General features: G+C 41.4%; 2 protein-coding genes across 7 annotated transcripts in view; one reads left to right on the top strand and one right to left on the bottom strand.

The window, feature by feature from the left end:
- The window catches only part of LOC139760167 (putative sodium-coupled neutral amino acid transporter 11), a 223,199-nt gene extending 211,134 nt beyond the window's left edge, over positions 1-12,065 (top strand). For all 6 annotated transcript variants that reach the window (XM_071683085.1, XM_071683081.1, XM_071683086.1 and 3 more), the window contains 5 exons: positions 1,378-1,479; positions 3,139-3,283; positions 3,922-4,009; positions 5,527-5,777; positions 6,965-12,065. In XM_071683085.1, coding sequence (XP_071539186.1) covers positions 1,378-1,479; positions 3,139-3,283; positions 3,922-4,009; positions 5,527-5,777; positions 6,965-7,210 — 832 coding nt within the window. In that variant the 3' untranslated portion in view covers positions 7,211-12,065. The remainder of the gene's footprint in view (positions 1-1,377; positions 1,480-3,138; positions 3,284-3,921; positions 4,010-5,526; positions 5,778-6,964) is intronic.
- Positions 12,066-32,747: 20,682 nt separating this feature from the next.
- LOC139760163 (ubiquitin-conjugating enzyme E2 E1-like) lies at positions 32,748-70,667 on the bottom strand. The gene is made up of 5 exons (XM_071683075.1): positions 70,523-70,667; positions 63,783-64,037; positions 58,923-59,106; positions 49,470-49,617; positions 32,748-36,073 (listed from the first exon to the last, which is right to left on the bottom strand). Exons 2-5 carry the CDS (start codon positions 64,025-64,027, stop codon positions 35,976-35,978), a joined length of 675 nt encoding a protein of 224 aa, XP_071539176.1. The 5' UTR covers positions 64,028-64,037; positions 70,523-70,667; the 3' UTR covers positions 32,748-35,975.
- Positions 70,668-72,089: the final 1,422 nt, after the last annotated feature.

The raw sequence follows: 72,089 nt of genomic DNA, 5'->3' as shown, positions 1-72,089 counted from the left end.
GCCAGTAATGCTACCCTAAATTTCTCTTAATTTTGCCCACTCCCTTGATTTTGCCTACTCTCTTCTTTTGCCATTCTTCACCCAGTCTCTCTTGGTACCTCCTCACACATGCCTCTTTTCCATGGTCACTCTGTTTCACCTTTCATCCTTTTCCTAGAGCCTGTAAATCTTTCATCCACTCCTCCACCAAGAAGTAATTAGACATATAACCGGCTAAGCCTCTCGGTACATTACGTCCAGGAGTTTCTCTTTAGCTAACCTGCCAGTTAAGACATAATCCAGTAATAATTCCTTCTTACCAGTAATCCCGCTCACACATGTATACTCGAGTATGACCCTTTTTTTTAAACCAAGTACTTCCATCCACCATTCCATTTCCAGCACACAACTCCACAAGCTGTTAACCTTCTTCATTCGCTGTGGGTACCCCCATGCCCTCAGATGCCACATTACTCACTCCTGTATTTGAATCGCCCATCAACATCAAAATTACTGAAGTACTTACTCAAGTCCCTCCAGAACATTCGCCTCTCTTCCTCACTCCTCTCGCTTTCAAGTAAATAAGCATTATCAATTTACTCTATCTACGAGGAACTCGTTTCCTTACACTCTTTTAGACATTCTCACAGCTACTGTATCAGCAGTCGCACCATCCCTTCCTTTGTTTATGGTCCCACACTAACTCCAGACTTTACCCTTAAGACATTCCTATACCAGTTTCCTCCCTTTACCCTGAGATCTGTTTCACTCAGAGCCAGAGCGTCCAGAATCCTCTCCTCAAACATACAACCTACTTCTCGTCCTGGTTACACCCACGAACATGGCCACCCTAGCCTGAGCCTTCGAGAGGAGGAAACTGACATACAAGAAAGGGAAAGTTTATAGCATCCGCTCCTGTCCCTTTTAGTCTCCCTTCACGACAAGCAAAGAATGGAAGAGTAGTATTCTTTATCCCCTATCCCAGGGATATATATATATATATATATTCTTTCTTTTCTTTCATACTATTCGCCATTTCCCGCGTTAGCGAGGTAGCGTTAAGAACAGAGGACTGGGCCTTTGAGGGAATATCCTCATCTGGCCCCCTTCTCTGTTCCTTCTTTGGGGGAGAAAAAAGAAAAAAAAAAAAAAATATATATATATATATATATATATATATATATATATATATATATATATATTTTTTTTTTTTTCTTTTTTTTGCTTTGTCGCTGTCTCCCGCGTTTGCGAGGTAGCGCAAGGAAACAGACGAAAGAAATGGCCCAACCCACCCCCATACACATGTATATACATACGTCCACACACGCAAATATACATACCTACACAGTGACGTGTCGTGGTTAGTGCTGATGTCTTGCTTGCCTTCTCTCCCTGCAGGAACATCACTCGCCTGGCCAAGATATCCCTCGCCTCCGTCGTCATGATCGCCATCATCGCTGTGTCCATGTTGGTTCGCCTGGGCACCATGAAGGACATGGTGTAAGTCGCCACCTCCCGACTCTCTCTCTCTCTCTCTCTCTCTCTCTCTCTCTCTCTCTCTCTCTCTCTCTCTCTCTCTCTCTCTCTCTCTCTCTCTCTCTCTCTCTCTTCCCTGAACCGCATCTCTTATAAAACTCCATCTAGACTCCCTCTAGCTTCCGTAGACATAAGCGAGTGGTGAAGTGAGCACTGTATAGACTTGTGCAGTTTGGCCTCAAAGCTGTTTTGAGGTGTTTTTTACATTGATTTACGGATGTGTTTATTTCTGGTGTATATAAAGATTTGGTTGAATTGTTTGGATGATTTGTAGTTTTTATATTTGTACAGTGTCAGTTTACGTATATAAACTAATATGGAATTATACACACACACACACACACACAACACACACAAATATTGTGCTTATGAACGCGCACGCGCATATAACATACAAACCTCCAACAGCCAGGATCGAACCCGGGACTCCTGCGTGGCAGGCGGGAGTGCATTATATATATATATATATATATATATATATATATATATATATATATATATATATATATATTGCATTGCCATTTCTTGTTTGTGTAATATTACTGTAAATTTTAGGGGGATCTGGATGATTTATATAGGTTTAGATTCGAAGGCCATAACCCATGAATCCAAGAATTTAGCTCGTTCTTTTTACTGCTTCTGTGCAATGCTTCGTTGGCTTTAGCTCGCCAGAGATTATCACACCTGAAGCTTTCTCGTCACTTACCTTCGGTAGCTCAATAGAATTCACCACGTAGCTTTTGCCCTTTTTATATTACTACCGATACGTACAACTTTGCACTTATCGATATCATAATTTACTTGCCACTTGCGAAATCAGTCTAGCAGTTTCTCTGTATCAGTTTGAAGCTGCGGAAGTTGAAGCTCAGTTGTAGAATTATTTATTTCCCAGCTTAGTGTCATCTGCAGATGTCGATATCTTGCATTGCGGCCTATTATCATTACTGATCCCTATAGCACACCACTTCTTACGTCTAACCATTTTGAGGTGACCATTCATCGCTGCTCTTTGTTTATGGCCAGTCATCCAATCTCTTAACTACCAAAGTACAACCCCATTTAGATCATGTGACTTAACGTCAGCTGGTAATCTTTCATGTACAATTTAATCGAATTCCTTTTGAAAATTTATATTGATGACATCAACTTGTTTTACTGTCCCTCTTCAATTGGTTGATCTTTATTACAATCTTCCCTGATCTTTATTATCTTATTCCAGTTCACTTCACCCTTCCTCGACCTTCGTTAATTTTAACGATTTATTTATTTCATTTAAAGCTATTTATACTTCCGTTAATTACTACAGTCTGCTGTAAACATGCAATGCCCCACTAGATCCTGCCCTTGAGGCATTCTCGCATTGCTAAAACAACATATACCAACGCAATGTCATTTTGAGTTGCCTCACTCTTACTAGCTTGATCGATTTCAACCAACTTTGCTTCGACCTACAGAAGCCTCCTGAGACCTAATTCAATCGCTAAGTTTCTCCTTCCTTTATTGATCTACCGGAAGACATCATCTGTGGCTTACTCTCTGACCAACTCCAGCATGTTTTAATTACTCGAACTTTCTTTATCGTGCGCTGACCTCTCGTGACCCCCCCCCCCCCCCTTTTGGCAGGCCAACAACTGATGACGCATGGAACTTTGGGGGTGAAAACTTAGCATCCGCCATCGGCATCATGAGTTTTGCCTTCATGTGCCACCACTCCAGCTTCCTAGTGTACGACTCCTTAGCTGACAACACGCAGGAACGCTGGAACAAGGTGAGGGATGCTGGAAGAAGGTGAGGGGTTGCTGGAATAAGGTAAGGGGCTCCGGAGAAAAGATGAATGTATGCTGGAACAAGGTGAGGTATGCTGGAACAAGGTGGGGTATGCTGGAACAAGGTGAATGTATGCTGGAACAAGGTGGGGTATGCTGGAACAAGGTGAGGCATGCTGGAACAAGGTGAATGTATGCTGGAACAAGGTGAGGGATGCTGCAACAAGGTGAATGTATGCTGGAACAAGGTGAGGGATGCTGGAACAAGGTGAATGAATGCTGGAACACGATGAATGACACTGGATGAAAATATCATTCTGAATGACACTTGATTAATCTAGAGACTATCTTCACCAGTGGAGAGTAATATTGATCATCTAAGGTTCGTGTGTGTCAAGAGACAACCGACCCGTTTGGTGACCCCTGAGTGATCTGTCTTGTGACAATATTACATAGTGATCTTATTAACCTAAATGTCATAATATCCTTAAGTCTAGTTAGAGATCATATTGACCCGGTTGAAGACTTTGTTGACCACTGGACACCATGTTGACCAAGTTGTAGATCCCGTTGCTAACACAGTGGTCGTGTGGGACGTCCTGGTCTGGTACCGTCTGGTTATGACTTCCTCTCCCGGCAGGTGACGCACATCTCCATAGGTTCGGCAGCCGTCCTGAGTCTGGTGTTTGCTGTGGCCGGATACCTGACCTTCACCGGCTACACCCAAGGTTGGTAACACTTCCCTACTATAGCGATAGCTTGTCAACGCTGGTAACACTGCAGCACTGCTGGAAGCAAAGGGAACTCAAAAGACTATATAAGGCACAAACCTCATGTTATAGTCATGGTATTTGAGACCATATTGCTGAGGGACCACATGACTGAAGAAAGTAGGACTATGTTGCCCTTCTGTAGCTTTATTGGCGCTGCCAGTAAAATCACTTTACTTATGATCCGGTAGACACTGTATTGACATCATCAGCATAATGGTAAGAAATGGGGATGGGAAAGTTGACTACATGACAGGTCGACATGCCAAGAACGACTGACAAATTGTAGTAACGAAGTTCACCCACAACAACTTGATTTCCTCTTCTTCTTCTTCTGGTTTTAATGGGGGACTGCGTCTTTTTCCCAGCAGTGTTATGACCAGGCCACCTCGCTTGGGTCTGTGTACCTGTGCAACTCTCTCTCTCTCTCTCTCTCTCTCTCTCTCTCTCTCTCTCTCTCTCTCTCTCTCTCTCTCTCTCTCTCTCTCTCTCTCTCTCTCAAGCATTCAACGGTGACAACGTAGAGAGACACTCGTCAATGAAAGCAAGAGAAATGCAAAAGATTTTGGTGGTTGCGAGAAGTAATGAATGAGTGGTATGATACTGAGAACCTTCTTAAAAAAGACAGAGGAAACTACTGATGAATATATATATTCTTGCATACTATTCGCCATTTCCCGCGATATATATATATATATATATATATATATATATATATATATATATATATATATATATATATATATATATATATATATATATACCCCTGGGGATAGGGGAGAGAATATTTCCCACGTATTCCCTGCGTGTCGTAGAAGGCGACTAAAAGGGAAGGGAGCGGGGGGGCTGGAAATCCTCCCCTCTCTTTTTTTCTTTTTTTAATTTTCCAAAAGAAGGAACAGAGAAGGGGGCCAGGTGAGGATATCCCCTCAAAGGCCCAGTCCTCTGTTCTTAACGCTACCTCGCTAACGCGGGAAATGGCGAATAGTATGAAAGAAAGAAAGAAATATATATATATATATATATATATATATATATATATATATATATATATATATATATATATATATATATATATATATGAGAGCCCTGCAAAGAAGATGGTAACATTGCTCCATCGATCGATAACCAATAGACAGAAGTAACGTGTGTGGAACATTTAAAAGAAAACTTAATATATGGTTGGAAGCTATTCCAGAGGAAGCCAAGGGTTATTGATTGTATGATGTGTATTGTGGCAGAAAGAAACAGTGTTACTCTTGAAACAAGACGTGTGGTGAGCGCTACGCGCCAGCCCTGCATGTTGATACTCGGTCTCCCTCATCTTCCCTCTTTCTACCTAGCTCAGGTTTCGATACCCTGCTCTGCTTAATATCTCCCTCTCTCCATCTAGCTTACCTAGGAGGAGCTGAATGTCCCTCCCACTTCCCTGCTGTGTGGGAGGAGGCGCCTCACTCTATCTCCGCCTCCTGCAGGTGACGTCTTCGAGAATTACTGCTGGGATGACGACCTGATGAACCTATGCCGTGGGGCCTATGCCTTCACCATCCTCCTCACCTTCCCGATCGAGTGCTTCGTGGCCAGGGACGTGGTTGAGAGGGCCTTCTTCCGGGACTACCAACCGCAGCCATTCTTCCGCCACGCTGTCCTCTCCGTCCTCATCGCCTTATTCTGTATGTTCCTCTCCCTCACCACCGACTGCCTGGGCATCGTCCTTGAGCTGAACGTAAGTTGCAGTCGACGACCCTTCCTCCGTCGCCACCCTTTGTTCCGTCTCTCACCTGACTGCTTTGCATCATGCTCAATACACAGCACAAGCGTTGCTTCATGCTCTCTAGCTTAACATAAGCGTTGCTTCATGCTCTCAAGCTTAACGTAAGCGTTGCACCATGCTCTCTAGCTTAACGTAAGCGTTGCTTCATGCTCTCAAGCTTAACATAAGCGTTGCATCATGTTTTTAAAGTCAGCATAAATTTGCATTACGCTGTCGAACTTAACATGAATTTTGAATCATGCTTTCGAAATCAGCAGAAGCTTTGTATCATGCTCTCGAGCTCAGCATAAGCTGTATAACTCCTTTAGGGTATATGTTTTCCTATTGACTCTGTAATACGTCACCAATTATATCATTACATTGCCTGGGATTAAGGTAACACTCCAGTTCTTACGACTCAGTTTCTGGCTGCCTCTGATTGCCTCTGTGTAAAGTAATTCTAGAATGGTATCACTTTAGTTCACACAAAGCTACTCTGACCTGTTATCTGTTCTCAGCTTTTCCTTTCCAGTGTGAGATTATATTCTAATCTCTTGACATGGATGTTTATAAAGGAATATTCTGTATCTATCATAAAGGAATATTCTGTATCTATCTACAACAGATAACTCTTCTCTGTGGACTGTAAAGTTACAGCAATATGTTTTGTACTTCTGCCATCCTCTGTATATAGAATCAGAACCTGTCATTTTTGAGAAATACTATTGATAATTTGATAAGTCTTGTAGGGTTTCATGGTATTACTCTAACCTAAACAAGAGAGTTTCTCTGGTGTGTTTGTGACACCACTATAGCTCTGGTGACCACTTATGTCACATACTGAGGGACCAAGTAATCCACTGGATTCTGCATGGGTCAGGATAACACTTGATTTGGTAGAACAGAATATCACCTTGTCTCTGTGGTGGTTGGAAATATTACTGTTATTATTGAACAAACGAAGAATAACAAGGTAACACAGCAACAGGTGGGAGTCGGTGGAACACTTCATCCTGGAGCCGATACTGTGGTCGACGTATCCAGGGCTAAAATTATCCAAGTCTTGTTCAATTATGGCAGGATGTGAGGTCCATTAAGACGACCACTATGCTCAGGTGGACTGGTCGTTGTTCTCATGATGTGTCACTTCTTTCTCGCAGGGCATCTTGTGCGCGATCCCCCTGGCGTACATCCTGCCACCCCTCTGTTTCCTGCGGTTGGAAGAGGGCGCGTTGTGGGCCCGCAACAAGTGGACGGCGTGTGGCGTGATCACCTTCGGTGTGGTGACTATGGTCATCGGCACAGTCTCCCTCTTCACCAACATGTCAGTGTTGTCACAGTGCTCCCACGGGGTCGAGATGCCATACTGCTTCAAAAACGAGACGCAGGTCGAGCTGAATCTTTGAAGTGTTCAAAGTTTTACGGATGGGGTTGGGATCGCATTACGTCAAAGGTGTCAGGTTGTTTCGTATCAAAAGATCTGAAAGCATTAAACTCCCGCAGTTAGCAGACTTGAGTTGTTGTTTTTTTCATTTATTTCAATCAATAATGTGTCTGAAGATTATGAATAGGTTTTGAGTCAATGGAACTTCGAATCAATACTTTTGAGTCAATGAAACTTCGAGGGTGGGGTGGGGAAATGAGTTATGACCAAGTGCATTCAGGAGTTGAGGTGATCCTCACCATAAGGACTGTCTTTGGGGATGTTGAGGAAGAATCTGGAGTTGATCCTGTCGTGGTGTGACTGGTGAGGCGCAGCGGGAGGTGTGTGTTTACACACAGTACAGGACAGAGGTGAGGAGTGTCCGGACATGGCCGCGTCAATGTTCGTGTCTGTCATCGTCTCGCCTCAGCATCATGGCACTTTTAGTTTAAGGTTCTCGCACGAGTAGGATAGAAAGCTTTCACCCGTTGTATAGTCACGGCTAGTCGCTTTTGTATGCTGAAAACAAAAATACATAATATGGGTAATGACTTGTTGAAAGCTGACTATGGCAAAGATGGGAGTTCATCATGGCTCTCTCACAGGCGATGGAATGTTGGTCTCCATTATGATGGCCGGGTAGGTGGTGGGTTAACTGAGGAGGAGACGAGTGTGTCAAGGGTTCTCCAAGCTTTACCTTCACAGTTGGAGAAGCCAAGACCTTCACGAGGGTACTGGGTAGAGCCATGAAAAAAGTGTGTTTACTACGACACCTGTAGGACTCTACCCAGTGAAAGAACTAGACAGTGTTGGGTCATCATTAATGTGTTGATGTCAAGCTGATGATCAGCCTGCAAGTGTGGCAACAGGTAGACCATCAGTGTACAGCAGTGAAGTGTATAAACAGTTTTATTAATGGTGCTGCACAAGACGTGTCAAGGTGTGTGACGTAGGTGAGTGTCGTGCGTGTGGAGGAACTGTAGGTCAGGTTTGAGGACCTGAAACCTGTTCTCTCTGAAGTAGGGGGCCAAACTTCATCATAGGTTAGAGGGATAGATTCAGTTGATACCTGTATAAATTAGATTTTGAACATTTTATTTATTCGTGGGGTGAAAAAGAAAAATATGAAGTGGTAATACATTATGTATATGTAAGATAAAAGAGTTTTCTGATGTAAACTTTTGTATTGAATTGATATTTTGTAGGAGTTGGAGACAGGGTTGGTCTGTTGTCTTGGAGACCTAATAACCGGCTCGTGTGTTTATATACGTGTTGAGTCAGCTGGTGTGGCAGCCGGTCAGCTGATGTGGCAGCCGGTCAGCTGATGTGGCAGCCGGTCAGCTGATGGGGCAGCCGGTCAGCTGATGGGGCAGCCGGTCAGCTGATGGGGCAGCCGGTCAGCTGATGTGGCAGCTGGTCAGCTGTCTGTCCAGATGAAGTTCATTTAAGGATCTTTACCTCTGTGCTTACTTACCTGTTCTAATACCTTGTATGTCAGTATTGTCGATGTGTTCGTGCATAATGGGGGGGCCATCACCAGGGGAGCTAAATGGATAGGTTGAGCGGACCAGGTCTGCCATAAGAGACTGTAAATGATGTACTGCTATCCAGGAACACTGTAGGTGCACGACCCTGCCAGTCACCTGCTGTAGTTTATTTACATTTTGCTCTGTGACTGGTGGATGTTACACCCTAACCACTCTACTTCTGGTGACATGTATGAGAATGTGATATTGTCACATGTCTTTCTCAACCTTAGGACTTAAAAATGAAAATGTTATTGCATATTCTAAGGCCAAAGAGCTTTTACTAGAGTGAAATCATGCAATATATTCATCGAAATAGGATTAGACAGTTCGTTTTAACACATCATATATAGATTCAAAAAGGGAACCATCCTAGATGAAGCTGATTATTACATCAATGACACTTGGGAAATATGTTTTTTTCAAACACTGACTATAATACGGCTTGAAATGCTGAGTGTGACTCTGAGATCAACTGAAAACAATAACTTTGAGTTCACCAGACCACTAACTCTGATGTGGATACTGTCTACTTAAGTATGATTTCCATATATATAGTATTTCCAACCATTGCTTTTCATAACTTTTTCGTGGGAGAAAATTGTTCATTAGGGTAGATTCACTGGCAAAATCTGGACATGCGTGAGTATAAGCACACAACATCAAACATGGATTCATAACTAATTCGGAGATCAATTTTCAACATCAGTTCCAGGATCATTTCTCTCGTCAGACTCCACACAGCATGATGCACGGGGGTATATCCTCACCTGATCCATGACGCTTACCCACTAGATGACGTGGTATTTGCTTCTTGGCACGGGAGGGCTGTGTCTACTGCAAGCCTTCTATGGCAGCCACGTGAGCCTGTGGCACACAGTGTGGCCACAGTGGTGTCTACTGTAAGCCTTATGTGGCAGCCACGTGAGCCTGTGACACACAGTGTGGCCACAGTGGTGTGCTGAGTGGCACTGGTACTCCACTCCTCGTCCACCCATGGTCATCAGGTGGTCAAGAGTTACTGGCTTCTCTGTGTGTCCTCCTGCCTCGTGAGGTGTGGCGGGTGGCAGCAGCAGCTTCAGTGACGTAGTCTTGTTGTTAAGACATTTATTGGCTCTGATACTGGCTGTTTGGCTGAGCCATTTCCACATGTATACACAACGACCAACAAGAAGTCCCTTGTCTGAATGATAACGTCTGCAGTGAAGAACGAGTCGTCTGGTCCTCGAAATCCTCTTACTGGCTACCAACCAGCCCCTTGTGCTGCTGGTCGAATGTGGGTAGCTGGTATTATACCCCTTCCACCGAGACTATGGATGACAGATGGTAGTCGACACAGAGCTGAACGTAGAGATCGAGCATTTTCGTGTTTAGAAACAACTGTCAACTCCAGTCCGTACGTAGGATTCTGGAGGATCTTCAGCAGTGTAGCTGTACAGTAAATGCAAAGGACTAACACGGTATCATCAGCGAGTACGATGACACATAGTGTGACGAACGTCAGTTTCCCCTCGAGTCGATTCTAACACTGGAGCAGATATTACAGTCCCTCTTGACTGAGGTAAAGATTTGGTCTCGTCTTCAAATCCTCCACCTTAAGTAGAGATGAGAAGAGCTCAGAGCTGAACCTTCTGTTTCATTTGTGCTCCACTTGTGACAGAGACTCGAGTAATGCTGTTTTGTAAACAGGATCTGCAAAGAAAAATCAGTTGGATCAGGAGCTTTGTATTGATCAGCCACTTAATATATTTTCAGTAGTCTAGAGTCCCCGGGCCTTTGCTGTCTCTCAGCTATTCTGATGCTTTGAGTCTTTGAAAGATCACTAGAGAAGCGAATTACTCTCTTGCCATTTGGCACATCACTCGAAAGACTTTGTATGGAAATGGTACGTAATTGTGTCAAATTTTTCATCCTTGACGAATGAACAAACGACGAATCATAGACACAGCATCAGAGCCAACCACTGTTTACCATCTTCACAAGGCAGAGAACCTCACATCTTGAACCTCCTGTTTCTACTTGGACCACCTTTAACAGGCTGGTCTACATCAGGCTGGTCTACATCAGGCTGGTCTTCATCAGGCTGGTCTTCATCAGGCTGGTCTACATCAGGCTGGTCTACATCAGGCTGGTCTACATCAGGCTAGTCTACATCAGGCTGGTCTACATCAGGCTGGTCTTCATCAGGCTGGTCTACATCAAGCTGGTCTACATCAGGCTGGTCTACATCAGGCTGGTCTACATCAGGCTAGTCTACATCAGGCTGGTCTACATCAGGCTGGTCTACATCAGGCTGGTCTACATCAAGCTGGTCTACATCAGGCTGGTCTACATCAGGCTGGTCTACATCAGGCTAGTCTACATCAGGCTGGTCTACATCAGGCTGGTCTTCATCAGGCTGGTCTACATCAGGCTGGTCTACATCAAGCTGGTCTACATCAAGCTGGTCTACATCAGGCTGGTCTACATCAGGCTGGTCTACATCAAGCTGGTCTACATCAAGCTGGTCTACATCAAGCTGGTCTACATCAAGCTGGTCTACATCAGGCTGGTCTACATCAAGCTGGTCTACATCAGGCTGGTCTACATCAGGCTGGTCTACATCAGGCTGGTCTACATCAGGCTGGTCTACATCATGCTGGTCTACATCAGGCTGGTCTACATCAGGCTGGTCTTTATCAGGCTCGTCTCAATCAGATTGGTCTTTATCAGGTTGGTCTTCACCTGGCTGGTCTTCATCCAGGTGGTCTTTATCCAGTTGGCGTATAATCCAGATGATGGCATAGTTGTACCATCTTCAGATAACTAGAGAGGTGCACCGCCACACTGACACTCATGGTCGCTGATGTACCACCTGAGGTCGGGTGTGTCGTCTCTGTACATCAATTCAGTAAACCATATTTACATGAAAACAATTAGAAGTTGGATTTGCTTTGTTTCGCTGGAGAAATGCAAATGAACAAGAAATGAACAAGTGATAGTGAAGAGTTCCCGATTCATTTTTCATCATTCTCATGTAGTGAAGGGTAACTCATTTTCAGCCACAGTTTAGCGACTTAAACAGTAACTTATTGGCAAGGTTGTGCCCCTACACGTTGTTCCTGGATAGCTAAAGATTATCTGTATGCCAAAAACCTTTTACAGCAGCGTATGTGTGTGGGGAAATTGGGGGTTTGGCTCCCTGGGTACATAATACAAGAGTTGGGGAGAACTATATGTGGTGTCGGTGCTTCGTTATATGAGTAATTTGTAAGCATTTTGAGATGTCCTCTGCCTTTCAGACGTTCGACAATAAATTGAAATAATCACTTACTCCTGAGTTATATCTCTTCAATGTGATGTGAAAGTATGTGTGTGATCAAAGATGTAGTCTTCAGTAAACAAATCAAGGTGGGGGTGGGGTACAAACAGGACCTTGAAACATTAGCCACTGTAACTGTCTTAACTGGTTTTAGAGAAAGATGTTTGTAGGACGACCACATGACTGGTGATGGTGTAATCCTTGTTAACCACTGTGTTTGCTGTGTACCTTCTGTAACTTAGGTCTTCTGCGTCATCGTCAATGGTTTCATAATGTCCGCCTGACTTGTCTCGTGTGGGTCACGACACCTTCATCTGGGTGTTTCTTTTGGCTCACCTCACCAACTCGTTCTTCCATTCAGTGTCTCGTTAGATCACATGATGTATGTGAACACGACTCGGGATATGATAACTGGGATCAATTCATTACTAACATTAAAGTCTCGGCCATTTAAAAAACCTGTATATAGTAAGATTAGAATAATTATCTCTAATTATTCCCAAGATCTTTTTCTAAGAGAGAGTCCTGGTGTTACACAAACCCCCTCTTCTCTCAGAGACTCACAGAGCCCAAGGTTGCATTACTTTCAGTTGCAGGGAAAACTGGGCTCCTTTGGGGTGAGAAGTTCGTTGACGAGTCTATACTCCCAAAGATAAAGCTTCGCCAAAGACAACTCTTCACTCGCGGTGCAACCACATGCAAGCAGAGTCCGGTAATGCATTAGGTACTTTTGATAGATTTCTGCATCATTTTGAAATTAGCCATTTACTGCTAAGTTTAATCACCTCCACGTGCAAGAGGTTACTTGTCACGATTAAGTTTCGCTCAACAGTAGTTCTGAAACATAACCCAGATATTCTACCACTGGCGCGTGAGATACTAACTAGGCTTAGACTGGACAAGACTGGACGGACACTTTGGCTGGCGGAAGCGTAAGCTAGAGGGACCCGTGCTACCAGCAGGTCCTCAAGGCTGTCATACACCCGCCCCCTGAATGATCTAGTGCTTGGTACCCTCCAGTGTGGTGAAGTTGGCAGGTAACTATACGACGGAGGAAGAGACGCAGTCAGCGTCGGGAACTTGGTGAAAAATGTCTTACAAATATTTACATTGTATATTTGCGAGTGTGTACGTGCGTTAGTCACAAGATGGATGCAGTTATTTACATGGTTTTACTGTTTATATGCAAACTTAACTTCATACAACCATACTTAATGCATATGCTCGGTCCACAAACAAAGGGCAAAGAATAACCCAAGCAGAAGAAACAAAATTTTCTTTACATAATCATGTTGAAGCATTTAAGATTTTAGCTTCTTTGTCAATAAAGTAAAAACCTGGCATTTGAGAAAACGTATTGCAAAATTAAGTACAAAACACACTTGTTTCAGCGAAGCAGCAGATACCAGCTTTGAGACAAAACCTAATGTAAACAATGATGCCAGGACGAGAAACATCGGTCAAGCGTTGTTGTCAAGTGGAGTTGTGCAGTGTGCGGGGATATCTGGCCTTCATCCCTTACATCTAAATACAAATGGCCTTTTGATCTGTATAGTATGGACTTTGATCTTCATACAAATGACCTTTTAGTCTCTCAACACTTGGTCTTTTATTTGATCTACATACGAATGGCTTTTTTTTCCTGGTACGAGACTGTGTGTGTCGGTTGGTAGAACATGTGAATGTTTGCCATTTAGGTGCTCATCAGTTCCTCCAGAGCAGACCAAAATAATGGAATTGTTGTACTCGATCGATTTTATCTTATTTCATATTTTTCTTGTTGAACATTGAACTCTTGATTATTCTTTTTTTCGGAAAATTATTCATCCATCATTTCCATTCATTTGTCGCATCAAAACTGATAGTTCCTCTTGCTGTTATCAACTGTGTCAATTTCGTGACATATCATGACCGTAAGACTTGACCTTCAAGATCTTAAGACGCTTCGACAAGCTCGGTTGCAATACCCGCGTCCTACCCTCTCCCAGCCAGTGTTAAGGGCAAGACTCACTGTCGTGTACAGATTTGCGAAAAGATTTAAGGTTTTCTCACCATTGTCCATCCTAACCTAATCTGACCAATATAAACCTTCACCTCGGTAACCACGACCTCTGTATGTAGGCATGGAAGAACATACCGTCATTCAGACGATGAACGCGAATGAGCACAGACGAACCCATCTCGTCCTTCTGTTATAATAAGATGTTGATTTCGTACGTGTAGGATGAAGTTGTTGGACTGTGAGTGGTGTGGTCTTGTGTCTCTAAGGGTGCGTCCAGCGTTGAGCTCCAAAAGTGAGTTAAAGTTTATATACCGTGCCCGTGAGAGGTTATTAAACGAATGGGTCGACTCACCTGGCTTGAGGGGGTGTGGTTGCCACACTTGGGATGGTGCCATACTTGGGACGAAGGTGCCACACTTGGGATGGTGCCATACTTGGGATGGTGCCATACTTGGGACGAAGGTGTCACACTTGGGATGAAGGTGTCACACTTGGGATAAAGATGACACAGGAGATAATGATGCCACACGGATTCAGGGCGGCACATCTGAGGGGTGAACCAGTCAAGAGTCCAGCTGGAACATAGAATGAAGCTACGTGTGAGGAACAAGTCTTCTGAAGGGAAGTCTCTCTCTCTCTCTCTCTCTCTCTCTCTCTCTCTCTCTCTCTCTCTCTCTCTCTCTCTCTCTCTCTCTCTCTCTCTCTCTCTCTCTCACACACACACACACACACAAAGCTTAACCTAAGCCAGGTAGACATTCATCGAACAGCCCAGAGGGGAGGATGAACAGCTGGGTTGGCTATGGGCCGAATGCTATGCTCACGATTCGAACCCGTGCGGGCCATTGCGTGAATCATGGTCAGCGTCGCTAACCACTACATTATGGAAGCCAGTGACTCCACCACACAAACACCCGTGTGTGTGTGTGCTGTAAAAGGGGGGCAGTTCTTACAATTATAGACCTCTATCTCCTGTACATTCTACACAGTCATACAGCCTTTTACATAAATGTGTATCGTTCACATCTTTCAGTTTATTCCATTCATCCCCCACTGTCATAAGCTCTTCTTTACAAGTTTTAACATTTTCATGTTTAATTTCACGTTATGTCCTCTGGTTGTTCTATCCCTATATCTCGACGAACTGTCCACTGTCACGTCATCAACTTTGTTCACAAACTTAAAAGATGTGATCAGGTCACCCCTAACTCTTCTTTGATCCACGGTGGGATTGACTCGGCTCTGTTAATTTAGGTACCATCTTTGTTCACAAACTTGAAAGATGTTAATTTAGGTACCATATTGTTCACAAACTTGAAAGATGTGATCAGGTCACCCCTGACTCTTCTTTGATCCACGGTGGGATTGACTCGGCTCTGTTAATTCAGGTACCATCTTTGCTGCCCTCCTCTGGACCTTCTCTATTAGCCCTTTGTACTTCCTACGGTTCAGTGGCTGTGTGTGTGTGTATGAACCACTGCTATCTGGAAGGCCATTCTCTTCAGTAACATAACATCTTATCTCGTTCATGATATCCACTGCACAACAGGCAACCATGGCAACGGCAGACTAGGCCACTGTGGCAACCATGGAACTAATACCTAATGGTAATCACAGAGATGTTGCCATGGACCTGCCCACCACAGCAGGTAAGACGAAGTGACTTTTCGAAATTACAAATACGTCTAAAAGATTAAACTTCTGCCAGTGTCTCAAAATCTACATGAAAACACATCTCTTGACCTGGGCTAATATTTTTTCTAATTCATTTGCAGATAAAATTTGTAAGTTAATATATTTTTCTATTCGTTTATGTACTGGTCTTTTTGTTTACATGAATCATTTTTGGAGGATTTTGTTAAAATCGAATATTTTCAAAGCCTATTTGTTCCACCATGGTCACCAGTTTGGTCCACCGCTTCAAAAGTTCTCGCTAGGTTTGAGTCTGTCAACCAAACGTTCCAGGATTATTTATCTCTAAGTCTGTAACGTGAAGTCAAACATGTGTATTCTTAACCAGGTCGAACATGTGCGTTCTGGAGTACAGTCAAAGCAGGTGATTGCATGCAAATGTAACTCGTACCAGATCTTTATGGTCATCATAATAATATGGACTCTCATAATACTCTTGATCAATAGTTACAATTTAGGTGTTCAACATCCAAGCTTCGTAAAGATTTATGAACTTCATGTGATATTCTCTTGAAGTTTTCTATATTTCTATTCCTTGTTGTTGTTCTTCACTAAATATATATATATATATATATATCATATGCAAATTTCTTGCCTTTTCTTGACCCTTCCTTGGCGTTAGTAGATACATACTTGCAGAGAAATGTCAACATGACACTATGTCTCTCATTCCCGTCTGGTAATTCCAGGCGTGAACAATGTTCTCAGATCACTACAGTCATGTCTAGCAGAAGTTCTGGTGTCACCCAACTGGTTAGGGGGAAATGTGTCCAGGTGACGAATATGAAAATAACATCTGAATCTTTTCCTCTCTTCTGCAAGTCTTCTTGAAATGTATTCTTAACAAATTTCTCTTATTTTCTTTTTCATTCAATCGTATTTCATGTATCACCTCTGTTCTTTCTTATATTCAGTTCTATGTATTCATTCCTGTAAACATTACTTCGATAGGCTACAGTTTTCAAGACGAATATTGCACACTAGTCCTCCACACTTTACTCTGGTAGACACACACGCTTCACATTCTCATCTTCAGTATTGTTATTTCTTTATCCTATCTCGTAACTCCTCTTCCCTAGAGGCCTTTGGTGGTGGCAGTCCCTCTAGCCATCATAATAGCACCACTTTATGGCACAGGTTGAGGGCCATTCCATTCACCAAACCTTTCGACATCAACAAATGTTTTTCGTTTACCACTCGTTCTCTGCTGGTCCTGTGATATTATCTGATTTTTTTTTCTTATTTTCATTCCAACATCTTTGCTGAGCGACACATTCCAAATTTCCAAACTCTCGTAACCGTTCCATCTACATGTATCTAACAATATCCCACAGTTTCACCTTTGTATATAGCAGCATTCGCGCTCACTCTACCTCATCTTTCTATCCATTTAATGTACACCATTCTAGCCTACATGGACAGCTCACCATCTGGGTATAGAGGGAGGGAGAGTCGGCTCAACAAATGTGGTTTAAACTCTCAACTTTACTGTAGTTATTGTTATTCTGACCTTACAGAACACTGATATATGACCAATGTTTTATTATGATTTTGTACAACGTACATTTGATGATACAACCTAAATTGTATGGTCATAGACAACCAATATGATATATTACCAATACTTTATAATCAGACGACGAAACCAAACTCTTATAACCTTCCAACCTTTACCAGATCTGCTAACATGAACTGTACCCTTTGCTACATGAAATACCTTGCCAACACTAGTTGTACTCCTTCAGTACATCGTGGACACTGCCTACATTAAGTACTTCATATAATCTGCCAACGTTAAATGTACTTCATATAGTTTACCAACATTAACTGTGGCCTTTTAGTACGTCATACAACCTGTTATCAACTATAACCTTTTAATACATCATAAAACCTGACAACATTTACTGTAATCTTTCAATAAATCGTAGAACTACCAACATTAACTGTATCCTTTCAGTACATCCTGCCAACATTAAAGTGTTGCCTCTGACTTCATCACACAGCCTGCCATTCAGTACATAATACAGCCTGACAACACTAATTGTATCTTTTCCTGTGTATCGTAGAGCCTGACAACATTAACTGTATCCTTTCAGTCTATCGTATTTTCGAACAACATTAACTGAGAGCTTTCATGTTGCCTGCCATCATTTACGCATAACCTGCCATCAATTACTATTGACTATGAAGGTCATTATGACATGCAACTACTTCTACCTTCTCATCCTCATAACCTGTCAACACTGAAAATAACCTGTCAACACTGAAAATAACCTGTCAACACTGAAAATAACCTGCCAACACTGAAAATAACCTGTCAACACTGAAAATAACCTGTCAACACTGAAAATAACCTGTCAACACTGAAAATAACCTGTCAACACTGAGCATAAGCTGTCGACACTGAACATAACCTGTCAACCCTGAGTATAACCTGTCAACACTGAAAATAACCTGTCAACCCTGAGCATAAGTTGTCAACACTGAACAAAACCTGTCAACCCTGAGCATAAGTTGTCGACACTGAACATAACCTGTCAACCCTGAGCATAACCTGTCAACACTGAACAAAACCTGTCAACACTGAGCATAAGCTGTCGACACTGAACATAACCTGTCAACCCTGAGCATAACCTGTCAACACTGAACATAACCTGTCAACCCTGAGTATAACCTGTCAACACTGAAAATAACCTGTCAACACTGAACGAAACCTGTCAACCCTGAGCATAAGCTGTCGACACTGAACATAACCTGTCAACCCTGAGTATAACCTGTCAACACTGAAAATAAACCTGTCAACACTGAGCATAAGTTGTCGACACTGAACATAACCTGTCAACCCTGAGTATAACCTGTCAACACTGAAAATAAACCTGTCAACACTGAGCATAAGTTGTCGACACTGAACATAACCTGTCAACCCTGAGTATAACCTGTCAACACTGAAAATAACCTGTCAACACTGAGCATAAGTTGTCGACACTGAACATAACCTGTCAACCCTGAGTATAACCTGTCAACACTGAAAATAACCTGTCAACCCTGAGCATAAGCTGTCGACACTGAACATAACCTGTCAACCCTGAGTATAACCTGTCAACACTGAACATAACCTGTCAACCCTGAGTATAACCTGTCAACACTGAAAATAACCTGTCAACACTGAGTATAACCTGTCAACACTGAAAATAACCTGTCAACCCTGAGCATAAGCTGTCGACACTGAACATAACCTGTCAACCCTGAGTATAACCTGTCAACACTGAAAATAACCTGTCAACACTGAGCATAAGTTGTCGACACTGAACATAAGCTGTCAACACGGAACAAGGCCTGTCACCCCTGAGCATAAGCTGTCGACACTGAACATAACCTGTCAACCCTGAGTATAACCTGTCAACACTGAAAATAACCTGTCAACACTGAGCATAACCTGTCAACACTGAAAATAACCTGTCAACCCTGAGTATAACCTGTCAACACTGAAAATAACCTGTCAACACTGAGCATAAGCTGTCGACACTGAATATAACCTGTCAACCCTGAGTATAACCTGTCAACACTGAAAATAACCTGTCAAACCTGAGCATAAGTTGTCAACACTGAACAAAACCTGTCAACCCTGAGCATAAGTTGTCGACACTGAACATAACCTGTCAACACTGAGTATAACCTGTCAACACTGAAAATAACCTGTCAACACTGAGTATAAGCTGTCAACACTGAAAATAACCTGTCAACCCTGAGCATAAGTTGTCGACATTGAGCATAAGCTGTCAACACGGAACAAGGCCTGTCAATAGTGAACAGTCTCAACCTTGAGCAGAGGCTGTCCACACTAAACCTAACCTGTCAACTTTGAGTGTAACCTGTCAACAGAGGGTATAACATGTCTACCCTGAACATAACCTGTCCACACAAAGTATAACCCCTCAACCCTGAACACTGTGAACAATGAACCTATCAACACATATGAACATTGAACAAAACTTATCAACACTAAACACAGCCTGTGAACACTAGTTGACGAAAACACTTATCTGTCAACAGTAAAACAAATGACTAAGCTAATCAGACGACATTTGTTAAACTTGTATAAAGTAGATTTAGGAAAGTTATACGGCAAACAAAAGTTACTTCTCGGACACAAAAAAACGATTTACATATTTAGGAAGAGTTACCCAGGGTTCAGTGCCCTCACAATACTGAACTGAGGTTAGCAACACCGAAGCTTGACACACGACATACTTCCCACGTATTCCCTGCGTGTCGTAGAAGGCGACTAAAAGGGGAGGGAGCGGGGGGCTGGAAATCCTCCCCTCTCGTTTTTTTTTAATTTTCCAAAAGAAGGAACAGAGTGGGGCCAGGTGAGGATATTCCACAAAGGCCCGGTCCTCTGTTCTTAACGCTACCTCGCTAACACGGGAAATGGCGAATAGTTTAAAAGAAAAGAATATATATATATATATATATATATATATATATATATATATATATATATATATATATATATATAGGAAAGGCTCACAAATTTGCGCGTGATCAAGATATTCCTGAGTCCATGGGGAAAATGAAACACGAAAAGTTCCCAAGTGCACTTTCGTCTAATAATCTCATCATCAAGGGAGACTGACTGTTATATTTCTCTCTTGTGTCTCACCTGATGATGTGATTATTACACGAAAGTGCACTTGGGAACTTTTCGTGTTTTATTTTCCCCGTGGACTCATAGGAATATATATATATATATATATATATATATATATATATATATATATATATATATATATATATATATATATATATATATGTTTATGGATGGGGTTGTTAGGGAGGTGAATGCAAGAGTTTTGGAAAGAGGGGCAAGTATGAAGTCTGTTGGGGATGAGAGAGCTCGGGAAGTGAGTCAGTTGTTGTTCGCTGATGATACAGCGCTGGTGGCTGATTCATGTGAGAAACTGCAGAAGCTGGTGTCTGAGTTTGGTAAAGTGTGTGAAAGAAGAAAGTTAAGAGTAAATGTGAATAAGAGCAAGGTTATTAGGTACAGTAGGGTTGAGGGTCAAGTCAATTGGGAGGTGAGTTTGAATGGAGAAAAACTGGAGGAAGTGAAGTGTTTTAGATATCTGGGAGTGGATCTGGCAGCGGATGGAACCATGGAAGCGGAAGTGGATCATAGGGTGGGGGAGGGGGCGAAAATTCTGGGAGCCTTGAAAAATGTGTGGAAGTCGAGAACATTATCTCGGAAAGCAAAAATGGGTATGTTTGAAGGAATAGTGGTTCCAACAATGTTGTATGGTTGCGAGGCGTGGACTATGGATAGATTTGTGCGCAGGAAGATGGATGTGCTGGAAATGAGATGTTTGAGGACAATGTGTGGTGTGAGGTGGTTTCATCGAGTAAGTAACGTAAGGGTAAGAGAGATGTGTGGAAATAAAAAGAGCGTGGTTGAGAGAGCAGAAGAGGGTGTTTTGAAATGGTTTGGTCACATGGAGAGAATGAGTGAGGAAAGATTGACCAAGAGAATATGTGTCGGAGGTGGAGGGAACGAGGAGAAGAGGGAGACCAAATTGGAGGTGGAAAGATGAAGTGAAAAAGATTTTGTGTGATCGGGGCCTGAACATGCAGGAGGGTGAAAGGAGGGCAAGGAATAGAGTGAATTGGAGCGATGTGGTATACCGGGGTTGACGTGCTGTCAGTGGATTGAATCAAGGCATGTGAAGCGTCTGGGGTAAACCATGGAAGGCTGTGTAGATATGTATATTTGTGTGTGTGGACGTATGTATATACATGTGTATGGGGGTGGGTTGGGCCATTTCTTTCGTCTGTTTCCTTGCGCTACCTCGCAAACGCGGGAGACAGCGACAAAGCAAAAAAAAAAAAAAAAAAAAAATATATATATATTTATATATATATATATATATATAAAAGGGGAGGGAGCGGGGGGCTGGAAATCCTCCCCTCTTGTTTTTTTCTTTTTAATTTTCCAAAAGAAGGAACAGAGAAGGGGGCCAGGTGAGGATATTCCCTCAGAGGCCCAGTCCTCTGTTCTTAACGCTACCTTGCTAACGCGGGAAATGGCGAATAGTTTGAAAAGAAAAGATATATATATATATATATATATATATATATATATATATATATATATATATATATATATATATATATATAGCGACCCACTGTCTCTCCACAAAGTGTTACCTTATGACGACGCCCTAAGGTGATTTTGGGTGGCTTCAGTCGACCTAATAATCCCCAGAGAAAAGGAGTGTCTTGGCCCACCCTGCGGCCGCACCTGTGATGATCCGCCACGACATCCGGACCCTTCCCGTACGAGCCGTCGCTCTGAGCCCACCAGCAAGGAGAGAGGTCAGACCTTGAGACATTCGATCTTCGACGTCCTGACCTTCCTGCCTCTTATATACCCGGGTATCACAGCGGGAAGGCAATTGACTGCCTCTAGATTACAAGTGTAACACTCCGGTACCTGAAGTCTTGGCGATGGGACTCGCAGACTCAAGTCGCCCTTAGGGAGTTTCCTCCGTCAGTAGATGTCCCAACGTGACTCCTGACACTTCGTCTTCCTGGCAGGTTTCATTGTGGTGCCTCATCTCCGACGTCCACCTTCGGCTGGACTCGCGTGGGACATCGCCTCCGCCCGTCACGAGCAGCAGCTATAACAACGGAGGACCTACGGCCTCGCCCGTAGCACTCCTGCATCCCTAGCACAACTCCAGGAGCTTCCTGCAAACCAGTCACAACCCGGCAGCGCCTCACACTCCAGGAACTACGATACTGTCCACACCCACCTCCTCCCACTGGAGCTCCACGCTGACTGGGTAGCCTCACCTCACTTCTCCATGTGCTCTTACTTCATCTGACGCCTCCTACCATCACCAGCTCTGAGACTCCAGTGCCAAGAGCATCTCGTATTTACCAACCTGTCACGACTGACGTCTTCTTTCCCACTATAATCCCACACCTCCAGTAGCTCAGTGCCTCTGGGTTATTTAACCTTATGTCCCTTGATCAATAAATCATTGTTGTCGTTATTTAACGTGTTTCCGTACCTCACTGTCAGTTATACCACTCCAATAACCCAACCAAAACACCCTACTCACTCCTTCACCGTCCTTCCTTATTGGAGGAGTGCGATCTCTCATCATCCCTCTGCTTCTAGGTGCACCAAAACACACCTCCTCCACCAAGGAAATATAAAGGAAGTACAACCTTGAAGGTTGTGTTTCTTCGAGGCCTACCATTCAGGAGCCGTGTGGTGGACGACGCGTTCCAAATAAAGAAAATGATAACAGACATCACAGAAAACGAATATTTTTGTTTTACGACGGAAACTATATCATATACTACTGGGAGCTAATTTTTGTCATTTCTATTTGTTATATATATATATATATATATATATATATATATATATATATATATATATATATATATATATATATATATATATATATATATATATATATATATGCTGACGAGACCCGCCTGCAAGCGGCAGCAGGAGAGGCCAGGACGACGACCAACAACGTCTTCATGGCCTCCGGGATCACACGCGCACATCTTACACACATGTATACCCCTGGCCACAGTGACGAACTACTGCATCAGATGCTTCATCTGACCTCACTGGTACCACCTTCACTGTACGTCACTGTCATCCATTATAGACAACTTAGAACATCGGAAATGTAGCAACCGCTCACACAGCAACTCCAAGAACCCACACCATAAGTTCACGTCACCTCCAGCACAACCACCGGACAAATAACACCAAAGAAAGCAAATCCTCAATCTTCACAGACATATCTACTCCACAGAATTCTAGTAACAATTTTAAGTATCTTGCAACTCAACGCCAGTGGCAACAGGAACAAACACACAGAAGCAAGAACAAACACAGAAGGAGAAACAAACACAAAAGTAGGAGCAAACACACACACACGTCGAAGCAAACTCTCAGATATACTCAACCAACTCAGAGAACATAACGTCCACATAACCCTCATCCAAGAAACCAGACTCACACCCAGAACCAGCCCTCTCACCTTCCTGTAACTCAACATTTGTAAGAGATAACAGAACAAGGACAAGGAGGAGGAGGAGGACTCATTAACACTCGTCCACCAAACTATACTTTCCACCAACACTAGTGACGTCACAGAGCAGATCACAAACAACGAAAATACCCTAGAAATACAATCCGTAAAAATTCAACGAACTACATTGTAATCATCTACGTACCTCCCCCGCTTCCCCCTTCCACGTACACCCAAAATTACACTCCCTAACTGCAGAACCCAACTGCCCACCATTTTAACTGCCTCAACAAACACACGCCCATAATCCCTGGGAGGAACTAATCATAAACCAACTACACCCTCTCAGTACCCTCAACCTATGTAACCAACGAACTATACTCTCAGCCCAATCCCCAACAGCAGCCACCCTCACTCAACATCACATTCTGCTCGCTAGCGGTACACACACAAGGACCAACTTGAACACACTACACAGAGCAAACTTCTTGATTTGATAGATTTGTACCGATGACCAAGGCAAGTCTATTGTGCATCCCCATGCTCGTCCAGTGAGCGGTAGCGCAAAAGGGTTTACAGAGGTCACAAAGGGTCTTAATCAAACCCCAGTGGGTTGATGATATTACATATGTTACAAAACTTCAAGAGCTACTGCGACAGGGAAGTCCCGTCACCATACACTGGATCCCCAGCCACGTGGGAGATCGAAAGGAATAAGACAGCAGACGACGCAGCTAAAGGAACCACACGCTCTAGCAATACCTAGGTGCACGTTCCAGTGAGCCTGCAACAAGCACCAGCTACAGGAAGCAGCGAGGCTCCGGACCAAGAGGAATCTCCTGGACGTCTACAACGCCGGATCCCCGTCAGCCAAGTGGAACTTGTTGGCTACGAAACTAGAGCCACCATACATCGACAGGCACACGTCAAAACAGACCCCACCCGATCTACACCGTCTACGACTAGGGTACGAATGAAGCTGGCAAATAGTTGACAGCGTCATCAAAGACTGCGTCTACTGTCACGAGCCGCCAACCCGCCCATGCTGGACTGCCAAGTGACACAAAAGTCTCGGGGCAAGATTCTAGGAGTTCCATGAAGATCATGTGATACCAGAGGCCTCGCTACCCCACAAGGCTCAAAGGCTTCAGTTGAAACACCTGCTCTGGACCATCATCACCTCAGACCCACCACCCAGATGAAGATAGCACACCCGGCACCAGAGGGAGGCTGCACACAGGACGACACCACGTCCGAGAGTGGTAAGCGGTAGCGACTTCAGTCAAGCCACAGGATGCCGCTCACGCAGCCAACGGTCGGTACGCAGCGCTGTAGCCAGCCTTTCGTTGTGTGGTATCAGTTCTGGTCATGCGTGTTTGCGTCTTGTATCATCAGGCAGGAAGGGCTTCGTCTGTTGCGTCTTTCACTAAATCAGCGGACGGAGTTGGACTAGGATCCAGCCGAACGGGGTAGAGTGATCACACAGCAGAGAGCCACAGTCGGCAGAATGACCTGCACCAGAGAGTGTCACTGTGAGCAAGCCGCAGGTCTGAAGGCCTTGAGCCAGGCCGATCCCGACCGTCGTGTACGTAACCCAGGAAACGGGCCGACAACAGCCCCATGTCGCGCGCCAACAGAGGTCTGATGATCGGACAAACAAACATATAAAACGAAACCTTCAGGCGATATTCTCGTGATCATGGGAAGGTTTTGGTACGTTGATAAAGAGGATGGAGCTGAGGAGGAGTGTCAGAAGTTGGTGGTAGTGGGGATGTTGGGGATGAGAACCCCCCAAGCCCCTTGCCTCCCCGGCATACTAACGCCTTCCATCTCTCCCTCCCTCCTTGCTCCCTTCCTCCCTCCCTCCTTCCTTCACTCCGACATCCTCTTCCGTCTTGCCGGACATGTTGACGCTCCTCCTCCCCCACTCTCTCTCTCTCCCTCCCATGCGGCGGCCGGGCCGGGGAGACAGCCGGGAGGTGGGAGGAAAGACAATGGAGAGCTGGGGAGAAGCGTAAGGAGAGGCTGTAGGGTGAAGAGATGAGGAGTGATGGGAGGGGAGACGGGTGAGGAGATGTGGGGAAGAGTGGAGAGGCGGTAGGGAGGTGAGGACAGACGGGGGAAGAGGCAAGGTGGAGAAAGACGTTTAGGAAAGTGGGAACCCAAGGTGGGGAAGCACCTCCCTACCTACGAGCGTTTACGATAACATGTTACCATGATGGTTGGCCGAGCACGTAGCGCTCACCGTATGTTGTGTGATGAACCAGACTGTTCTCATCCACTGTTGAGGAGGTGTCAGTTCTAGGCTCATCTGGGACTGATGTCAACCACATGACAAGTTTTCTTTTAAATGTTTCTGTAAATGTTTCCCCTCGCATATCTAACGTTTCTCTTGGTTGTATACTGAACAGCCGTTCGAGCTTCCTTCCAGAGTATACGGAGTATGATTGATCTGATATATTCTTGGTATGTTCCATGGAATACCTTGGAAATTTGATGTCTGTTTCTGTCGAGTTGAAAGACTCGGTTTTAATATGTTTCCTCTATAATTTCAGTTTGTTGTCATACTTGAGTTATCATAAATCTTTATTTTCTTCTATTCAATACCACTCATTGCTTGGCTCACTACTGAAAACTTCTTAATGTCGTGTCTGAGTTACATTTGCTTATACATAAGTTGTATTTCGCTTTTCCTGTTGTCTTTATCTGGTGTCAGCGATGTATTTGCATTTATTCCATTACTTATCTACTCAAATATCTCCATCTTTGATCAGCTTCCTACTCATCTAACTTGGGTGTCATCCGCAAAACTCCATATTACGTTTTCTTTCGAGAGATGGAGTTTGAGTCTGTTGGAGCACTAGACCACCTATTTGCTCGCTTCGTGGATCTCGACTCTCGTATGACGCTGCCGTCCTGGCTCAAGATCTCTCTACTTTATGTCACTTTGCTTCTGTGTTTCGTCTATTTCTCTCCAACTTCCTTCAACCATGTGTACATCTCTTCGATTATATGACCTCTTGCCACGAAGCTCTGCTCCCTGCACGCCCATGCGCTGAGATCCTCCATGCAGGAGACTTCAATATTCGCCACAGGGACTGCTTAGGCCCTAACCGAGACGATCCTGGTGGAGCTGAGGCCATTTCTTTTTTCCTCTCCTCAATGATCTTGGAGCAAATCATCACACACCCTTGCCAGAGTTCACCCACCGTCACAACCACATTCTTCCAGCGTTCTTGGCCTTTTTTTTTCCCCCAACCTGTAACCTACCAGTTGTCCATACACCATTCCTAGCCCCCCAGGAGTCCTCTGAAGACAATCTCATTTCTGTTCATTCTAACTGGATTCGCTCATCCCCCTCTATCAACCCGCCAACTCTTGGCATGTCATCAGGAGAGGTCGGTCATTGGTCATCCCCTGAGCACTTTCTTCACTACCTGGTATAAACCACAACGCTTCCCTGGTCGGTAGGGATGCCTCGCATTGCGCGTGAACGCACTGCACAAGTTACCTCCGCCGTGTTCGAGTCTCATGTCCAATTTTCTTCTCAGTCTTTTTCTCCTGAATCGTGGTGTGATCGCCTCTTCTCAGACGCCTGTCGCATCACGAACGGTGCGTCCTAGACCACGAAACTCTTCCTTCCCGTGGTAACCCACACTGCTCTCGTTTCTGCCATGAGTAATTGCAAAGCTGTTCTTCGAGGAGTAAAAGCCCACGTTCATAAAAAGACCAAAGCTTGCTAACTTGACATCTCCCGGTGATAAATCTTTTTGATCCTTAACCATCTCTAATCACTTCTGTAAATCGACCCTTCCTCTCCTCTCTCTCTCTCTCTCCCGACCTGGTCAATCTAGTGCCAACTCTCCAACTGATGAAGCCTCTCTTTTTGTCTCCTTATTTTCTTCTAGCTCAACCCTATGTGATTCAGCTCAGGATCCCCTGACCTTATCCCCTCCCGCTGAGCCTGTGCCATCCCCTGTATTCTCCTCCTCACGTTGGGTCCTCCTTGTGTTCTCTCAGATCCAAGTGGACATGGCGTATGGACCAAGTGGCATACCTCGCCGAGCTTTTACAGGAGTGTGCCTCTGAATTTGCTGTACTAAACTTTTGCTTGACTATTTCGCCTCTCTTCAAAAACCCTAGATCTTCCCTTTCCGCTTGGAGGAATGCCTTGGTGTAGCCCATCCCTCAGAAAAGAGACCGCTCTAACTCCTCCTGCTATTGCCCATTGCTTTTGCTTCTGCTATCTTCAAAGTCTTTGGAACTCTCCTAAACTACCACTTTCTCAAACGCTTTGAGTCCCAGTCCCTTCTTTGAAACCACTAGTATAGATTTTCCAGCGGGAAAGACATGAGAGACTTCCAAAGCTTCGAGGTGTAGGGGGAAAAAATATCATCAAAAGGGCCCACTCTTGAGTTGCCAACGGCCTCACGGTAATTATGTGACACAGCGGCATGCCGAGTACTACGTGGTCTAATTAGTGGTTGGGGCACACAAGCAGCCAGCTCTCGGAAGCAAAAACCAAATCAATATTGTTACGAACGTGTGTGTGTGTGTGTGTGTGTGTGTGCCCACATGTTCGTGTATATAACGTGTGTGTGTGTGTGTGCCCACATGTTCGTGTATATAACGTGTGTGTGTGTGTGTGTGTGCCCACATGTTCGTGTATATAACGTGTATGTGTGTGTGTGTGTGTGTGTGTGCCCACATGTTCGTGTATATAACGTGTGTGTGTGTGTGCCCACATGTTCGTGTATATAACGTGTGTGTGTGTGTGTGTGTGTGTGTGTGCCCACATGTTCGTGTATATAACGTGTGTGTGTGTGTGTGTGTGTGTGTGTGTGTGCCCACATGTTCGTGTATATAACGTGTGTGTGTGTGTGTGTGTGTGTGTGTGTGCCCACATGTTCGTGTATATAACGTGTGTGTGTGTGTGTGTGTGTGTGTGTGTGTGCCCACATGTTCGTGTATATAACGTGTGTGTGTGTGTGTGTGTGTGCCCACATGTTCGTGTATATAACGTGTGTGTGTGTGTGTGTGTGTGTGTGTGTGTGTGTGTGTGTGTGTGTGTGTGTGTGCCCACATGTTCGTGTATATAACGTGTGTGTGTGTGTGTGTGTGTGTGTGTGTGCCCACATGTTCGTGTATATAACGTGTGTGTGTGTGTGTGTGCCCACATGTTCGTGTATATAACGTGTGTGTGTGTGTGTGTGCCCACATGTTCGTGTATATAATGTGTGTGTGTGTGTGTGTGTGTGTGCCCACATGTTCATGTATATAATGTGTGTGTGTGTGTGTGTGTGTGTGTGTGTGTGTGTGTGTGTGTGTGCCCACATGTTCGTGTATATAACGTGTGTGTGTGTGTGTGTGTGTGTCCTTTGTATATGGGTGTTGTTGCTAGTCCTTATCAGAGCGAGGAGTGATCGTCTTCCTCTGAGGCTGGCTCGGAGTTGCTCTGCCCACCAAGCATTTGGCTTAATGATTCTATTTTGAAGCAGACGTCGACCAGTCCTCCAGCACCCGAACCCTCATCAGAGGCGCCAGGTCAAGGCGTGGGGTCAGCTGCGGGGTATTTCACCACCGTATGTCATCGCTGCTGACGTTCGCAAGAAGACGAGGGGTGTGACTACGCCGAGACTCTGGGACCCTCCAACCAATCAGAATTGCTCTTAGTCCCATAGCCAATCAAGGGTAGCGTTGTATAGCAGCAAGGGTGAACGCTTGTCTTTACTTGTAATAAATACCCACTACACCCGCTGAGATTTGATTCCTCTCTCTCTAGCCCAGCGAGGTAAGTGGTTCCCCCCTGCTGTAAGTCTGTAAGCCCTGCTGTGCTGTAAGCCGTTACTGCTGTAAGCCCGTTGCCCGAGTGCTGTGCTGTAAGCCCGTTACTTCTGTGTCACGTCAGGTAGCTAAGTGTAACGATGATGTTTACTGTGTCACGTCAGGTCTAACTAAGTGTAATGTTATCGAACAAAGTGTCAAAGGAAAGAGATCTCCTGGCTTGAAATCTTATCTGGAATGTTAACTCATGTTCAAAGTTAACTCATGTTCAATGTTAAACTCATGTTCAGTGTTAACGTAAATGATTCATGCCTGATTTATGTGCTTATCTTTGTACACTTAGATTCTTTCATTATAAGTAGATTTAATGTAATGCTGGTCTTTAATTCAATCCCATAACTTTATGATTGTGTTATCCCGTTGTGAAACAAGTCTATAACGTCCTTGCAAGACAAGGATTAGTATAGTATTTGTAACATATATGTTACTGGCGACCTTGCCTGAATAAGTACTGAGTTCATAACAATATCTACAGAAAAGAGAAAGTGAACCAACATTGCTGCTGACACACACTCATTTCTTCCTAAAACTATATATGAGAGAGCTCTACCACCTTCGCAAAATGATGCATGTCTAATAAAATCAAAAATCTCAGTCAACTAATGTAGACAAAAAATAGCTTGAAATTTCTGTAGCAGGAGAGTCCATTGACAGCATGTCGACCCCTTTAAAACATTGTTCCAATTCACTCTGTCCAGTGCAAGCCTTCCACCCTCCTGCATCTTCAGGACCTAACTGTGCAAAATCTTTTTCACAATCCTTCCATCTCCAATTCTCCTCCCTCCACTTCTGATACATATTTCCTCTTTGTCAACCTTTCCTTACTCATTACTAGTACTACCCGCCTGGGTATCAGGAGGGTTAGCAATAACTGCATTGTTAGCCAGCACTCCAATGGCTGTCCATTTGCACTCCTCTGACCCAGGGAGCTCTCTTTTCTTTCTACCACACCCACACATGGACTGGTGGCATTCTGTCCACAAACAATTTCTCCTTGTCACAGAAAACACTTGACAACACTTAACTCACACAACTCACTCTTTGTAACTCTACATTTCCCTGCAGTAAGCACTATGAGCCAGTCCTGTCTTTTAGCAAAATGGTATGAGCAATAGATAGTAGTAGTAGGCAGCAACATTAAACAGAAACATTTAGTAGTAGTAGAAGGTAGGAACATTGGGTAGGAGCCTCTGGAAACGCTGCAATAGAGTTGCTCTCTGTCAATGGCCTGTCAAGGGTGAGGCACTAAAATGCTAAGCAGCAACTCTGGAGTTCACCATTCGTGTTGAATCTTTTGCCATGGCCACCCCCTTTCAGGAAGTTCCTGAAAGCAACAAGCGTCGGGGATGTAGACAGACATATAAATAAAATCTTTTTCTTTCTTCTCTCATATTTGTTTGCCTTTTCCCACACTGAAAAGGTAGTGCCAAGAACAGGTGAAGAAAAGATTCATTTGCTCACATCCATTCTCTAGCTGTTACGTGTAATGCACAAAGAACACAGCCCCCTATCCACACCAGGCCCTACAGACTTTTCCATGGCTTCCTCCAGCTGCTTCATATGACCTGGTTCAATCAACTGACATTGCATCATCACCTGAATACCGCATCGCTCTAATTCACATTATTCCATGCACACCTTTCACCCTCCTGCATGTTCAGGCCCAAGCACTCAAAACGTTTTTCATTGCATTCTTCCGTCTCTAATTTGGTATACACCTCCTTGTCACCTTCACTTCTGACACATATATCATCTTTGTCAACATCCTCTTTCAGTTTCTACTTGTCCAAAACATTTCAGCACACCTATTTGGCTCTCTCAATCATACTCTTCTTGTTACTACATCTCTCCTTATCACTACTCACTCAGTCAACCTTCCTCACACTGCATTTTGTCCTCAAACATCTTATTTGCAATGCATGCATACTCCTCCACACATTCTTATCTATAGTCTAATGTAGGCTTGTTACAGAGAAAGTGGTTGAATAATGAAGAAATACCAGTGTAATGGATAACATTCTGAGAAACTGACATATAATTTCCAATGCAATCATTTCTTACCAGAGTAGAAGCATACAAGCTTTGCAGAACTGTCACATGAACCAATATTGGGCTTACATCTATGAGCATATAATGCTTCCTTGTCAGGAGGTTCTGCTCCCTGTCCTTTCCACCTCTGAAAACATAAATGCTGAGATAATCATTTTCATGCTAGTAAAATCTAATTGGCAAGCTAAGAAAATGTTCAGCTATCCAAGATTTCAAGTCTATTAGTTTTTCTGATATAAGGTGATTGACTGCAATCATGTGCATCTGTTTACAAGAGAAGCCTGTAACTTTGGGAATTGCATCTTTAAATTCATATCAATTATTGATACTAATCTTGACCTTAAATGTTACTCTCACCAAAATTTGAAAGTAAATTCATTAAGCAATTTTTTTAAGTTTACTGCATAAACTGAATCTTTGTCGTCCTGGCCATCATTTTCAAGCTATTAATACAAGTCAGTGACACTAATCCCAACCATGGACCACCACAATACACTTGCACACAATGCCATACCCACATTAAAAAGCCCTTCTCCTATTAGATGCTCCAACTACCCCTAGTGGTATAATCTTCATTGCACATAATTGCCCTTTATAAAGGGCTACTTAGAACTATAGCTTGCAGCAACCACTCGTATAAACACCAAATACAAGATCCCAAACCATAGCACTCCCAACATAGGCACTCGACAAGCAAGATCATAAAATGCAAAACCACCCCACTTTGTCACAGAATCCCATTCACACACTGAACATTGTACAGTTCCACACCAATTCATCAAAAACAAGCATGCAAAAGTACTGAACCTTCTTCAAGAGTCTAACATACCAACAGCCATTATCCAATAGATTTACACCTTAATTCTTCCTGCCTCCTACTTACATAGTGGCTGTTAAAATACAGAGAGGCAAGCAGCTTTTGTGAGATCAAGCAAACTTGGAGGCCCCAGCCTCATAGACTAACTTAAGGTCAGGGACATCCAACTCCCTGGAGAAGACCTGCTACCCTCAACTAAAGAGCAGTGCAGGATAAAAAAAAATAATCTGGGTAGTATCATTACATGTTTTATTGGGAACTAAGTGTAGACCAATACACAGCACAATCTTGTCTTCTCTCCAGAAGCCAATTCAGTATGGTGCAATAAAAGATGGGTCATCAAAACCAAAAGGTTTTATTGTATAAAACTAGATAGGAATGTTGTGTTCCTTGACAGGATGCCACAAAGTTAGTGAAAACTGATAATGCTCTGTTAATCTAGCAAAGTTCTTTCCTGCCAATGATATAGAATGGCTTCACAAAACTTCATGACATGACATTCACAATATACCATAATATACAGGCTGATCTACAGCCAAAATGCCCATTACGTGATGAATCATTCCAGAGCTTGAAAAATCAACACTACCATTATCAAGAAGTAATTCTTTTCTCCAAAAGATTTAACTTAAAAGAAGCATGCTTTGTTACAATGATAATAATCAAAAGAACTGTAGTATTCATCTCATTCTTATTGCTTTCATCAACAGCACTCCAAATCAAGTACTTGGACTATGCTTCGTGTTAAAAATTTCTTACAAATTATGAAAGAAAATAGATGACAATTATCAAGAAAACATACCAAAAGAATGTTTCCTTTTCTAATTTACTATGGCATTTACAAGGAGAAAAATATACATACAGTTTGACAAGTCATTACATCCTGGTTACACTACAATACTGTCCCACATGGCACCAGTATGCAACAATTACTCAGAAGTGTGTATTGGTCTTCCAAAATACAAACAATTTTTGAGAGTAGATATGGAGTACAAGAAGTTTTTAACATTTATCATTCCATTCTCATCACACTTTTTCCACAATTTCCTGGCATACATCTTATGGCAATTTATTCTGAAATTGCCAATGGATAATCTATGAGGACAACTACACAAAAAAAAGAAGTCCTCAGTAAAAGTACAATTCAAATACAAGTTAATCTTGCAACAGGCAAACTTTACGGTTGTCAAGACAACATCCTGCCACAGATGCATGCTCCCCTATGCCTACCATTGCATTAGGTGGTGCATCACTTGGATCTCCCTAACCTTAAAATACATCAACTGTTCCAAGTAAATTCCTTTCCAGCAGTGATTTATTCTGAATCTTATGAGAGAACACTTAAAAAAAAAAATGCACACAACCCTAAAAACTGGTATATTCTCCTACACCACTTTCCCTTCTAATGACAGGCCTCCAGCACCGTTCTCTCTACAAAACCAGTATGATCCGGGAGTCCATTTCTCCAAGTATAAAACACCTTCCCTTTAAGAACCACTGAAATAATGTCACAGAGGAAGGTACATCAACATTTAGCATTCTTTTCACATGGGAAAAAGTTCACCAAAACATCCAGTATTAACATCTGGATGCTTTACATCTTATCAGCCCTTGTGCATTTCCTTGAATTCATAATAGTACATGCTACAAATCTACACAGAACACACATAATGGCAAAATAATGAGGTATTGTTGCATGACAAAGAGACATACTGAAAATTAAGTTCTCCAGTTCATAAAGCAACAGTAAAAGCTGAACTCATTTGGCCAAGTTACATCACTGAGCAACTTAATATACGTGAAAGTTACAAAATCCTATGCATCTCCATCTCTCACTCCATTCACTTTCCTTGCTAACTCACAGCCTGAGGGATATCAGCGATGTCACATGAGGTGGCTCAGAGTCCACATGGAAACAACAAACATAAAGGTGTAAATCTTGTCAATTAATCCTACAATCAAAATGACTTATAGCTATCCTTAGATCTAATGATGTTTCATGTATAAATTTTGAAGACTGACTGAACCTACCAATTCAATTTAAATACTAATGTAATAAATAATGCCTCTACAGGGGGTCAAAAATGTAAGACGTTACTGTAAATCTAAACAACATAAATTCCTCAACAAAATATAATTTGCCTAATTCAGCAATAAGTCATAAAGTTAAGAGTCCTTGGAAAACAGTAGTCCCACCTCAATACTGGAGCAGCACTTTACTCCTGACAACACTGTCGAAAAAGCACTTGCTGCATCACAATTTAAAGAAGGCAGCATTTGCTACTCAACCCGTGGAAACAGCAGTCAATCCCTCAAAATTCTGTAAGGATATCACAAAATGCTTTGCAAGACTGTAGGAACAACATCTGATCACTCTCAACAGTGGAGACAGCACTTCATCCTTAAAATGATCAGGACAGAACCCAATCCCTCAAAATACTGTGGAGATAGCATTTGTCCTCATACAACACTGTAGGAAAGGCACCTGATCCTTTACAATTCGTAAAAAAATCATTATCATCCTTTAAACTATGAAGGATCAGGTGCTGTCTCCACAATGCTGAGGAGGAGGAAATGCTGTCTCCATAATACTAAGTGGGCTAAGAGAACAGCACCTGACACCTCTCATCACTGGAGAGAGTATTTCACTCATACAATACTTAGGATACAGTTTATAACCCATATGACACTATAGGGACAGCACCTGATCCCTCACATCACCATGGAAACAGCACTTGATACTTCACAATCTGTGGGAACAAACTGATCCCTCACAATACCGTGGGGCTAGAACTTAATCCTTTAAATCACTGTAGGAACCACAACTTTTTCCATTGAATAAACAACCTTTTGTCAACATTGTAAATGACAATACATTTCCTCATAACTCTATGACAAGAGCATTTGTTCCCTTACAATTCTGCAGGGATACAGCATATTCCCTCAAGGCTGAATGGTGACAGAGAAATGCTGCAAACAGACTAGTGGCACTGTTACTATAGACAGACTGGAAGCTATCTAAGGAGGCAGTTACATAGTTATGATGGAGACAGTGCACTTCCGCTAACATGTGTTGTGCCAAATTAAACTAAGATGATAAATGTCATTTTCAGAATACTGTCATGAGTAACTAAGGTAAAAGAAAAAAAAAATGGAAGTCTGCAAAACATTGCAAGGATTCAGTTCTGTCATTCTCAAAATAAGGAAACAAAACACAAATGAACTTCACAAAGCATGGAAATATTGAAAAATGAGGTAATGAACGATGACCACAATCTTTTCCACCATGCCACAAAAAAATTTTATAAGCTTTCTATCTTAAGCTGGTCCTGTGAATAATAGTCAGTATGCCTACATAAACAATTCTTTATATTACAATTTCAACAGAGTGGATGACTATAACACAAATTGGCATGGTGCAAGAGATGTTTAATACCCTGCTGACGTTAAATGAAAGTAATCACGTAGCATAACGTTTGGTCCAGAGCCGAGCAATTCTGTCGTGTTCTTCTCGGTTCTGGAGGAACTGTGTGGCAATGCTCCCTACCAGTGGATCAGCTGAAACAATGAAACACCTATATCAGTTACCAATGTACTACAGTATCCTCTAATAAGACTAACTGGAATTAATGTAGATGCCATCACATAATGAACAAGTGTGTGTATATACATGGGAAAGTTCAGGAAATCAGTTCACTGCTGAAAGGTTTCTGATAAAATGAATACTTTGATGTAAACAGTGAGCTTCTGTCAGGTTTCCAGTGACAAAAAAATGATAGAGACTGAATGATCAGTTCTTATATACATAACTGACTTTAGTGAGGCAACATCAAAATCACACAAACAATGGCTTCATTGTACACATTCAATCTCTAAGTGTCATATGAAATGTATTAAAACCAAAGCATATCACCCACATCCACACCATACTGCCTAATCCAGGGATTAATTTGATTGCTTTGTGCGCTCTGGTTTAGTCGATTGACAGCACTGTCACCCATATACTACATCACTCCTACTCATTATATCCAATGAATGCCTCTCATCCTCCTAAATCTTTATGTCCCAATACCCCAAAGCCTCCTTCACTCAATCTTTCAACAAATTCCATGATCTTCCACTTCCCATCTCTCCCTCCAAAACTGATGCAGATTCTCAGTCATTCTATTTTCATTCATCTTTTCCATATGACCATATCTTTCAGCAAATCTGGTCAACCCTTTCAATCATACTGCACTTAATATAATACCTCTTTCTGACATTGTCACTTCTTACACAATCAACCCACCTTACACCACATCCTCTGGCTTTTCACTTCCAACCTATAATTATGGATTATGAGGGTTTCCTTGGGATGTCCTTAGGATATGAAAACAAGAGGCAATGCTCATAATCCTAAGACCGTTGATGAGTCAGAATGGAGGGCAGGGAGCAGAAGCAAAATCTGAGGACAGATAAACATAATGTCTGATGGAGTGGAACAGTGACCTGGGGACATGAAACGAAGGTACACAAGGAATCATCAAAGGAAGTTGTAGAGAGAATAATATGCAATGTCAGAACAATCAAGGAGATATACAGTCTTATAGATGAAAGGTTAAAAAAGAACAAGAGTATCCAGGATCAGTGCATACTGGAATAAAAAAAATAAATTTTAGATAAAGCCAGAGACATGGACAATGATGAGTCATCACAACAGGATTAGCCTGACAAGTGGGTGGCAACTAAAATTCAAAAATTACAGAAACAGGAAGATAACATACGTAAATCATTGATTTTAGGACTGGAAGATCACATTCCAAATAGGAAAGAGGGGAAAATAAAGCAATAACAATGAAGAAACTACTGAAGACGATAGACATGCCAGACAGTGTCTCTGATAAAAGAAATTATAAGCTTTGGTAAATATACTCAACATATAAGGGTAAAACCATTGTGGCAACATTGGGTTGAGAATTATGTACTGGGAGAAACTCAAAAAATTGAGGAATCCAAGATGGTGACAGTTCACAAGTAGAAAGGGAGAAAGAAAGAATCAAAGAATGCAGTAAGCAGGCATAAAACAGGAGACATCAAATGAGGGAAGAGGACTTAACTTTCTTTAATAAACTCAGACTTGAACAAGATATCTCAGAGGGGTAGACAAAGTCTAGTTAAGTCTAATGCATCCCAAACCCTGTTTCCATTCATCTCTCAGTCAAAAATTCCTCATAACTTTCCTCTTGCATTTGACAGTTCTGTAATTCAACCACTTGATTCGATGAACGTACGTGATATTACTGTAACATCCACTTCATCTTGGAACCCCCCTAACTCTCATTATGGAAATAGCTAAGTCTGCCTCTTAAGAAATTGGGAATCCTCTTTAGATGCTTCAATTATAAAAAGGATTAATCCAACCATGTATGTAACACCACTCTCCTATCTGAAGTGGCTCTAGCTCTGCATCCTTACTAGACAGAGCTGAATCAAAAGCAGTCTGACTTACAAACTCACCTGAGGCTAACTTCCAAACTTGACCATCTTGCCTCTGCAGCAAGGCGAGTTCACTTTCCCTCTTCCTTAGGTATTACTATGGTTTTGCTCCCAAGAGCTGACTGCTTGAGTGTCCTCACCACTGGCTAGACCATGCAATACTAAGCAAGCTGTTGCATCACATGATAACTGTGAGGCCACTGACAACTCAACGGTAAGCCATTTTTATAACCGTTTCTTTCCCTACACCTTGAAGCTCTGAAACTCTCTACCCTCTCATCTCTCTCCCAACAAACATGACCTGGCACATTTCAAAAGACAGGTTTTTCACTTTAAAAATTCTTAAATACTTTCCCTTCTCTATTCTTTCCACCTTTCATTAGCTGCTCTACATTCAAATTAAGGCCTAGCCTTGAAGTGATCTTTGTCCATGACTGAAGTGTCTAACATGAAAAAAAAAAGTAACCCCCAATAACAAAGTGGTCAGAAATCATAGCTTAAAACATTTAACATATGTAAGCAAATGCCTCATCCTTCTTCTGATGCTTGGTGATGTTGTAAATAGGCGTAAGGCGACACTGAAGTCCTTCACAAGTGCTAGCTTGGACTTGCCCTTTGCCAGCCCACTCCACAATCCCTTTTCTTTTCCAAGGATTAGAATGTTCCCTCTGCACTTCACGCCAGATGTGGACAGCTTCAAGAAACTGTCAGACAATTGCTGAAAACACTTGAAAGGAGCCATCATCCACAATAGTACACTCCCTCTCCCACATTTGTCCAAGTTCCATTCTGACTGACCGGTCGGATCTCGAAATGGACATAAGTCAGACACGTCAGTATGGCATGTAGAATTTGTAATCCTGTACAGCATTCTTTTATTCTAATCAATTTCTATCATGATCATCTCGTTTTTTATCAACTAGTTTCTCTTTGTTATATTAAGGATTCTTTAGTTCATATTTCATCATTTCTATTACCTAATTTACATTTTCTCTGGTTGTATGTACAGATAGTCATAAACTGCATAAGTCATAAGTAGGGAATCAGGTGTAATCCATGTCTGACAAAATACACAAGTGTGCAAGAGTATCACATAACATCATGACAGAATGCACATTGGAAAAGGTAAACAATCTTCAGGACCACAAAGCACTGGGTGGTAAGTACACTATTTGCTGTGGCATGGTGTGTGCAAGATGTGAAATATATTCACATTCATATTTTTCGAATTTTTTGGGAAAAATGGAGAGTTGCTAACAGAAATGGAAAAATGTGTTGTCTGGAACATTTAGTTGTCTCAAATTATGAATAATAGAGGTTTTACTGTATATAAAAGCAGACAGACTATTAAATGGAAGAGAGCTGGAATTCAAAGATCAAATATGAGAAAATGCACCCGTTATGGTTGGAGTGGTGAGGGTAGACTTGGTAATAGATAAGCCTCACCTGTTCTGACCAATGGAATACACAATAGCATGAAGGGAAACAGAAGACAAAGGTGGAGGATGACTGATCTTAATATGAGGAAGATAGCCCATTCAAAAATACATAATGGGAAGCAGAACAGTATGAAAGAAGAGTATAATGGAGTTGATAATATTTAATCCCCAAAAGAATTTCAATAAATGAACAACAGAGAAACAAAGAGGATGGTTCATGATGCAACGAGACACACGTCTCACAGACAGCGTTAATACCAATAATGGTTGATTCTCATAAAGACAGATAGTCAAGAAGACAAGTTCTTAAGAGAGCATACAGAAGAACATCTTGTACCAGCATGTCACTGAGCACAATAAGATCAGGAAGACATATACACCATCATTACTATATCTTACCTTCACACACAGTAACATGAGACTGAAAATATCATATATACCAATCTGGTTGGGAAGAAAGAATTCTAACTCCGTATTCCCTGCATGTCATAGAAGGCAAATAAAGGGGGCAGGAGTGGTGTGCTGGAAACCCTTCCCTTCTTGTATTTCAATTTCTAAAAGAGGAAACGGAAGGAGTCAGGTGATGAGTGCTCATCCTTCTCAAAGGCTCAGATCAGGAAGTCTGAATGTGTGTGGATGTAACCAAGATGAGAAGAAAGGAGAGATATGTAGCATGCTTGAGGAAAGATACCTGGATGTTCTGGCTCTGAGTGAAACAAAACTCAAGGGTAAAGGAGAAGAATAGTTTGGAAACATCTTAGGGGTACAGTCAGGGGTTGGTGAGAGGACAAGAGCTAAGGAAAGAAGGAGCAGCACTACTCCTGAAGCATTTGTTGGAGTGTGTAACAGAGAGTAAGGAAGCAAATTCTAGACTGAAGTTGGTATTAAACTGAAAGTGGATGGCGAGTGATGGGTGATTATTGGAGCTTATGCACCTGGTCATGAGAAGAAAGATCATGAAAGGCAAATGTTTTAGGAGCAGCTGAACGAGTGTGTCAACAGTTTTGTTGCAAATGACCTGGTATTACTGGTGGGTGATTTAAATGCAATGTGGCAACTGAGGATATAATTGGTTTGCATGAGGTATTGTGTGTTATGAATGGAAATGGTGTAGACCTCGTGGAGTTGTGTGCTGAAAAAAGATTGGTGATTGAGATATACACAAGTATATGTATGTGAGTAGGAGAGACAGTCAAAGGGCGATATTTGATTACGTATTAATTGACAGGTGAGTAAAAGAGACTTTTGGATGTAAATGTGCTGAGAAGGGCAAATGATGGGATGTCTGATCACAATCTTCTGGAGGCGAGGGTGAATATTTGGAAAGGTTTTCAATATCAGGGAGAAGAGAGTGGTGAGAGTAAGTAAGCTTGCAAAGAGACTTGTGTGAAGAAATATAAGGAAAGATTAATTGTAGAATGGCAAAAAAGAGAACAAATGATGTGAAGGGAGTGGGTGAGGAATGGGATGTATTTAGGGAAGCAGTGATGACATGTGCAAGAGATGCATGTGACATGAGAAAGGTTCGGGAAGTGGGCAGCTTAGAAAGGATAGTGTAGGGGTGACTTGATTATTCGGTAAGGATATTCAGTGTATGTATGGATCATGGTGAAGTACCTGAGGATTGGCAGAATGCATGTATGATGCCACTGTATAAAGGCAAAGGAGATAAAAGTGAGTGTTCAAATTAAAGAAGCATAGGTTTTTTAAGTAAACCTGGTAAACTGCATGGGAGGGTGAAGGCATGTATAGAGCAACACAGAGGGGAGGAACAACTTGGTTTCAGAGGTGGGAGAGGATGTGTGGATCAGGTGTTTGTTTTGAAGAATGTGTGAGAAATACTTACAAAAACAGATGGATCTGCATGTGGTATTTTTGGATATGGAGAAGGCATATGATTGGGTTGACTGAGATGCTTTGTTGAAGGTCTTAAGAATATACAGTGTGGAAGGTAAGCTGCTAGAAGCAGTGCCTTTTTATCAAGGATATAAGGGAGGAAGCGAGGAGAGCAATTGGTTCCCAGTGAAGGTCGGTCTGCAAGAAGGATTTGTGATGTCACAATAGTTGTTTAATTTGTTTAATGATGAGATGGTAAGGGAGGTAAATGAAAGTTTTGGAAAGTAGGGCAAGTATGCAATCTGCTGGGGTTGGGGGTGGGAGAGCCTGGGAAGAGAGTCAGTTGTTGTTCGCAAATGATACAGCACTGATGGCTGATTCAAGGGAGAAACTGCAGAAGCTGGTGACTGAGTTCGGAAGAGATTGAAAAAGGAAAAAGTTGGGAGTGAATGTGAATAAGAGCAAGGTTATTAGGTTCAACAGGGTAAAGAGACAAGTCAGTTGGAATGTATGTCTGAATGGAGAAAATTGGAGGAAGTGAAGTGTTTTGGATATCTGGGAGTGGACTTAGCAGCAAATGGAACCATGGAAGTAGAAGCAAGTCACAGACTGGGGGAGGGGGCAAAGATTCTGGGTGCGATGTAGAATGTATGGAAAGAGGGAATGTTATCTCAGAGAACAAGAATGCATGTATTTGATGGAAAAGTAGTTCCAACAGTATCATAAGGCTGCATGGCATGGGCTATAGATAGGACTGTGCGGAGGAAGGAGGATGTGTTGGAAACGAAATGTATGAGGACAATATGTGGTGTGAGGTGGTTTGATCAGATAAGTAATGAAAGGGTAAGAGAGATGTTTGGCAATAAAAAAGAGTGTGGTTGAGAGAACAGAAGAGGATGTGTTAAAAATCATTTAGACATACGGAGAGAGGTAGTGAGGTAAGGTGGAGTGAACAAGAAGAAACTAGGAGACCAAATTGGAGGTGGAAGGTTGGAGTGAAACAGATTTGAGAGACCAGGGCCTGAACATGCAGGAGGGTGAAAAGTGTGCACACAACAGAGTGAATTGAAACGATGTGGTATCCTGGGGTCAACATGCCATCTATGGACTGAAACAGGGCATGTGAAACATCTGGGGTAAACCATGGAAAGTTCTGTGAATTACACATGACAGCTCGCATATGAATGTGAGCAAAACTTTCGTCCCCTCCCCCACCTTGTGACTCACTTCCACTTCCATGATTCCATCCGCTGCCAAATCCACTCCTAGATATCTAAAACACTTCACCTCCTCCAGCTTTTCTCCATTCAAACTTACCTCCCAATTGACTTGTCCCTCAACCCTACTGTACCTAATAACATTGCTCTTATTCACATTTACTCTCAGCTTTCTTCTTTCACTCACTTCACCAAACTCAGTCACCAGCTTCTGCAGTTTCTCACCCGAATCAACCACCAGCACTGTATCATCAGCGAACAACTGACTCACTTCCCAGCCTTCTAATCCACAACAGACTGCATACTTGCCCCTCTCTCCAAAACTCTAGCATTCACCTCCCTAACAACCCCATCCATAAACAAATTAAACAACCATGGAGACATCACACACCCCTGCCACAAACCAACATTCACTGAGAACCAATCACTTTCCTTTCTTCCTACTTGTACACATGCCTTACATCCTCGATAAAAAATTTTCACTGCTTCCAACAACTTGCCTCCCACATCTTATACTCTTAATACCTTCATTAAAGCATCTCTATCAACTCTATCATATGCATTCTCCAGATCTATAAATGCTACATACAAATCCATTTGTTTTTCTAAGTATTCCTCACATACATTCTTCAAAGCAAACACATGATCCACACATCCTCTACCACTTCTGAAACCACACTGTTCTTCCCCAATCTGATGCTCTGTACATGCCTTCACCCTCTCAATCAATACCCTCCCATATAATTTCCCAGGAATACTCAACAAACTTATACCTCTGTAATTTGAGCAATCACCTTTATCCCCTTTGCCTTTGTGTAATGGCACTATGCATGCATTCTGCCAATCCTCAGGCACTTCACCATGAGCCATATATACACTAAATATCTTGCTAACCAGTCAACAACACAGTCACCCCTTTTTAATAAATTCCACTGCAATACCATCCAAACCCACTGCCTTGCCGGCTTTCATCTTCCGCAAAGCTTTCACTACCTCTTTTCCGCTTACCAAATCATTCTCCCTGACCCTCTCACTTCACACACCACCTCAACCAAAACACCTTATATCTGCCACTCTATAATCTACCACATTCAACAAACCTTCAAAATACTCACTCCATCTCCTTCTCACATCACCACTACTTGATATTACCTCCCCATTAGCCACCTTCACCGATGTTTCCATTTGTTATCTTGTCTTACGCACTTTAATTACCTTCTTCCAAAACATCTTTTTATTCTCCCTAAAATTTCATGATACTCTCTCACCCCAACTCTCATTTGCCCTCTTTTTCACCTCTTGCACTTTCTCTTGACCTCCTGCCTCTTTCTTTTATACATCTCCCAGTCATTTGCACTATTTCCCAGCAAAAATTGTCTAAACGCCTCTCTCTTCTCTCTCACTAATAATCTTACTTCATCCCACCACTCACTACCCTTTCTAATTTGCCCACCTCCCACACTTCTCATGCCACAAGCATCTTTTGCGCAAGCTGTCACTGCTTCCCTAAATTCCTCCCCACTCCCATTATGTCCTTTGCTCTCACCTTTTTCCATTCTGCACTCAGTCTCTCCTGGTACTTCCTCACACAAGTCTCCTTCCCAAGCTCACTGACTCTCACCACTCTCTTCACCCCAACATTCTCTCCTCTTTTCTGAAAACCTCTACAAATCTTCACCTTTCGCCTCCACAAGATAATGATAATACATCCATCTAGTTGCACCTCTCAGCACATTAACATCCAAAATGTCTCTCTTTCACACGCCTATCAATTAACACGAAATCCAATAACACTCTCTGGCCATCTCTCCTACTTACATATGTATACTTATGTATATCTCTCTTTTTAAACCAGGTATTCCCAATCACCAGTACTTTTTCAGCACAAACTACAAGCTCTTCACCATTTCCATTTACAACACTGAACACCCCATGTACACCAGTTATTCACTCAGCTGCTCCCAAACACTTGCCTCTCATGATCTTTCTTCTCATGACCAGGTGCAAAGGCACCAATAATCACCGATATCTCTCCATCCACTTTTAGTTTTACCCATATCAATCTAGAGTTTACTTTCTTACACACCATCACATACTCCCACTACTCCTGTTTCAGTAGTGCTACTCCTTCCTTTGCTCTTGTCCTCTCACCAACCCCTGATTTTACTCCCCAAACATTCCCAAACCACTCTTCCCCGTAACCCTTGAGCTTCGTTTCACTGAGCCAAAACAACCAGGTTCCTCTCCTCAAACATACTACCTATCTCTCCTTTTTTCTCATCTTGGTCACATCCACACACATTTAGACACCCCCAATCTGACGCCTTCAAGGAGGATGAGCACTCCCCGCGTGACTCCTTCTTCTGTTTCCCCCTTTAGAAGTTTGAAATACAAGGAGGGGAGGGTTTCTAGCCCCCACTCCCGTCCCTTTTAGTTGCCTTCTACGACACGCGGGAATGGGTGTGAAGTATTTTTCCTCCACTATCCCCAGGGATAATTATGTTACCATAATTTTCATGATAACAGAGTTCAGATGTCAGGAAACACAGTACTGTAGTGGAAGGTACTGCAAAACTGAAAATGAAGATAGAAATTCATGGATACCTGTAGCCTCAAATCAAGAGTGAAGGCTGAAATTGTGGGATGACTGGTTCAATAAAGAGAGTCAAAAAGAACAAAAGCTTCATTCATGATGTACTGTAAAAAAGAGAGGCAGCATCCCACCACTCAACATTTGTATGGTACAAGAAAATGGAATGAGAAAAATTGAAAAATGAATACAATGGACAAGGCAGAAGATAATCCAAAACTTTTTCATTACTTCATCATGAGTAAATTGTCATTAAAAGGCAGCTAATCAGGCTCAAAGATCCTGGGGAAAACAACTGTGTAGAGGATGCTGTATATATGAGCATGGAACTGATCAACCAATTCAAAAGCGTTTCCACAACATTAAACTTTATAACCCCAATAACAATGATATCAAAAGAAGAGGTGGTCTTGAAAAGTAGCAAAATACCTACATAAGGTTCAAATAGAATAATACAAGGTTTTGACCCATATAGGGCTCATGGTCTTAAATTTCTCCATATGTAATGAAGATGTATGCAGATACACTTGCCTAGTCACTGATATGTTGCTCAAGATGGAAATGGAGTGGAAGAGGGCAAATATCATACCTATCTATATGAAAGAAGAACAGGAGGATGTGAACTACAGCCATGTCTCCCCAATGGGCAATGTCTGTAAAATTGTCTCCCCAATGGGCAATGTCTGTAAAACACCAAAAAAGATAATATGACAACAAATGGATGACTTCCTGACAAACAGAGGATAAGTCAACTCTGTATCTGAACTGCCAGAAAGCATTAAACAATATAACACATACGAGGTAAAAAAAAAAAAAAGAGAGGGGAGGGAGGCAAGTCTGAAGAACCATCTTCAAATGGGTAGAGGTCACCAGTGGCATGCCGTAAGATTCTGTTCTGGGACTAGTGTTCTTGCTCTAAGTGAATGGTCTCCCAGATGGATTGGGCTCCACCATAAGTTTAGAGATGCCATGGTCATGATGGAAGCAGACAGCAAAGAAGATTATATCAACTCACATGGGGCCTAAAGAAACCCCAAAGATGGTTCATAAATGGTTGATGAAATCAAAGTCAAGCAAATGTAAAATCAAAAGGATGGGCTACAACAAAAGAAGGGCTTGAAATGAATATTACATGGCTGCAAATAATTACAATTTGGAAGATTCTATGAGTGTGATGAATTAAGGAACTTATATTGTCCATAAACTGACCATAAACTATCATCAGAATCCCATTACAATAATGGTATAGGAGAAAAACTGTTGACAAATATTAGAATTGATTTCAAAAGAACTTCTTTGATTTCCATGTCCTTAATATACACAGATATGAAATCACACTACTACCTTATTGGCATCAAAAATTTCCCATGAATGGCATGGTTTGAAGATAAAATACTTCCTCCTCCTACCAGTAACACACATACAGACATGCTACTCTTACTGATAACCTTATGGTACTCTGCCTTTGCCTCAGAAATGACCATTGTGTTCACATAACTTAAGGATTGTTTTCTTAAATTCATTCTTTATCAATCTATCATACGCATTTTTATGCTAAACTATTGTGTTCCTTCAATTTCATGAACTAATGTTTCTTTATCTAATGGACGTTTTTTTTCCTCTAATTGTACTATGTGCCTTATTTGCATCTTTTAATTTTTTCAGTTACAGAACAGTTATAAGCTTTCTTTGCTATACAAAAAAGGTCATATGTTATTAAGCTTAACATAGATAGTGTTTCCTTGAGGTTCATGGTCTTATGCATGATCATATTTCCATTATACTTATTTCTAAAAAAAAATGTGACAAATTCCAGGTTTAACTGCGAGCCTTACTCAATGGTGGTTTTAAGTTGCCCTCTAACTGCAGAGAATGAAAATGAGAGAAAAAATTCTAGTTTATATTGTATGGTGTTGCACCTCCAATGACAGTGAAGGATGTACAATGGAATGATATATCTTGAGTCTGCTTAATCCAGAGCCATTGGGTAGCAGGATCATGATCTTCAAGTGAGGACTTGAAAATAAGCAAATTATCTTACATAACCTCATTTGCAATGTGTACAATTAGATTTGCTTGACAGGAATCTGATTTGAACACCATCTTCTAGGGACACGTCCCTGTGTAAATCAGGGGACCATCATACATGTATATGGAAATATTCAGCATGCTGTTAACACCATAAAAAAGCTAAAATTAGAATATGCTTCTCAAGTGTGGTCACTACATCTACGAAAGCAAAAGGAATGCAGATCTAAAGGATGGCAACAGAGATGGTACCAAAATTAAGAGAACTAAGTTACTAGAAAGGTTAACAGGCCTCAAATTTGTCCATCATGAAGGAGAGAGGAGTAAGGGGAGAAGTGGTCACAACCCTCAAGTTTTTACACCAGTGTGATGGATGCAGAAACAGAACAACCATGGGGCCAAAATAAGAAATTAAGCAAGAAACTTTTATAAAAAGTTTTTTGCTTAATTTTACCTCTACAAAAAATACTTTTATAGTAAAGGAGAAATGGATGAATGAAAAAAACTGTTTATGAGACTGTGAAAGCGGAGAGTATACAAAAGTTTAAAATGCTGTATGATAGTAGGAAAAGTTTAAAAAATGGGTTCTTATGGATGTAGAACTCCCTCCCTATACAGCAAAAATAGATAAATACATCCACAATCTTTCTTTCCTTTGCATTCAAGATCAGAGGCTTACATCTGCATAAATCTACTTAAAGACTACAATCCCTCCAAAAATATCTTGGGATTAAAAGGTGTACAACTCTATCAGACTACAATCTCTCTTTTTAAACATACTGTACAACTCTATAAGGACTTAAATCCCTCTTTTTACACAAACCCATCTCGACTCTTAAGTGACAATGACCTCTATCCATGTGCTCCTTCATGCACCCATGACCTTGACCTTTTCCTCCATCCCTATGACTCACTTCAGCCCACATAGTTCCACCTGCTTCCACATCCACTTCCAGGTCACTTGAGCACTCAAATTCCTACAGGTCCTTCCCAACTAAACTCAAACTCATTATCAAAGAAATATATCTTGTGCAATTCTATGAAATATGTGCTACAAGAACTCAACTGGTTGCTAATAATAAACTCACATTTTCATCTTAACAATCTATGTTTATACCTAGAACCATGGTGATCTAGTCAGATGATCCTTCATAATCCTGAAGGCTCTCTTTACAAACAGTAAGAAACAGAAAGTTATGATGTTAATCTAAAACAATCATCATAGGCTTGAGACGAAAATTTGTAATAATCAATATTAAGAGAAAGTACTACAAAGGACACTAACTTATTGTTGACTTATCAACATTGTTTACAACAAAAATTTTCATAAAAACCAAGTTTTAGAGCTTTTGCAGCACTTCATGACACTTTAGAGACTTCTTAATTTTTAGTTGGTCCATATCTCATCTTTTAGAAAAATAGGAATCCCAGAAAAATGTGATTCAATATATAAATCTTCCATTTCCAAAAAGTTTATTAGGAATGGAACCCTTTCATGAACCTGGGTCTGCCTGTATTCATAACTACCCCAGGACTAATTTCTTGAAAGGGTCTTTAGAGCTGGATTTGCAACTCTTTACTAGGAGCTCCTCCAACTCAAATAAAGCACTACTTCCACCAGCAGAGAAATGATGGACTCCTTCACTAAAGGTAATGTATCACTCACACTGTAACCTCAAGTCAGCAGCTAAAAGAGTCTGACTTTCTGGTAGATGCAAGCTGCCATTCATTAATGAATCAATTACTGCTGCTGCAACACATGGTTTTGGAACATTATAAAGTTTCCTACAGACATTCTGTTGAAGAAACAACGAAGTGATGAACGAGATGGATGGTTAGGTGTAATTCTTCTGCTAATTCAATTGGAAAGTAAACTGCATTGTGAAGGAGAAAAAACACTCATAACCTTTCATATTCACATGTTATACACAAGTAGAAGGGTATATGGGGAGTTTATTTTCTAGTGAATATAAAATAAGAAGTATTGTATAATATATGAATCCACCTACATTGATGCCTAGTACTACTACAAAACTGTAACAAAACCATTTGTATGTGCATTAATCTATGTAGCCCAGTTATGTTAATATAGAGGTTATATAATTCTACTGAACTGTAAATTGCATCTTAAAGAGAGAATTGTGGTTGGCCATGCAAGGGTTAACCTGACAGGAGTGGTAACCCATTAACTTGCCAGGAGAGGTAACCCCCAACCCCAACAACCATAAAAAAAATATTGAGTATCCTCTGTGCTCATCTAAGTAGAAAATACAAGTCAGAAGGTATAATGATTTCTACGACAAGAATATTGAACCTAAGGATCAATATAAGAGTTTGGCCATATTGGCACACAACATTTCACATCTTACCTGGGTTGCAGTCAGTCAGTAAGGAACAGATGGAAAGGAGGACCTTCGAGATGGTAAGAGCAGGTGACCAATTATCCTTGAGGATATCCAGGCAGATCACCCCTTGTGAGTTTATATTGCAGTGGTAGATGCGAGTACGGAAAGTAACCTAAAATAATATTCAAGAATTACTACAGAGTGAACATGATACCTATAATAAAAATAATAATGATTACCAATATAATTGTAATATGTACTCACAAAAGAAAAGTACCAATAATTCTTGAACTTACAGAATCCTGACTTGCTAAAAAGATAGTCACAAAAGGAAGACATATCAGCTATGCTGCTTTAACTAAATGTGAAAAAAAATACATGGTGAAAAATGTAAGAATAAAAACATTTCAATATACCTACTCACTGACAAAACTTTATATCTCTAAATAAGAAAGAGTACTGAGAAAGTATCCACTAACCAAAACCCTATTTCTAATAACATGTTCACCAGATACATAGTGAACTTCATAACACTAGTATTAAATACAATTGGCAGAGATAGTGTATTTATAATGCGATGGTTCATTAAAGCAAAAACAGATAAAGTGTTTAGAAAAAATGGTCATTATGGTCATGAACTCATGTTGAGTTTGATAATCTATCCAAATACATAAGGAGGGGAAAGGAAAAGATCTCAAATCTCCCAGGATTACCCTCGGTAGAGCCAAACCAAGCACATGCATGAGGGATTTCAGCAAAAGGATGTGAAGATAGCAATGCTTCATGGCAGGAGGTTAAAAAGTTGAAGAATTGTGCATGGCTGTGTGAAGATATAAATGCTTCATGGCAGAGGGTTAAATAGTTGAGTTGTGCATGGCTGGAGCAACTGAGAGGGAAATATATGAAATGTAAAAGCAGAGTTATGAAATGAAGAGAAATTTTGAGCATCAGAGTTAGGAGACTCAACATCCAAGAGGCAAGCAATGGGAGTTTTTGTAATACAGTTGGTGCAGACACCATCCCAAGAGCACAAACCATTGTAGGGATTAAACTTAGAAATTTGATCATGTCGAAGGAAGACATCCTTGGACGGTTGGGTTTCACAGAGAAGAGAATCAGAGAAAGTGTCCATATGGTATTCCACAAAGGCAATGTTAGATTTTAGAGACTAAATGCTGCAAAAATGAAAAAGAAAAAGCCATGTCTAGGAGCCTTGTCCAAGTGAGTGGGGTAGATTTCACTAACTTCATATTGGCTTGAGGGGCTCTGAGAACAATCCAGCCCAGTTCAAAAAGAAGCACTATTCCCATTTGGCACCAGATTCTGAATATAAACAAAGAACAGCCATGATAAAAAAAAAAAAAAGGAGTGTAAAAGGGTAGTGTGATGATAAGTGCTTATTAGTACCCTTTCAGGGAGGTTATATGTTAGGTAACCTGGGTTCCAAAGTACCCACATGGAAAAAATCACACAAATCAAAAAATTTCAGTTACACTGGACACAAATTCGAAGACTGCTATATTTTAAGTGGGAAAATATATCAAGATACTGTTAAGTAATTGCATCTTTTTTTCATATATGTTCACTATTTCCTACATTAATGAGGTTGCACCAGGAACAAAGAAATTATCTTCTATAAAATCTTACAAATGAGTGAAGAAAGTGATTCTCGTCCAGCCTAAAATCAATAAACAATAGGTTTCCTGAACCATCCCAGACTGCCACAACAACCTATTTCACAGTATTGATGCAATTCATAGTATACTGAGTGAGCTACACATTGTAAGCATCCAGGGATCCTCTGGACCCCAAGCATCCAATTAACAAACAAATAAAGCAAGAGATCAGAGTGACACACCTTCCCTCAAGCAATGGAAGAGGAAAACTGATACTACCAAGAACTACATGGATGCCCCTTGCCAGGTAAGATGTGCAACAAGCATACACCAAACAGACTCCAAAATCCCCAAGTTAACTATAAAGAGCAAGATTTATAGACTGGATGCCAACAACCCACACGCAGATGTGACAAGGAAGAAAGAGTTACCCTGGTCTGGAAGGGGAACACGACAGACAGCACAGTGCTGGCTCACCATGACATTATCACTAAGCATCCTGATACCCAGGAGGATGCACGTCCCAGGAAAGTGAACACCCTCCACCAAACACACAAATAAAGCAAGAGATAAGAGTGACACACCTTCCCTCAGGCAATGGAGGAGGAAAATTGATGCTACCCTAAACTGTATGAATGCCCCTCGCCAGGTAAGATGTGCAACAAGCACACACCAAAGAAAGATGTGCAACAAGCACAAGTTACCCTGGTCTGGAAGGGGAACACGACAGACAGCACAGTGCTGGCTCACCAAGACGTTATCACTAAGCATCCCGATACCCAGGAGGAAGTACGTCCCAGGAAAGTGAACACCATCCACCCACTACCAGTAGCTGCTTAATTCTTAAATAAAAAATCTGTAAATATCAAGTGGGCAAAGTCACAATGAACACATTTAACAGAACAGTTCGTGAAAGACAACGTCAGATACAAAGTCACAATGAACACAGTTAACAGAACAGTTCATAAGAGACAATGTCAGATACAACGAACAAATTTCAAACCCATACACTTGGAATCCAAAGGAAACCACTCACCAGTGTCTTTAGTTAATAATTAGAATGCATGTTTCTATAATACAGCACTGGGCACACAACTCTTCAAAATAAGTGAATAATGCCAATAACTACACTGATGTCATTCAAATAAGTCATACAGCTACCTACATGACTTATGCTTTACAAATACCATCAAAATAAAAAAGGATCAAGCAAGCTACAATTAATACAAACCAGAGCACTAAGAGGGATTTTAATTTTACTGATAAAAACGAATTCCGGGATTACCATGATTAATGTCATCCCTCCCCGTATGCTAGTTACATGCCTTGGTAAGAAATGAGCTGTACCTTAGGTGGTTTAAACGGATATTCCGCAGAGAAGTGAATGTCAAGAAAAAAGACACCTCCTTCATACACAGAGCCTGGTGGGCCTAAGATGGTTGAGACCCATTCATACAGATTGTCCCCCTTGGGCCCTGCACTACAGTTGGGTGGAGGGTCCAATGTAATCTCAGCCAGTTCTTTCTGTATCCTGTTGAACAAAGAAAGTCTTAATACTTCCCACGTTATTCTCTCTTTCATAAATATGTTATCAGTACAAGTGTTGAGCTTCTATAAAATACCGCAGCATGAATAATATTAATGATCTGAAAGTAAGGGGAATATTTTGCTTAAGCTATCATGCTCTACACTTAAGCACAAATTGAAATTTGTATTAGCTGCAAATGAAACTAAAATACAAGACATAATATTACAACATTTGCTACACTGCAGTAGGATACTATCTTCATACTTGTTCACTGTTTCCTGCATTAGCGAGGAAGCACCACGAAGCAGACGAAGAAAGGAACATCTGCACAAAAACACATATACACTTACACCCAAACACATGTAAAGATCCATTTATATTTATTATACTTTGTCGCTGTCTCCTGCGTTAGCGAGGTAGCACAAGGAAACAGACGAAAGAATGGCCCTCTGATTGCTCTCTCCGAAATAGAGGGGTGGAGCCATAACCATCCCAGAAATGTGTTCAGTACTCATGCTAGGGCAACTAAAACCACTGTAGATACGAAATACGCTTGCAAGAAAAATAGTTACAGCACATAAACTAAACCTCTAACTTATATTAGGTAGCAAACTTCGTGATATTCACAATGTGGGATTTCAGGGACAGAGTAGAAGTTAAGTCATGCCTAACATTTTAATGTCATTCAAGGTTGAATTGTGTAGTTTTGACATTGAACTGAGGTAAAGGAGTGACTATTACAAGGAGCCATAGGAAGGAATGGCATTTTAGCACTACAGCTATCATTTTAATGAGGTTACTGTTTCCTCAATAAAGGGTATCATGTGAGGGGCAAAGTTTATTCTGTAAGGTGAGTGGAAAAGGTGGACAACTTGTGGAGTTGTCTTCTGTAACAGACTGGTGACTGGGAACAAATCATTTAAAACAAGGCAAATACAATTCCTAAATACTTTCCCTTGTCTTTTCTTTTTCCTATTCATTAACATATCTATATTTCAATTAAGGCCCACCTTCATGAGGACTTCTGTCTATTACTGGAGCCTCCAACATATACATAAAAAGAATAAATATATGGTGGGAAAGATGGTAATCAGGCATTATTGGATTATATATTAAATGGCAGGTATGCTACAGAGACACTCTAGGATGTGACTACGCTGAGAGGGGCAACTGGTGGGATGTCTCATCATCACCTGGCATAAGCAAGTGTAAAGCTTTCAAGAGGTTTTTTGAAAAGAGGAAACAATATGGGTAAGAGGAGTGTGGTGAAAGTGGAAACAATATGGGTAAGTGGAGTGTGGTGAGAGTAAGTGTAAGTGGTGAGAGTGAGCGAGCTTGGTAAGGAAACCTATGAAGACATACCATAAGAAACTGAGTGTAGAATGGCAAAATGTGAGAGTAAACAAAGCTTGGGGACTGGATGAGGAAAGGGAGGTATTTAGAGAAACAGTGCTGGCATGTGCAAGGGAAGTGTGTAGCACGAGGAATGCGGCAGGAGCACAGGTGAGAAAGGGTAGTGAGTGGTGAGATGACAAAGTTGCTGGTGAAAGAGCTTAGAGAGGTGTATGGGCAGAACTTGCAAGAAGGAAGTGCAAATTATAAGAAGATACACAAAAGGAAGCAAAATGTCAAGGTGCAGGAATTGAAAAGAGGGCACAAGAGAGAAGGGGTGAGCGAGTATTATAAACTTCAGGGAGAATAAATATATTTGAAGTAGGTTATCAGTGAAAAAAAAAGAGAACAAATGGGAACCTTGGTAGAGGGGAAAAGATGGCAAAGTGGTAACAGATAATGATGGGGTGACGGAAGGAGATTGAGCAACTATCTTGAAGGACTGTTAAATGTGTATCATGATAGGGTGGCATAAGTAGGGTGTTTGGGTTGGAGAGGTAGGGTGTTTGGGTTGGAGAGGTAAAAGTCTTGCTTAAAATGAAAAGTGGCAAGGCAGCTGGAGTTGATATTGCAGCTAAATTTCTGGAGGAAGGAGATGATTGTGTCCCTGATTAGTTACTTAGGATTTTCAAGGTAAGTATGGATCATGGTGAGGTGCCCGAAGATTGGTGAAATGCGCGTATAGCACCACTGTGCAAAGGCAAGGGGAACAAAGGTGTGTGTTCAAACTACAGAGGTAAAGGTTTGTTGATGTAACAAGTAAGTAGCATGGAAGACTGACAAGAGAATGTGAGTGAAATACTTATGTGTGGATCAGGTGTTTGCCTTAAAGAATGAGAAAAATACTTAAGAGAAACAGAAAGAATGGTATGTCGCATCTAGAGATTTGGAGAAAGCATATGATAAGGCTGACAGAGATGACTGGTGGAAGGTCTCACAAATATTGTGTGGGAGGAAAGCTTCTAGAGGCAGTGAGAAGTTTTCATCAGGTGTAAGATGTGGATATAAGAAGGAAGAGAGGAGAGTGAGTGGTTCTAGGCGAAGGTCTGTTTGTGATGTCACCATGGCTGTTCAATTTGTTTGTGGCTGGGGTGGTGAGAGAAGTGAATAAAATAACATTGGAGAGGGAATGAGTACCCAGTGTGTAGGGATGAGGGAGTCTGGGGAAGAGGGTCAGCTGCCATTTGCTGATGACAAAGCACTGGTGGTAAATTTGAATGAAAAACTGCAAAAGCTGAGAGTAAATGTGAATAAGAGGAAAGTTATTGGGTACAGTAGGGCTGAGGGACAAGTCAATTTTGGGAGGTAAGTCTGAATGGAGAAAAACTGGAGGATGTGAAGTGTTTTAGATATCTGGGAGTGGATTTGGCAGCGGATGGAACCATGGAAGTGGAAGTGAGTCATAGGGTGGGGGAGGGGGCGAAAGTTCTGGGAACGTTGAAAAACGTGTGGAAGTCGAGAACATTATCTTGGAAAGCAAGGCGTGGGCTATAGATAGAGTTGTGCGCAGGAGGGTGGATGTGCTGGAAATGAGATGTTTGAGGACAATATGTGGTGTGAGGTGGTTTGATCGAGTAAGTAATGAAAGGGTAAGAGATGTATGGTAATAAAAAGAGTCTGGTTGAGATAGCAGAAGAGGGTGTTTTGAAATGGTCACATGGAGAGAATGAGTGAGGAAAGATTGACAAAGAGGATATATGTGTCAGAGGTGGAGGGAACGAGGAAAGTGGGAGACCAAATTGGAGGTGGAAAGATGGAGTGAAAAAGATTTTGAGTGATCGGGGCTTGAACATGCAGGAGGGTGAAAGGCGTGCAAGGAATAGAGTGAATTGGAACGATGTGGTATACTAGGGTCAACGTGCTGTCAATGGATTGAATCAGGGCATATGAAGCGTCTGGGGTAAACCATGGAAAGTTTTGTGGGGCCTGGACATGGAAGGGGAGCTGTGGTTTCGGTGCAGTAAACATGACAGCTAGAGACTGAGTGTGAACGAATGTAGCCTTTGTTGTCTTTTCTTAGCACTACCTCGTGCACATGGAGGGATTGTCATTTCATGTGTGGCAGGGTGGCGACGGGAATGAATAAGGGCAGACAGTATGAATTATGTATTCACTAATATTGCTTTGTCGCTGTCTCCCGTGTTAGCAAGGCAGCGCAAGGAAACAGACGAAAGAATGGCCCAACCCACCCACATACACATGTATACACATACACGTCCACACATGCAAATATACATACATATATGTATATGTCTGTGTGTGTGTATATATATGTATATGTTGAGATGTATAGGTATGAATTATGTACATGTGTATATATGTATATGTCTGTGTGTGTATCTGTATGTATACATTGAGATGTAAAGGTATGTATATGTGCATGTGTGGACATGTATATATACATGTGTATGTGGGTGGGTTGGGCCATTCTTCCGTCTGTTTCCTTGCGCTACCTCGCTAATGCGGGAGACAACAACAAAGTATAATAATAACATAATGATTAGGACCATGGCTACAAGAGCCTAATTGGCAGAGATAGTGTATTTATAATGCGATGGTTCATTAAAGCAAAAACAGATAAAGTGTTTAGAAAAAATGGTCATTATGGTCATGAACTCATGCTGAGTTTGATAATCTATCCAAATACATAAGGAGGGGAAAGGAAAAGATCTCAAATCTCCCAGGATTACCCTCGGTAGAGCCAAACCAAGCACATGCATGAGGGATTTCAGCAAAAGGATGTGAAGATAGCAATGCTTCATGGCAGGAGGTTAAAAAGTTGAAGAATTGTGCATGGCTGTGTGAAGATATAAATGCTTCATGGCAGAGGGTTAAATAGTTGAGTTGTGCATGGCTGGAGCAACTGAGAGGGAAATATATGAAATGTAAAAGCAGAGTTATGAAATGTAGAGAAATTTTGAGCATCAGAGTTAGGAGACTCAACATCCAAGAGGCAAGCAATGGGAGTTTTTGTAATACAGTTGGTGCAGACACCATCCCAAGTGCACAAACCATTGTAGGGATTAAACTTAGAAATTTGATCATGTCGAAGGAAGACATCCTTGGACAGTTGGGTTTCACAGAGAAGAGAATCAGAGAAAGTGGACATATGGTATTCCACAAAGGCAATGTTAGATTATAGAGACTAAATGCTGCAAAAATGAAAAAGAAAAAGCCATGTCTAGGAGCCTTGTCCAAGTGAGTGGGGAAGATTTCACTAACTTCATATCGGCTTGAGGGGCTCTGAGAACAATCCAGCCCAGTTCAAAAAGAAGCACTATTCTCATTTGGCACCAGATTCTGAATATAAACAAAGAACAGCCATGATAAAAAAAAAAAAAGGAGTGTAAAAGGGTAGTGTGATGATAAGTGCTTATTAGTACCCTTTCAGGGAGGTTATATGTTAGGTAACCTGGGTTCCAAAGTACCCACATGGAAAAAATCACACAAATCAAAAAATTTCAGTTACACTGGACACAAATTCGAAGACCGCTATATTTTAAGTGGGAAAATATATCAAGATACTGTTAAGTAATTGCATCTTTTTTTCATATATGTTCACTATTTCCTACATTAATGAGGTTGCACCAGGAACAAAGAAATTATCTTCTATAAAATCTTACAAATGAGTGAAGAAAGTGATTCTCGTCCAGCCTAAAATCAATAAACAATAGGTTTCCTGAACCATCCCAGACTGCCACAACAACCTATTTCACAGTATTGATACAATTCATAGTATACTGAGTGAGAGCTACACATTGTAAGCATCCAGGGATCCTCTGGACCCCAAGCATCCAATTAACAAACAAATAAAGCAAGAGATCAGAGTGACACACCTTCCCTCAAGCAATGGAAGAGGAAAACTGATACTACCAAGAACTACATGGATGCCCCTTGCCAGGTAAGATGTGCAACAAGCATACACTAAACAGACTCCAAAATCCCCAAGTTAACTATAAAGAGCAAGATTTATAGACTGGATGCCAACAACCCACACGCAGATGTGACAAGGAAGAAAGAGTTACCCTGGTCTGGAAGGGGAACACGACAGACAGCACAGTGCTGGCTCACCATGACATTATCACTAAGCATCCTGATACCCAGGAGGATGCACGTCCCAGGAAAGTGAACACCCTCCACCAAACACACAAATAAAGCAAGAGATCAGAGTGACACACCTTCCCTCAGGCAATGGAGGAGGAAAATTGATGCTACCCTAAACTGCATGAATGCCCCTCGCCAGGTAAGATGTGCAACAAGCACACACCAAAGAAAGATGTGCAACAAGCACAAGTTACCCTGGTCTGGAAGGGGAACACGACAGACAGCACAGTGCTGGCTCACCAAGACGTTATCACTAAGCATCCCGATACCCAGGAGGAAGTACGTCCCAGGAAAGTGAACACCATCCACCCACTACCAGTAGCTGCTAAATTCTTAAATAAAAAATCTGTAAATATCAAGTGGGCAAAGTCACAATGAACACATTTAACAGAACAGTTCGTGAAAGACAACGTCAGATACAAAGTCACAATGAACACAGTTAACAGAACAGTTCATAAGAGACAATGTCAGAGACAACGAACAAATTTCAAACCCATACACTTGGAATCCAAAGGAAACCACTCACCAGTGTCTTTAGTTAATAATTAGAATGCATGTTTCTATAATACAGCACTGGGCACACAACTCTTCAAAATAAGTGAATAATGCCAATAACTACACTGATGTCATTCAAATAAGTCATACAGCTACCTACATGACTTATGCTTTACAAATACCATCAAAATAAAAAAGGATCAAGCAAGCTACAATTAATACAAACCAGAGCACTAAGAGGGATTTTAATTTTACTGATAAAAACGAATTCCGGGATTACCATGATTAATGTCATCCCTCCCTATATGCTAGTTACATGCCTTGGTAAGAAATGAGCTGTACCTTAGGTGGTTTAAACGGATATTCCGCAGAGAAGTGAATGTCAAGAAAAAAGACACCTCCTTCATACACAGAGCCTGGTGGGCCTAAGATGGTTGAGACCCATTCATACAGATTGTCCCCCTTGGGCCCTGCACTACAGTTGGGTGGAGGGTCCAATGTAATCTCAGCCAGTTCTTTCTGTATCCTGTTGAACAAAGAAAATCTTAATATTTCCCACGTTATTCTCTCTTTCATAAATATGTTATCAGTACAAGTGTTGAGCTTCTATAAAATACCGCAGCATGAATAATATTAATGATCTGAAAGTAAGGGAAATATTTTGCTTAAGCTATCATGCTCTACACTTAAGCACAAATTGAAATTTGTATTAGCTGCAAATGAAACTAAAATACAAGACATAATATTACAACATTTGCTACACTGCAGTAGGATACTATCTTCATACTTGTTCACTGTTTCCTGCATTAGCGAGGAAGCACCACGAAGCAGACGAAGAAAGGAACATCTGCACAAAAACACATATACACTTATACCCAAACACATGTAAAGATCCATTTATATTTATTATACTTTGTCGCTGTCTCCTGCGTTAGCGAGGTAGCACAAGGAAACAGACGAAAGAATGGCCCAACCCACCCACATACACATCCACACACGCAAATATACATACCTATACATTTCAACGTATACATATATAAACACACACAGGCATATACATATATACACATGTACATAATTCATAGTCTGCCCTTATTCATGTTCAGGCCCCGATCACTCAAAATCTTTTTCACTCCCATCTTTCCACCTCCAATTTGGTCTCCCACTTCTCCTCATTCCCTCCACCTCTGACACATACATCCTCTTGGTCAATCTTTCCTCACTCGTTCTCTCCATGTGACCAAACCATTTCAAAACACCCTCTTCTGCTCTCTCAACCATGCTCTTTTTATTACAACACATCTCTCTTATCCTTTCATTACTTACCCGATCAAACTACCTCACACCACATATTGTCCTCAAACATCTCATTTCCAGCACATCCACCCTCCTCCACACAACTCTATCCATAGCCCACGCCTCGCAACCATATAACATTGTTGGAACCACTATTCCTTCAAACATACCCATTTTTGCTTTCCAAGATAACGTTCTCAACTTCCACACTGGTCATTTCCCAACAGGTGCACATAGCCAGCAGATAGCATTTTACAGAAACTAACTGTACAACGCGGAGGTATATGAATACGAACATGTATGTTCTATGAAGGTGTATATACACATACACACATGTACATAATTCATACTGGCTGCCTTTATTCATTTTCCATTGCCACCCCGCCACACATGAAATAAAAACCCCCTCCCCCCTCATGTGTGCGAGGTAGCTCTAGGAAAAGACAACAAAGGCCACATCCGTTCACACTCAGTTTCTAGCTGTCATGTAATAATGCACTGAAACCACAGCTCCCTTTCCACATCCAGGCCCCACAGAACTTTCCATGGTTTACCCCAGACACTTCACATGCCTTGGTTCAATCCATTGACAGCACGTCGACCCCAGTATACCACATCGTTCCAATTCACTCTATTCCTTGTACGCCTTTTTTTTCACTGCTTCTAGGAACTCACCTCCCACACCATATACTCTTAATATCTTCCACAAAGCATCTCTATCAACTCTATCATATGCCTTCTCCAGATCCATAAATGCTACATACAAATCCATTTGCTTTTCTGAGTATTTCTCACATACATTCTTCAAAGCAAACACCTGATCCACACATCCTCTACCACTTCTGAAACTACACTGCTCTTCCCCAATCTGATGCTCTATACATGCCTTCCCCCTCTCAATCAGTACCCTGCCGTATAATTTCCCGGGAATACTCAACAAACTTATACCTCTGTAATTTGAGCACTCACCTTTATCCCCTTTGCCTTTGTACAATGAAATTATGCATGCATTTCACCAATCCTCAGGCACTTCACCATGAGCCATACATACACTGAATATCCTCACCAACCAGTCAAAAACACAGTCACCACCTATTTTAATAAATTCCACAGCAATACCATCCAAACCCACCGCCTTGCCAGCTTTCATCTTCCACAAAGCTTTCACTACCTCTTCTCTGTTAACCAAATCATTCTCCCTGACCCTCTCACTTTGCACACCACCTCGACCCTAACATCAAACACATAAAACAAACCTTCAAAATACTCACTCCATTTCCCTTTTACTTCACCACTACTTGTTATTACCTCCCCATTTGCCCCCTTCACCTTCACTGCTACAAGCAGTGAAAAGTTTTTATCGAGGATGTAATGCATTAAGGCATGTGTACGAGTAGGAAAAGAGGAAAGCAACTGGTTCCCAGTGAATGTTGGTTTGCGGCAGGGGTGCGTGATGTCTCCATGGTTGTTAAATTTGTTTATGGATGGGGTTGTTTGGAAGGTGAATGCAAGAGTTTTGGAAAGAGGGGCAAGTATGCAGTCTGCTGTGGATGAGAGGGCCTGGGAAGCGAGTCAATTATTGTTCGCTGATAATACAGCGCAAGTGGCTGATTTGGGCGAGAAACTGCAGAAGCTGGTGACTGAGTTTGGTAAAGTGTGTGAAAGAAGAAAGCTGAGAGTAAATGTGAATAAGAGCAAGGTTATTAGGTTCAGTAAGGTTGAAGGACAAGTAAATTGGGAGGCGAGTTTGAATGAAGAAAAACTGGAGGAAGTGAAGTGTTTAAGATACCAGGGAGTGGATTTGGCAATGGATGAAACCATGAAAGCAGAAGCGAGTCACACGGTGGGGGGAGGGTCAAAGGTTCTGGGAACGTTGAAGAATGTGTAGAAGGCAAGAACATTATCTCGTAGGGCAAGAATGGGTATGTTTGAAAGAATAGTGGTTCCAACAATGTTATATGGTTGTGAGGCATGGGCTATAGATAGGGTTGTGCGGAGGAGGGTGGATGTGCTGCAAATGAGATGTTTAAGGACAATATGTGGTGTGAGGTGGTTTGATCGAGTAAGTAATGAAAGGGTGAAAGAGATGTGTGGTACTAAAAAGAGTGTGGTTGAGAAAGCAGAATAGGGTGTTTTGAAATGGTTTGGTCACATGGAGAGAATGAAAGAGGAAAGATTGACAAAGAGGATAAATGTGTCAGAATTGGAGGCAATGAGGAGAAGTGGGAGACCAAATTGGAGGTGAAAGGATGGAGTGAAAATGATTTTGAGCGATCGGGGCCTGAACATACAGGAGGATGAAAGGCGTGCAAGGAATAGAGTGAATTGGAACGATTTGGTATACTGGGGTCGACGTACTTTCAAAGGATCGAACCAGGGCATGTGAAGCGTCTGGGGTAAACCATGGAAAGTTTTGTGGGGCCTGGATGTGGAAAGAGAGTTGTGGTTTCGGTGCATTACACATGACAGCTAGAGACTGAGTGTGAACGAATGTGGCCTTTGTTGTCTTTCCCTAGTGTTAAATCACACGTGCGCGGGGGAAGGGGGGTGCCGTTTCATGTGTGACGGGGTGGCGACAGGAATGGATGAAGGCAGCAAGTATGAATATGTACATGTATACATGTACATCTCTGTGTATGTATATGTATGTATACGTTGAAATGTATAGGTATGTATATGTGCGTGTGTGGGTGTTTATGTATATACATGTGTATGTGGGTGGGTTGGGTCATTCTTTCAACTGTTTCCTTGCGCTACCTCGCCAACGTGGGAGACAGCAACAAAGTATAATTCTTTCCATCTGATGTTTTTTACAGAAATAACAACAATTACAATAAATAAAATGACAAATTAACTTTTAGGGGTATAAGGAATTTAATACTTTAGTACACCTAGTGCAGTCCCCGAGAACCACACCTAAGGTGAAACAGGCAGCCACTAGTATCACTCTCACCCATACATGTTTATAACCAGTTCCAATCTGTGACAATATTTCAATCACAAACTTTTTTTTATTTGCTCATACTGTTTGTAAGTAAATACTCTATTAGTTCACATACACTAAACACTGAATATTGAGAAAGAGCAAATATTTATGAGTACTTAAGAGACACTACTAAAAGGAAAGGCTTGTGAACAGCGCTCACCACAGTAAAATATAACTGTGATGGCCTCATATGAGTTACAGGTTGTCAAGTGTTATGTGTAAAATAGATAGACTGCATGTTTGTGGACAGACAGCTCATGTGTGGCTCAGCCAGAAAAAAGTTATCTAGGATAAAGGAGTAACATTTGAGAGCCACTTAGTGCTGTCTCACTGCCCACCCACTACTAATCCTCCCACTACCCAGGAAAGGTTATACTGGTAATATTCTGTATCTACTTGATCAGTGGCTGCCTACAACTTATGAGAAAGACAAAGAATAACAATATATTTGAGTTGCTTGACTAAGGATATTGAATATTGTATGATGAGTCTTCGCCAGCATCCAAGCCACCACACACACACACACACACACACCAGTTACAAAAAGTTAGGAAATATCTCACAGATCATTCACACAATCATAAAAATAAAATAAAAAACAGATTTCAGTGAATTTTTTGAAGCCTATGACTGTATTCATTGGCATGTCTACATAAATGTTCTGGGTGACAAAGCTTCATCATTCATTTGGTCTCAATGTTAAAAGAAAGGGAAGACATTTTTTCATCTAAAAACATTAGCAATCTGCAGGATTTCTTGTACTCTTACAGTGATTATCATCAGGTATGAAATAACAATAACAAGCCATCATTAACATAAATTAACAAATGCAAAGGCCTGAAACCAAACTTTATAGTACAGTATCATCTCCAACAGAAGACCACAAAAATCAGTCTAAGAGTCAAAACGACAGAATTTACCTCTTAGCACTTGTACTGAGTGCCTTTGACATCTTGGGGTTTGGTGTGCGTGCCTCACTTCCACCTCGGGAATGGGATACTAAAGGGTTGGGTTGCCGTGTAGTACTGGTGGAACTCTGTGTGGCTGGAGCAATTGACACAACTGGTGAAGTTGTTGGGGTCTGGGGGCCAGTTGTGACAGGGGGGACAGGGGTAGACACGGGGACAGAGTCAGACCCGAGGGCACCAGTAGGTGGCGCAGACATCAATCACTGCCTTGAAAAAGAAAAAAGCAAATTTCACTTTTATGACAACTGTACTAAGCACAAAGCTTTTTTTTTTTGTGTGTGTGTGTGCGTGTGTGTGTGTGTGTGTGTGAATGCATGGAAAGTACCCCTGTGAGATTTCTAACACGAAAGGTCACTCAAAATTTTACCCTGCTGACAAGTCAAATTAAGAAGTCTAAGCCAATCAACTGTCCAAGCATACACATTGATCTCTCTACGCTAGATCTGAAAAATATCACTGAATACGTTCTGGATAACCCTAGCTAATCAAATATCAGTGTCTCATCCACAAGGTCAGGCCTAATAGAAAACTAAAGTGTTCCATGGAACACTTGTGTTGTTGGCACTGCAAAATAGCTACTGAAAGTAATATAAGAGGGGGTGGAAATACTGTTTGTTAAATATCAAAAACATCTACATAAAGTTCTATGGCTAAAGGCAAAATTTTAAATTATAAATCAGGTTAATCTTCAGGGAAAACTTATCTATAAAGGGCATAACTCAGGCAAAATCCAAACTAGAATTGCGGACCTTACACCATTCACTTTTTTCAGACACAAGGTTTAGCAGGGTTAAGGGACATGTTAATTGGGATGTAAGTTTGAATGGAGAAAAAATGGAGGAAGTTAAGTGTTTTAGATATCTGGGAGTGGACTTAGCAGCGAATGGAACCATGCACGTGGAAGTGAGTCAAAGGGTGGGAGAAGGGGCAAAGGTTCTGCAAGTAATGAAGAATGTGTGGAAAGAGAACATTATCTCAGAGAGCAAAAATATCATATGGTTGTGAAGCATGGGCTATAGACAGGGTTGTGAGGAGGAGGGTAGATGTTTAGGAAATTAAATGTTTCAGGACAATAGGTTGTGTGAGGCAGTTTGATAAAGTAAGTAATGAAAGGGGTAAGAGAGATGTGTGGAAATAAAACGAGTGTGGTTGAGAAACCAGAAAAAGACGAGCTAAAATGGCTTTGACATATGGACAGAATGATAGAGGAAATGTTGACAAAAAGGAAATATGAGTCAGAAGTGGTGGGAACAAGGACAATCGGGAGACCAAATTGGAGATGGAAAGATGGGGTGAAAAAGATTTTGAGCGATTGGGGCCTGAACAAAAGTGAAAGGCATGCATGGACTACAATGAATTGAAACGATGTGGTATACTGAGATCAACATGCCATCAATGGACTGAAACTGGGCATGTGAAGCATCCTGAGTAAACCATAAAAAGGTATGTGGGGCCTACATAAGGATAGAGAGCTGTGGTTTCTGAGCATTAAACATGATGGCTCTTATATGGATGCAAGAAGATGAGGCTCTCTTCATGTTCCTGCCACTACCCTGCTGACACAGGGATGGCAATGCTGTGGAGTGGGTGGTGCCATGAATGGATGAAGGTGAGCAAGTATGAATATGTACAAGTATATATTGGGAGGTAAGTTTGAATGGAGAAAAACTGGAGGAAGTAAAGTGTTTTAGATATCTGGGAGTGGATCTGGCAGTGGATGGAACCATGGAAGCAGAAGTGAATCATAGGGTGGGGGAGGGGGCGAAAATCCTGGGAGCCTTGAAGAATGTGTTGAAGTCGAGAACATTATCTCGGAAAGCAAAAATGGGTATGTTTGAAGGAATAGTGGTTCCAACAATGTTGTATGGTTGCGAGGCATGGGCTATGGATAGAGTAGTGCGCAGGAGGGTGGATGTGCTGGAAATGAGATGTTTGAGGACAATATGTGGTGCGAGGTGGTTTGATCGAGTAAGTAATGTAAGGGTAAGAGAGATGTGTGGAAATAAGAAGAGCGTGGTTGAGTGAGCAGAAGAGGGTGTTTTGAAATGGTTTGGGCACATGGAGAGAATGAGTGAGGAAAGATTGACCAAGAGGATATATGTATCAGAGGTGGAGGGAACGAGGAGAAGTGGGAGACCAAATTGGAGGTGGAAAGATGGAGTGAAAAAGATTTTGAGTGATCGGGGCCTGAACATGCAGGAGGGTGAAAGGCGGGCAAGGAATAGAGTGAATTGGATCGATGTGATATACCGGGGTCGACGTGCTATCAATGGATTGAATCAGGGCATGTGAAGCGTCTGGGGTAAACCATGGAAAGTTCTGAGGGGCCTGGATGTGGAAAGGGAGCTGTGGTTTCGGGCATTATTGCATGACAGCTAGAGTCTGAGTGTGAACGAATGGGGCCTTTGTTGTCTTTTCCTAGCGCTACCTCGCACATATGAGGGGGGAGGGGGATGTTATTTTTCATACATATTCGCCATTTCCCGCAATAGCGAGGTAGCGTTAAGAACAGAGGACTGAGCCTTAGAGGGAATATCCTCACTTGGCCCCTTCTCTGCTCCTTCTTTTGGAAAATTAAAAAATGAGAGGGGAGGATTTCCAGCCCCCAACTCCCTCCTCTTTTAGTCACCTTCCATAACATGGAGGGAATACGTGGGAAGCATATATGTGTATATGTATATACATTGCATCTGTAAGTGGATGCATCTTTCTTCATCTGTTTCTTGGCACAATCTCACTAATGCAGGAAATAGCAATAAAGTATAATAATAATAATAATAAAAATAATAACAATAATAATATAAACTTTGATGCATATGAACTGACCCTTACAGGCAAGATCATTTGTTCTTGATTAAGATTTTAGCCGTCATCACATCGGATATATGCTAGTGGTCACCAAAACAGAGGGAGTCTCCAAGTGGTCTACACACAAAAATGTTAAGAACCCTGCTCTTGTCTATACACTGTATTTCAAAAAGCTCTAAAAAGAGTTGTGATAATTGGACTGCGTGATATCAGAAAGTAAGAAGAATCACATAGTTAACAGATGTAAACCTGGGAAGAAATGCCAAAAAAGTCCAAATTAAAATGAGTTACTAATAAGGATAAGGTGGATTAGTATTTATCATATCAGCTTAACCTTGTGCTGTATCCAAAAATAAATTAATTTTGGTCACAGGCCTAGACAACAATCAGTGAAGCAAATGCCATCCATCCTAAAAGGTATTGTTCCCAACTTATATCCAACTGGTACAAAAGGTATGGAACACTATAAAGCATTACTTCAAATCCAAAGGTGCAATATGCACAAAAAAGAAAATACTGTAATCATTGGGAGTAAAGACCCTTCAAAACCTTACCTGTTTATAATCAGAAATAAATGAGATGCATAGTAAAGAAATTAAAGAGTGCATTGGCGAAGTACCTATGAAGCATACCAGACTAGCCAGGATGTAGGGGTTATGTGGGCCTGTATGCTGGGGCTTCCAACAGCTTGGTCAATCATTGACCAAACCCAACAGACCAAGCTAAGCCCAGGCTGTGGGGATGAAGACCCCTGAAGAGTTCACCAGGTATCAACAAGTTACAGTAAGCTTTTATAATTTATCTTCCTTACTTACACTATATATTTCAGTGACTTTAAATGTTTCTCAGATTTCGTTTAGTAAATAAAATGATTTCATTTGGTAAATAAAAAACAAAGTATTTACTTTAAACATTACTCATCTGATTATTAATTGTTACCCCAAGACATTTTTAAGCACTCCTATTTCTTCTCCAATTTTTCTTTTTGTACATATGAAAGAAACCCTCAGTGTCTGATTTAGACACTCTCTATCCACCTAAATCTCACAATCTCTTTTGGCTTTTCTGATATGACTTCTTGATATTTCCAGCTAATTCCAAGTGATGATTCCTACAATCTGCCTCTCTCTCTCCTCTACATTTTTCTATAAACACCTTTCTTCTGCCAATCAAGGTATTTCAATATATCATCCATCTAGGAAAGATGTCTAAAAGACATGTCAATATTAAGATGAAGGGCACATAGGAAGTAACTTGTGGAAGAGGGAGGAAAAGGATTCAACATGCTCTCAACACTTTGTAGATGTGACATAGAAGAAAAGTGATACACTAATAATAATCCTTAGAAATCTAACAATAATATTAAACCCATTAGTTCCTCCAAGCATAAATTTACACAAGGTGAGCAACTCTTTTATCAGCAAATACAACCTCCAAATTCTGCATCTCTAGTTCAAAGCCATCCATTGGGCCTAAGTTGGTAGAGTGCAATAATTTCTAACAATAGGCCACCCTCTAACTATGCTAATGACACATTCTCTTCAGTTTTCTAGGACAATAACTGATTGGCATTTAGCTACATCACACGACCATGCAGATGATGATCGTAAATTCCATAGACGACGACGATTTGTCCTCAGTTTGTGCTGAGAGTGATTTTATGGACAATCACTTCTAGCCTTGAAAGATAACAAAGATGAGGCATGAAAAGGTGATTCTAGTACAAATGGAGGCAGTGTTGCCAGCACCTGCCCGACTTGGACAACACTACGTTTGTCTGGTACTGCTGGTTATCTTATAGTCTTATAATTTTACTGTGAAGAAAAACTTATGTGACTCACATTGATTTACTTCAAGATTTATTGTGCAAAGTAAAACATAATATAATAACCATCAATCAATTTTTTTTTGAAAGTATACAGTAAAACATACATAATGGGAACTCACTGGACTCTTAAAGCCTTACTCTCATCCTTATTTGCACATTGTGCTGACATCTTCAAAATCTACACATTATGAGAGCAATAACGGATAAAATGTTCTTCTTTTAGAGATTTTTTAACGCTATATAAATCTTTAGCTCTGACAAGTTAAATACACTAACCCATACAAATTGCAAAACCTAGGATTCACGTGGATGTAAAACTTACCTAACTGAGGAGTTTTAGTTAAATGATAGTTGAGAAGGCTATAAAGATCAAGGAAAATGTGAGGGAAACTACCATTCATGAAACATTTCTATAAATCAAGAGAGCACACAAAAACCATATATAACTACTTAAGCACCTAAAACGTAGGTTATATGAAAAAACAAAAATCATTTTGGTCCAATTTTTATATTCAGCTCCTAGAAATTTGGGTGTTTCTTCCTCCACAAAAACCTATCTTTGGAAATGCAACCAGCAAAATTTCTTCGCCAGGCAGCAAAAGGGGAAATGATAATGTAGTGGGCAATTTCACTATAATGATGAAAATCACAGTAGTTCTCAGCCCATTGTTAGATACCGGCTTTGTAAGATCTCTTGATTTCTACAAGTGTTTCACCTTCTTTGACATAAACCCTACAACTTTCTTGACCTTCACTACTCTTCCCACAACCACTTATTAATTTCTACAAAAAAAAAACTGAACTCACACTCTGCCACCTTCACCACTTCTACTGTCAGAAATCCACGATATGCTTTTACCCACTAAACTCTCAAAGAACCAGAATTGTATCCTCAAGCACAAACTGATCAAACCATGGACTCCTCGCATGATCAAACCATGGACTCCTCGCATGATCAAACCATGGACTCCTCGCATGATCAAACCATGGACTCCTCGCATGATCAAACCATGGACTCCTCTCATGATCAAACCATGGACTCCTCGCATGATCAAACCATGGACTCCTCGCATGATCAAACCATAGACTCCTAGCATGACCAAACCAAGGACTGGAGGAGTCTCCTCCTTGAGCATGACTGTTCTAGCCATGGACTGGAAACGCTTCCTATAAACATGATCAAACCATGGATGCATGTATCCTCCTAGCACAGGACTGATCAAACTATGGATTGGAGGAGCATCCTCCAAGCATATTACTGATCAAACCAAAGACTGGAATGGTATCCATCTAGCACATGACTAATCAATGATGATTCATCACATAAATACCCCAGAAGTACTGCTTTAGTGCCTCCAGAACACAGGAACACCCCAAAAACTTACAGCATGTATGCCCTGCATCTTTAACACATCCCATTAACAATATTTTTCAATATTTCCAACTACATTCTACGGTACATACGGTTTCAGCTGGATAAATTAGGTGAATGTTATCTCATACATACTGAAAATAAATACAAACAGCCAATTAATTTCCATAATTCAGTCTGAGTACACATCCATAATTTACATCAACTTTAATCTCTTCACACACGTTTTTACGTAATCAAAGGTTCAACAACTGGTTATTTCATAAAGTTGTCAAAACCAAAAACCTACAATCCTAATTCAAAATATATGTATTATCCATTTACTTCAGTATCTATCCCCATTTATCCATATTTGTTATTCATAACTACTTACCTCGATTCATCAACTGACTACCTTTGCTGATCATCGACCAAATGTCACCCAAAACCTGCTCATAACAATCATTCACCTTAAGCTACACATCATTCACTTAACAGTTCCAACCAGAATCATCAGCATTCATTCCCATTCATCCTGGGTTATTCATCCCTCATCTCGTGCCAGCTGAGCAAGCCAGCAGCTCCAGGATCCTTCCTTCACGCCACCTTGGTAAACCTTCCTCTTTTACCACGCTCCCGTAGAAGCCCTCAGCGTTAGTCCCCTGCCAGCACAAGGAGTGGGCCGTACCTCACCAACATACTCACATATTAGGACGAAAAGGACCGAGATGTAGAAATTATGGCTGGTTTTCCATGACTGTGCTACACTAACTCTGTCGCCAACGCCACCGCTGTTCCCTGTCAGATCAGCTGATCAACGCCGGCCTCCAACCACAGCAATACACCAAACACTCACTAGCAACTCTGCATGCGGCGTGCCAGAGGAGTTAATTAATCTCTCGTCTGAGTCAGGATGGTGATCTCTCCCGGTATATGGCGGTAAGAAGAGAGAAATGAAGGGGTCTGCGTGTGTTTGGGTGAGCCTGGTGGCGGGAACAGCCGCATGCGACCACACAAAGACGCTGGACCGGGTGAGGCCAGCCCCAACCACCCGCCAAAATATGAACTTTATCACTCAACTACGCCTCACACACGACCTCCTTACCCCCCACTCATGGAAGAAGCTCTTTTTAATGTCATATATCAATGAAATAACGATCAAATCGATTTCTGAGAGGTGAGAGATATCGGTGTTGATAATGCGGTTGGGTGATGATTTCTTATGGTCTAGGGTGACAGAGATGCACTTTACCATTATTATTAATGTTGTAGCAGGTGATAGGCTGTAAATAATATTATAGTATTTATTATCTTAGAATTTAGAATACCGATACCTGTGATATAAACTGAATAATCCTGCAATCTTCTGAAATACCATGCAAACTACGCATCACCCGTTGGGGCTGTGAACAATGGTTTAGATAACATGAAAGGTGAGATTCTGACGATCAGAAATTTCCATGGATAAGTACTTCCTCAGGATCCAGTGTAACTGGGGGTAATTTGATAGAACTCAAAAGTTTCATACTCCTTTTTTGACCTTGCTGTTTCGTTCCACCATTCCATTCTATATTGGTCCCCCCCTAACGATATAGATGGCTTTCCTCTTTGCCTGCTATCTTGTACGTGCCTTGTGTTCCTGCATTTTTGTCATCCCTTCAAAGTCTATAATGCATTTCATATTCGTAATGAATTCTACATTAACATGTACGCATACTGATATATATATATATATATATATATATATATATATATATATATATATATATATATATATATATATATATATATATATATATATATATATAATTTATTTATTTATTTATTTATTCATTATACATAATTACTGTTTCCCGCGTCAGCGAGTTAGCGCCAGGAAACAGAGAATGGCCCATATATATATATATATATATATATATATATTCTTTCTTCTTTCAAACTATTCGCCATTTCCCGCATTAGCGAGGTAGCGTTAAGAACAGAGGACTGGGCCTTTGAGGGAATACCCTCACCTGGCCCAATTCTCTGTTCCTTCTTTTGGAAAAAAAAAAAAAAAAAAAAACCGAGAGGAGAGGATTTCCAGCCCCCCGCTCCCTCCCCTTTTAGTCGCCTTCTACGACACGCAGGGAATACGTGGGAAGTATTCTTAATCCCCTATCCCCAGGGATAATATATATATATATATATATATATATATATATATATATATATATATATATATATATATATATATATATATATATATATATAAACGCCCATATACGCACATATA

The sequence above is a fragment of the Panulirus ornatus genome, chromosome 35, assembly GCF_036320965.1.
Source record: "Panulirus ornatus isolate Po-2019 chromosome 35, ASM3632096v1, whole genome shotgun sequence".
In the NCBI taxonomy this organism is placed as follows: Eukaryota; Metazoa; Arthropoda; class Malacostraca; order Decapoda; family Palinuridae; genus Panulirus; species Panulirus ornatus.
This window is presented reverse-complemented; position numbering and strand designations above follow the sequence as displayed.

Coding starts and splice junctions, on each gene's coding strand:
- LOC139760163 (XM_071683075.1), bottom strand. CDS start 64,027: ATGTCTGCGCCACCTACTGGTGCCCTCGGGTCTGACTCTGTCCCCGTG. Junction 59,107..63,782: donor CTCAGTACAAGTGCTAAGAG/GTAAATTCTGTC, acceptor TTTGTTCAACAG/GATACAGAAAGAACTGGCTG. Junction 49,618..58,922: donor ATCCGTTTAAACCACCTAAG/GTACAGCTCATT, acceptor ATATTATTTTAG/GTTACTTTCCGTACTCGCAT.